Source organism: Sphaeramia orbicularis, chromosome 6 (assembly GCF_902148855.1).
Source record: "Sphaeramia orbicularis chromosome 6, fSphaOr1.1, whole genome shotgun sequence".
Lineage (NCBI taxonomy): Eukaryota > Metazoa > Chordata > Actinopteri > Kurtiformes > Apogonidae > Sphaeramia > Sphaeramia orbicularis.
The window spans coordinates 23,352,363-23,424,451 of NC_043962.1; the positions used below are offsets into that span (position 1 = coordinate 23,352,363).

Sequence of the window (72,089 nt, forward strand, 5' to 3'; positions counted from 1 at the left end):
TCCATCGCAGACTTGATTTCATAAAATTTTTCACATTAACCCTCTGGTATCCGGGTGCGCCTTTTAGGCACACTTTGCACTTCGTGTTAAAAAACGTCATATTATTTTTCACAATTTAAATAAGGTTAGAATTCAAAAGTTGTTCATTTTTGCATGATCTTTAAAATTCTGGCCACCAACTAAAATTTGCACATTGTAAATTCATGAAGACTCTGAAGTGTTTGAAGCATGACGTGAAGCCTTATTGACATTCATGAAATAAAGACTTTATTAAACAAAGTATAGATCACAAAAAAGACAGAAAATCAGAACCAACCTGTTCAGAAATGTACAACTAAAGGAACATCACTCATAAAAACATTTTACAATACTCTGTGTATGTGTAACATTTTCCGCTCACATGTGCTGGGGTTCAACCCAAGGTTTTCATCTCCATAACTCAACTCTTTCATCACTTCAGCCAGTGTCCCATTGAGCAGAGCAGTAATACACAGCGTACAACATGCCACTGCTATTTTGAAGGTGTATTTTGGAATCCACAGAAGTGCTTCAACAGTTTGGTCCAGTACATAAAAGGAGCATCTTACGACATACATTAACCCTCAGACGCCCAAACATCCACCACTGACTAAAAGCATTTACTGATCTAAAATATTTAATAACTGTTGATCCACTAAGCCTATCAATACATGTAAAAAAAAAAAAAAAAAAAAGAGATAAAATGCAGTTTGTTGTCTTTTTATGGTCATCAGATATGACCCATTTGGACTTTCAGAGGCTCCGTAGTTACCGTGGAAACAACATCATCTTCTACAGCATTGACTCACCAGTAAAACCCATGGAGTTTGACAAATAACATTAGTTGGAGACACTTGTTTTATGTTCAGTTAATGATATTTTTACTGAAAAAGTCACATTTTTCTTCATTTTTCTCTGTTTTCATATAATGATGTTTGAATTTACACTGAGTTTTCATGAAAATCTGCATGATCATTCATTCTTTTATTTCATCTTCAGAACAGCTTTATCCTCAAGAGGCTTGCGGGGGTGCTGGAGCCTATCCCAGCTACCTATGGGTGAAGGCGGGGTACATCCTGGACATGTCACCAGTCAGTTAATTAAATATTGGAAAATGTATGATTTGCACTGAAAAATGCAAAATACAGAGGATAATATTCTAATAAATGGTGATAAATCACTTAAGAAAGGTTAAATAGAGTGGAAAATGAATTCGGGAGCAGCCACAAAAGTAGCGCTGGGTCTTTATGGCTTAAATGATGTTCCATGAACTGACGTGGGCCTAGTTATGCTGGGACTTTGGTTTCTGGTGAGGTAAAGGCCAGCCCAAGTCACCTTAAACATAGAAAGTGAGAGAAAAAAACTGAAGCTTGACCTCTTCAAAGAGAATAAAGAACATTCTGAACTAATCTGGTAGCCAAGAATCACCATACTCTCTTTCACGCTTTTTTAGGAATAAGCTGCTGTTCTTTAAAATAAATGCATCATATATTATGTCTGGGGTGCTGCTAGCAAATGTGAGCCCCAGGAAAGGTTAATGTTGTGGGCCCTTCATAAAAGTAAATGTTAATTTGTGTGTGGGTGGGGGAGGTTGTATGTGGGGGGGTGTTCCATGAGTGCCTTAACTGGCATGAAACTGAAACTTAGAGGAAAATTTAATGGGGAAAAAAAAGGGGAAAAAAATTAGTGAGGGGAAAAAAAACAAGGAAAAACATTTAGCAGGAAAAAAAACTAACAAGAACAAAATTTAAAGGGGAAAAAATACCAGGAAAAAAATGTGTGTGTGTGTGGGGGGGGGGCAGGAAAAACATTTAGTGGGAAAAAAATATACCAGGAAAAAATATAGTGGTGAAAAAATACCAGAAAAAAAATTAGTGGGGAAAAAAACCCAGGACAAAAATTTAGTGTGGAAAAAATATATACCAGGAAAAAACATTTGTGGGGGGGGGGGGAACAGAAAAAAAAATTTGTGGAAAAAAAAAACTCCAGGAAAAAAATTTTAGTGAGGGGAAGAAAAAAAGGAAAAACATTGAGTGGGAAAAAAAACTAACAAGAACAAAATTTAGAGGGGAAAAAATACAAAGAAAAAAATGTGTGTGTGTGGGGGGGGGGGGGCAGGAAAAACATTTAGTGGGAAAAAAAATACCAGGAAAAAATATAGTGGGGAAAAAAACCCAGCTAAAATTTTAATGGGGACTAAAAACCCAGGACAAACAGGTAGTAGGGAAAAAAATACCAGGAAAATATTTTGTGGGGAAAAAATACAAGAAAAAAAATTAGTGGGGAAAAAAACCCAGGACAAAAATTTAGTGTGGAAAAAATATATACCAGGAAAAAACATTTGTGGGGGGAAAAAAAAAACAGAAAAAAAAATTTGTGGAAAAAAAAAAAAAAAAAAACTCCAGGAAAAAAATTTTAGTGAGGGGAAGAAAAAAAGGAAAAACATAGAGTGGGAAAAAAACTAACAAGAACAAAATTTAGAGGGGAAAAAATACAAAGAAAATGTGTGTGTGTGTGTGTGTGTGTGGGGGGGGGGGGGGGCAGGAAAAACATTTATTGGAAAAAAAAAAAAAAAAGATAACAGGAAAAAATATTGTGGGAAAAAAAAATAATTGGGAAAAAAAAATGTGTGTGGGGGGGGGGGACAGGAAAAAAAAATTGTGGACAAACTCAGGTTTATGTTTGTTTGTTTGTTTTTGTTGTTTGTTTTTGTTTTTTGTTTTTTTTTTTTTGGGGGGGGGGGGATACCAGGAAAAAAAATTAGTGGGGAAAAACATACCAGAAAAAAAAATTATGGGAAAAAAAAAGCCCAGGAAAAAATTTAGCGGGTAAAAAAAAATACCAGGAAAAAAATTATGTGGGAAAACAACCCAGAAAAACAAAAAGTGTGTGTGTGTGTGGTGGGGGGGGGATTCCAGAAAAAAAAAATAGTGGTTAAAAAAATATCAGGAAAAAAATTTGGTGGGTAAAAAAATACCAGGAAGAAAATTTTGTGGGAAAACAACCCAGGAAAAAAACATGGGGGGGAGGGGGGGCAGGAAGAAAATTAATGGGGAAAAAAAACTGGAAAAAAATTTTGTGGGGAAAAACCAGGAAAATCAATCACTTCCAGGATTGGTGCAGATGAAAACACAGATGGAGGAATGCCACAGTCAGTCTGAAAGATCCAGAAACTAAAGAATGAAAAGTCAGAAGTGTAGTTGCAGCAGGTATATTGTGCGTGGCTCCTTCCAGTTTGAGGTTCTGGGTCACCTTTGATTTCCTCCGGCAAACGAATCATAATGTGGTGTGTAAATCTATAAGTTTGCATAATGCGTTCTTCTGCTATTCCAAATCAATCCACATTCATAGAGCAGATTCTCTCTCTTCTTCTGTGTGATCTCTGTTCTCTGCCACGTCTCCTCCAGGAATCAGCTATCAGCCAGATGTCAGACGCAAAATCATTCAAGGCAGTTTTTTCTTTTTTTTTTTTTCTCCGTCAGGTACTAGAGCAATTAGCTGTGAACTGATAGCTGTAAACCTTCATAAATCATGTTGCCTGGATCATTTCAAAAACTCTGAAAGTATTCCTGCAAATACATCAAATGTAGGTCAAGTGCAATAATAATTGTACTCACACCTTTCCAGGTCTAGCTTTGCACTGCACCTCTTTAGTTAATTAGGACAGAAGCTCATTCATTTATTTTCTGAACCTCCTAATCCTTGAGAGTGCAGGGGTTTTGGAGCCTATCCCAGCTGCCAGGGGGCGAAGGTGGGGTACACCCAGGATGTGGTGCCAAACCATGGCAGGGTTTGGACGGTAGCTCTTCAATGGAAAAGACAGAGTCTGAATGTGTACAAAGGAGTATATCTGGACTTTAATATTATAAAATGTGAGATGGGGGTGGGATTTAATAAGTGTTCTTCTTCCCACTCCTTTTTGAGCAGTACATATTGAATTTATTTGTTATTATTAATGTACATGGCAATTGCTATTTTGTTTTGATCATCTTTATTTATTAATGTATTTGTTCATATATTAGTTCCTTGTACACACACAAAAAAAAAAGTTAAATTTAATCTTCTGCTCAAAACAAATAAATGAATGAAATAAAAAATGGTGTAAGAAACCTATGAAAGTTATTTTATACAACCATAATTGTACTGACTGACTCAAAACTTGACATTTTTAACCCTGTAAAGCCTGAACCATTAAATCATTGACAGAAAATTCCAGTTCTTTGAAAATGCAGTCTTTATTGGTCCTTCTGAACAACCAAAACATTTTTTTCAAATATCAATTTCCATGTATGAGTTTCAATTTTGTATCATATTTGATACATTGGGTCTCAATGCTCAAATAGTATTATTTTTGAACAAATAAAAATATAAAATAACACAAACAAAAAAAAAAATTGTCAAAATTCTGCCTCCTTCCTTATTAATTTAATCTTGTAGTGTCACTGGAAAGGCCTCTGGTGAACAAATTCCTCCCCCCTGCTGGATTATCTGTGTATTGCATGTATCTAATTGTATACATCAGGTTTTTTAAGAAAAAAAATCACACTGATCATGTAGAGGGCTTCAAAACTCATGTATCAAATATGATACGATTGGTGTTATAGGGTTAATCACTGATTTGATGGTTTCTGAATTACAGATTCCCTGACTCCCAGAACTTCCATCCCTGTGGAAAATTATTTCTGATCTGATTTTGTTTGTAGGAGTGTTCGTAGCTAAAATGTAATGCTACCTGCTATACTGCTACAAAGATAATTAATACCTTGCTTTTTTTGTCACAGTTTGTCACTGCAGCATCTTTATTGTCCTTCAGTGCGCAGATGAGAGTTGAGTTTGCATTCTTTTTATTTTTATTTAACCTTTATTTAACTAGGAAAAACTGATCCCATTGAGATTAAAAAGCTTTTTTTAAGGGAGTCCTGGCAAAGGGGCAGCAGGAAATACAACACACAGTTGCAGGGTTTCCCTCAGAAATCTTGCTGAGCTTGCTGATAGGGCCGCTAGGGAAGCCCACTGGCGTCCCACCATGTTTTTGTAAGAAAAAATTATTTATAAAATTTACAGGAAATATGAAATTATGACTATTATTTGTTATTGTAAGACATTTATTAACAATACTTACAGACCAACTATAGAGTCTAAGAAAAAGGCACTCTCTGAAATACCCGGCAAAACATACCTAAGAACGACACCAAAAAAAGCCCCAGCTAAAAAACAAAGCACAAAGCATATCTAATGAATTTAATAGCACCTTTTGCTAAACCAACATGAAATTAGCATGCATAGTATTGTTAATATTTTCATATAGTACAAAACATGCTTACCATACTTGGTCTTGTAGAGCCATCTGCTAAGTTTAGGGTCAGCTAACCATTTTCCCTACTAATTTTTGTTCCTGGTATTTTTTTCCCCACTAGATTTTTTTCAATTTTGTTTCCCACAGTTTTTTTCCTGCCCCCCCACCAACAAATGTACAGATATATATATATATATATATATATATATATATATTTATTTATTTATTTATTTATTTATTTATTTATTTATTTATTTATTTATTTTTAGGAAGGACCCAGAATGTTAACCTTTCAATTGCTAGTAATCATAGCTTTATTCTAGATACAACTACACTATATATTTTGTGATACAGGGCAAAAAAAAAACAAAAAAAAATTACAAAAGAGGTTATAAAAGTTCCAAATGAAAATGTAAGCATCAGTTAGTGACATTTGAGGTATTTATGATTGTTTAAAACCGACAAAGCCTTTTTTTCCCAGATTTTTAATTTTTCCCACTAACTGTTTTTCCTTTTTTTTCCCACTAATTTTTTTTCCTGGTATTTTTTCCCCACAACTTTTTTTTCCTGGTATTTTTTTCCCCACTAAATTTTTCTCCTGGTATTTTTCCCCCATAAATTGTTTTCCTGGTATTTCTTTTCCCCACTAAAATTTTTTCCCGGTATTTCTTTTCCCCACTAACTTTTTTCCTGGTATTTTTTTCCCTACTATTTTTTTTTTTCCTGATATTTATTTTCCCCACTAAATTGTTTTCCTGGTTTTTCTTTTCCCCACTAAAATTTTTTCCCGGTATTTCTTTTCCCTACTAATTTTTTTTTTTCCTGGTATCTTTTTTATCCAGTAATTTTTTTTCCTGGTATTTCTTTTCCCCACCAATTGTTTTCCTGGTATTTCTTTTCCCCACTAAATTTTTTTCCCGGTATTTCTTTTCCCTACTAAATTTTTTTTTTCCTGGTATCTTTTTTACCCACTAATTTTTTTTCCTGGTATTTCTTTTCCCCACTAAATTTTTTTCCCGGTATTTCTTTTCCCTACTAAATTTTTTTTCCTGGTACTTTTTTTCCCCACTCATTTTTTTGTTCATTTTTTCCCCACTAATCCCCCCCCCCACCCCCCCCCCCCCCCCCCCCCCCCCCCCCCCCCCCCCCCCCCAATAACTATACTTTTATTTTATGCAGGACCCACAACGTTAACCTTTCATGGGGCCCACAAACATTGCTCTATTCTAGATACAACTATACCATATATTTTGTGATACAGGCCATAAGCCAAAAAAAAAGGGTTACAAAAGAGAAAAGTTCCAACAGAAAATGTAATTCAAGTAAAAGAGAAGAAAAGATAACATACATTTTCTATGTAATGAGGCATCAAATAAATGTCATTATCATCCAAATGGTTGCTCTTTCCAATAAAGTGTCGTAACCTGAAGTGGAGAAGACTTTATTAGACGTCAGCTCCTGGCGGTGGCAGCGTGAACCCACACAGTGCAGTGCAGAGTCAGCAGGATAATAATGCCACTGAGCTGCTTATCCGTATCACTGATTGATTTTCTCCGTTCCACAGTTGTGTCTGGAATAAGGTTATTTTGTGTATTGAAAATAACTTCACAAGCCTTCCATCAACCAAAACTTCAGTCATTTTCTCTGACTGAATAACTGCATATTTTAACCCATGAAGATCCAAACTTTTATGTCAGTTCCCAAATTAATTTTTCTCTCTATTTAACCTTTAGCAATTTATCACTATTTATTATAATATATTCCTCTGGATTTTTTTTTTTTTTTTTTTAAGTGGAAATTGTGTATTTTCCTGTATTTAATTCATTGATCATTTCAATGTTCCTAAAACTTCAGATTAAAGTTGAGACTTTACATTACCAGAAGTTCGAAAACTCGTAAATGTTTTTGTGTGTCTGTATGTGGAGTTATTATTGACATGTATTGATAGGATTAGTGGATCAACAGGTATTAAACAGTTTAGATCAGTAGATGGTTTTGGATGTTTGGGTCGTTATGGGTTAAACTTGGAATGCAGGGCAATCAAGGCAAGGCAAATTTATTTGTATAGCACAATTTATACACAGGGCAATTCACAGTGTTTTACAAAAATGGAAGAGAGACAAATTAAAAACACACAATTACAATTAAAACATAATCAATAAAACATAAATAAAAAAAATCAGTGAAAATAAAGTAAAAGAGAAGAGTGCAGATAGAACCGAAGTTTTAGAATAGAATAGAATAGAATAGAATAGAATGCCTTTATTGTCATCATACATATGTACAAGAAAATTAAAAGAGACTTTAATTTAAATTTAATTAAAGAGTCTTAATAGATGTAAATAAGAAATCACACTTTTTCTGCTTTTGTGATAATTTCCCACTGAGTTGCGATGCGATCCTTTAAACATCCCCCCTGGACACCCACTTCTTCCCACTTCGATTCAGCCAACTGACTGCATGATAGGTGATCACAGTGAGCTGCTACTTCACTGCAGGGATCTGGGTTTCAGGGATTAATTGGTATTAATATTACATTGTGCGAACTGTTTGACTGTTGTCCTTTTTATCTTTGAAAAAAAAGAAAAAAAATGAAGTTTTCAAGCGTGGTGAATTTAGGGTATTTATTCTACCTCTTAGATTGTATTGTAGTTCGCCTGCAGCATTGACTGTAATGTGCAGTGGTGCCCTGCAACTACATTCATTTCAGCATTTAGATACACTTTGTGCTGCACCACTTCAAACACAGTTGAATCCAGTTTGCATTGTATTTTTATAACTTTTTTTTTTTTTTTTTTTTTTCCCTTAGACCAAGAGGCCATTTGTATATTTCTATCTCTCGGGCAGCTGCTGCTTTCTCCCACTGACTTTGTCCATGTGGGGGCGGAGGCAAGAAAAAGAAGTGACTCATAGCAAAAAAAAAAAAAAATCGATATTTTTAAAAACCACATTCCAAAAGAGTCAGACAGGGATTGTCTCTGAAAGTCCGACTCCTGGTGGTGGCCGAAGAAAAGCTTTCAGTGTTGTTCTCACACCCTGATCAATTAATTGTCCCGTGTGGAGTCTGATTGAGAATATGTCAAAGGTTAAATCACTGTTAGGGTTGTTCTGAGGGAAGATGCTTTGTTGTTTTTCTTTCACTAAGCCACTATATGTGACCCTGGGCTCCTGCGTCAGTCCACCTACCTCTCTCAGGCCCCTTGTTTGTGTGCAGGAGGGTGAAAACTCTGCTCAAACACTGACCAAAAAAAAAAAAAAAAGGCTTGTTTCTCTCCTATGCCCTGGTGCTGTAGTCATCTCTGTTCTCCAAATGTGGCTGGAATTTTAATGTAGCCCTCTTTGCACATATCAGGTCAGCACTATATTCTGTAGTGTGTTGAGTTAGAAGCTACTGCTATCATATGAAACAACTGATGAAATAAAATTATATGGTACATACAGTATCCGGGTGCACCTTTTACGCACATTTTGCACTTCCTGTTAAAAAACATCATATTATTTTTGGCAATTTAAATAAGGTTAGAATTCAAAAGTTGTTCATTTTTACATGATCTTTAAAATTCTGGCCACCAACTAAAATGTGCACATTGTAAACAAAAGAAAATTACCAGACTAGCAGCTGTGTCCCAAATGTGCCTAAAACGCACTATTTCTTCCATTTGATATGTATGATTAGGGCTGAGCTTGATTTACAAAAATAAAATCAAATTAGAGCAGAAAATATTTAATAGTTTTATTTACAGGTGTGCATTTTACGCACACTTGGTATTGGTGATGCTAGTATTTTTGAACATTTGACCTAGTGCCAAAAATTATAATCCAAATTAACTGATGTTGGAGTTAATCATTGACATATGCCAGGATGCAAAAATCAAATAATATGTGATCCACTTTTTATGTAGTATATTGGAAAAAAATATATTTTTTTGTGTTTTTTGCATCCAAAAAAATGGTTTGTTTACATTACAAACACAGCATTTAAAGGGTTAAAACATGTGACAATTATTGAGTATTTGGTATTTTTATTTATGGCTCAAGTTGATGAAATAGAAAAAAGTGTATAAGAATTAAAAACAAACTGTATGAAATGTATATATGACATTATTCCACAAGTGTGCCAAAAAGGCACACTTGGTGCTTAGTAAGGGCCTTGCTGGACGGGATACTGGAGGGTTAAAGGAGTGATATTTTGCTTTTTTAAATGGAATTATGCATTTTAAATCATTTCCCTGTAATCTAAATAAACTGTAAATGCTATTCTTGGGTCTGAATTCTTCATTAATTCAACTCCACAGGTCCATCTTCAACCCTATTTCTGAATAATGACACATCATTTTGAGTTCTGGCCCTTTAAATGCAAATGAGCCACTTCACACCACACCCCCTCCAGGTTGTTGACCGTGCTGTTCTGTCCCATTCAGCCACTTCTGTTTGTTAATAATAAAAAAATAAAATAAAGTTTAAAAAAGCTGCTTCTGAGTGATAGTAATTTTTCACCTGGGATACATTTCTAAGCTTGGTATGTTGTGGAATTCTATTTATTGAAAATGTACTTTTGCAGCTTGCATATATTTTTTTTAATATTTGTAATTCCAGTGGTAAATAACCTTTGAAAGATGGAATTTTAATGTAGCCCTCTTTGCACATATCAGGTCAGCACTATATTCTGTAGTGTGTTGAGTTAGAAGCTACTGCTATCATGTGAAACAACTGATGAAATAAAATTATGTGGTACATACAATGGTGTATTAAAGAAGTGATATTTAGCTTTTCAACCCTTTCATGTATTAATTGTGAGAACTTTAGTCAAGATTTTTTTCTTCAGTGTTTTAATTCCTCCTTAGGCATGAAAAAAACAATGCGATTCAGTTTTTTTTTTTTTTTTTTTCCATGGAGTTGCAAAAATATCCATGCATTTAATTTTTGAAGTAAAGAAACATGTTTAAAACCCAATATCAGAGAGGGATATGAAAACAATGAAATAAAAAACATGTTTAATGCTGCTAATCTGATGTCATCTCACATTTTAACATATTCTAATGCTATTAATTCCTCACTTCATCGAGATAATGTGCAAAAAAAAAGCTCTTCTTGTCTAACAAATAACAATTGATTTACACTCAAACATGTTAGTGCAGATCAGGTTTATCAAGAACAGCAAAGTTACAGTAATGGTATGAATGTCAGGATATGAGATGATGCGTAAGTGTCCACTATGTTGGCTGATATGGAACTAAAACAACTAAACCCATGTATATACAAGAGAACAGCTGGAGAAGAACTGTCCACTGGAGTGACTTATGCATGAAAGGGTTAAAATGGAATTATGCATTTTAAAACATTCCCCTGTGGTCTACATAAACTGTAAATGCTATACTTGGGTCTGAATTCTTCATTAATTCAACTCCACAACCCTATTTCTGAGGAATGACACCAGAAAGGTCGTTTTGAGCGCCGGCCCTTTAAATGCAAATGACCCACGTCACACCACACCCCCTCCAGGTTGTTGACCATGCTTTCTGTCCTGTTCCGCCACTTGTGTTTGTTAATTTAAAAAAAAAAAAAAATTCAAAAAGCTGCTTCTGAGTGATTGCAATTTTTCACAAGGGACACATTTCTAAGCACCTGATCTTGACAAATTCAGGTATGGTGTTTGAAAATATGAAATCAGAGGAGCATTTTAGGATTGTACACCAACGATTTTGACTGCATATTCACAGTCTCTACAGGGCGGGGAAGCAAAATTTACAATGAACATTTAGTTGTTTTTTTCTCAGCAGGCACTACGTCAATTGTTTTGAAACCAAACATATATTGATGTCATAATCATACCTAACACTATTATCCATACCTTTTCAGAAACTTTTGCCCATATGAGTAATCAGAAAAGCAAACGTCAAAGAGTGTGTGATTTGCTGAATGCACTCGTCACACCAAAGGAGATTTCAAAAATAGTTGGAGTGTCCATAAAGACTGTTTATAATGGAAAGAAGAGAATGACTATGAGCAAAACTATTACGAGAAAGTCTGGAAGATACTATTAAAGAAGAATGGGAGAAGTTGTCACCCCAATATTTGAGGAACACTTGCGCAAGTTTCAGGAAGCGTGTGAAGGCAGTTATTGAGAAAGAAGGAGGACACATAGAATAAAAACATTTTCTATTATGTACATTTTCTTGTGGCAAATAAATTCTCATGACTTTCAATAAACTAATTGGTCATACACTGTCTTTCAATCCCTGCCTCAAAATATTGTACATTTTGCTTCCCCACCCTGTACATTTATTGGTCATTGTATTTATAGTAAATATTTAAAATGCATATAAACATTATAGTTTATATTAAAAATGGCTGACTATGCAAATCCGATTGTGTGTGTGGTGACTAAAAAAGTGTATGTGAATAGTTTGTATGGATGTTTTGTGTTATTGTGAAAATATACAGAAAAAAAGTGTGTTAACAAAGAAAAGGAAGCAGAATTAATTATTTGTTTTTAAAAAGGAGTGGAAGTCTATAAGTTATACTTCTTCCCACTTCTTTTTGAGCGCAGAAAAATCTTGTTTGATGATGTTGTATGGTTCTTTGTTATCTGATGATTCTGTGTGCTCGAAATAAAACTAACTAACTATCTAACTCAGGGGTCTCAAACTTATTTTCTTTCAGGGGCCACATTCAGCCCGATTTGATCTCAAGTGGGCCAGACTAGTAAAATAATAACATAATAAGCTAGAAACAATGACTTTGGTTTAGAGCAAAAAAAAAAAAAAATCCATTGGTAAATTATGAAAATACTTGCTCTTATTAAAAAAAAACTGAAATTTCTTAAGAAAAATAAGTGCAATTTTAACAATATTATGCCTCAACTTACGATTTATACATGTGTATCATGGATCGGATCTGCAAAGACACTAAACACTGAGGAACGGGCAGAAAATTGCTAAAATTGTGCTTAATTTGTTTTTAGACATTTCAGGTTGTTCATATTGGTTCAGGTTATTCACACTTTGTTGTTACAGGATAGTTTGTAAATGTAAATATTTTCATAATTTAATGTTATTTTTTGCACTAAAACAAAGACAAAAATTCGAAGTTGTCATCATTGTTGACATAATGTAATTTTTTCTCACATCAACACGAGAAGAAAATATGGAGTCATTAACTTTGTAGGTTATTATGCTGTTATTTTACTTCAGATCCTATTGGTTTGTATGTGGAACCTGAAGTAAAATGAGTTCGACAGCCTTGACTGAATGTTTGAACTTTGCAAATTCATCCCATGGGCCGCATGTTTGAGACCCCTGATCTAACTAATATACGCTAATGGTGTCAATGCTACTCATAGATAAGAACATCACGCCTAATGAAGAATAAACCTAACCAGCAGAACCCATGAGTTTGGTTCAAACAGACACTTTTTTGCTCTTGTTCTTGTGGGTTGTGACAGTTTTGCGCTGTAAAAGCCGACAGTAATCGCCCGTTCTGTTTAGGCTGAAGAGCCCTTAGTACCTGCTTTTGATTTCAGAAATATTTTTGATGAAATCCTTCACCATACTCAACAGTTACATCAAACTGGGTGGAAAAAATCAAAGTGGAAATGAAATTTGGAGGAACATTTTATAACCCATCTTTTCACGTACTTTTAGAATGTCCTCAGTTGATTATGAGTGTGTCTATGTTCCTGCAGTGTTTGTGGGTGCGAAACATGAAACTTAAATGGAAATGGAAAATCTGAACAGCTAAAAACTTTCCTCCACAGTTTCCAAGGATGAATAGCAGCTATCTGAGGAAACACCGTGGACCAATCAGCATCAAGGGGGTATTCAGATAGAAAATATTTGGGCAATATTATGGTATAAATTTGGCATTTTTGGCTTTCTTTTGGCATTCTGAAAACCTTTAGGCTTAACTGTGGTATGATTAAGGTTAACCATAATAGATATGGAGGCACCAGCAATATATGGCTGAGTTCTGGCATATGTGTGGTTAACCAAAAGACTGGGATCAAGTATAGGGATGGTATGGCATGTTTATGGCAAACCAGAAGATTGACTAAAGAGCAGCAACATCTTATTCCATATATGGATGTGTTTTGATTGTGTTTTGGCGTATTTCTGTAAAGCCAAAACACTGTGCAAAGAGTGGGAATTTCTACCTCGAAGAAAACCCCACTTCATTTTAAAAGCATGATCAACACAAATTTGGGGTGAATTTTGGCCCCTCTTTGGGTCAGTTTTGGCTACTTTTTGGCTGGATTATAGGGATTTGGGGCTTTTCTGAGACAATTCTGGCTATATTTTGGAAGTCCGCAATTAGTTTTGGGTGAATTTTGCTTCCTTCTGGTTTGATTTTGGTTTGTCTATTTTGGGCCCATACATCTGCCCAAAACTTTGCCAAAATGGCATGCCAGTTTTGGGCCAGATTTAAGCCATAATGATTTTGCTATCTGGGTATATGGCCTCCAATCATGATCAATTTTTTCTTTTTTTTTTTTTTTTTTAACTTGTATTTATTTCGTGCTAGACAAATATTGTGACAGGGGTAACAAAAACAAACAAACAAACAGACCACAAAAAAAAAAAAAAAAAGTTCATAAGACATGGACATTTGGCAAAAAAGAAAGTAAAGGCTGTCACTATTGTTGTATTTGGGATTATTACCTCGATTATTATCTATTATTATTATTATTGTTATCTATTATTATTACCTATTTCTGAGTAATGACATCAGAAAGGTAGTTTTGAGCGCTGGCCCTTTAAATGCAAATGAGCCACTTTAGGCCCCGCCCCCTCCAGGTTGTTGGCTGTGCTGCTCTGTCCCGTTCAAACAACAACTGAACATTTTAGGTAATCGGCTCAAAGTCTGGACATATTTTCAGTTTTTACTACAACCGCTACTACTGATAAACAATTATGTCGTACTTGAGAAATGTTCATCGAAAGTCTTGACCTTATATGAGCAAATGTTGTGACGTAACTAGTTATAAAACGTAACAAATTAAGAAGGAATTAAAACATGTTGTAGAAATCCACTAGATTTTTGCCGGAATGAATATAAAGATAGCTTTGCAGCACCTGGAGGGTTCAAATTCAAACTTTATGAACTATTAGGGTTCAAATATACTAATAAAAATGGATTTAGCAAAATATAACCCCTTTAAACCTTCATCAGGCAAGTGACTGTTTTTGGTAATTTCCTCAAGCATTAAATATGGGGTCAATCCTGTGCCTCAGTGACGTCCTGAACCATGTGTGTTTTTTATTATAACATTATGCAGTGATTCAGAGAGATTTTATAGACATTTTGAAGCTGTAAATAGTGAATATGAGTGATTTTTGTCAGTTTATGACCTTATAACAGTTGTTTTATTGCATGTGTTTAATTTTTAGCAAGTGCTGCTCAGATGTCTTATGGCAAGAGGAGGGAGATGACAATGTCCAATAACACTAAGGTGGAAATTTTGAATTTCGGAGTTTTTCAATGAGTGGTTTATAAAGGGTTAAGGCAGGGGTGTTAAACTCATTTTAGTTCAGGGGCCACAAGAAGCCAAATTTGATCTGCAGTCCACATTTTGTCTGTTTTAGTGCAAAAAAAAAAAACCTATTAAATTATGAAAATACTTACTTTTATAAAGTATCCAAACAAAAAAAATGTGAATAACCTGAAAAAAAAAACGGAAATTTCTTAAGAAAAATAAGTGCAATTTTAACAATATTCAGCCTCCACTTCTCATTAGTCCATGTGCATTATGGATCAGATCTACAAAGACACTCAACACTGAGGAACAGGAAGAAAAGTGTTCAAACTGGGCTGAATTTAATACAGACATTTCAGGTTGTTCATATTTATTCAGGTTATTCACATTTTATTGTTACAGGATAGTTTGGAAATGTAAATATTTTCATAATTTAATGTTATTTTTTGCACTAAAACAAAGACAAAATTGGAAGTTGTTAATTCAAGATTTTTTGCTAAATTTAATTTTTTTTTTTTTTTTTTTTTTTTTTTTGCTTAATTCAAGATTTTTGTACTTCATTGAAGTTTTTTTTTTTTTTTTTTTTTTTTTTTTTGCTTAATTCAAGATTTTTTCCTTAATTAAAGCTTTTTTTTTTTTTTTTGGCTTAATTCAAGATTTTTTTGCTAAATTTGAGATTTTTTTTGTTTAATTCAAGATTTCTTTTTTTTTTTTTTAACTTAAGTGAAGATTTAGTTTTTTGCTTAATTCAACATTTTTTTCCTTAATTCAAGCAATTTTTTTTTGCTTAATTCAAGATTTTTTTACTTTATTGAAGATTTATTTATTCATTTATTTTTGCTTAATTCAAGATTTTTTCCTTAATTCAAGCTTTTTTTTTTTTTTTTGCTTAATTCAAGATTTTTTTGCTAAATTTGAGATTTTTTTTTTGTTTAATTCAAGATTTTTATTTTTTTTTTTGGCTTAATTCAAGATGTTTTTTTTCTTAAGTGAAGATTTAGTTTTTTGCTTAATTCAAAATTTTTCCTTAATTCAAGCAATTTTTTTTTTGCTTAATTGAAGATTTTTTGCTAAATTTAAGATTTTTTTTAATTAATTAATTAATTAATTAATTTTTTGCTTAATTCCACATTTTTTTCCCCTTATTTCAAGCTTTTTTTTGTTTGTTTATTTGTTTGTTTGTTTTTTGCTTACTTCAGTTCAAAAGTGTGGAATTTTTGCACTTTGTAAATTCATCCCAAGGGGCCAGATTGGAACCTTTGGCATTTGGCCCCTGGGCCGCATGTTTGACACCCCTGAGTTAAGGTAAATAGCAGAAGTTAAGCTGAAGAGAGTGTTTATCATCTATTACTGATTGACTATTTTTAATCACATACCATCACAAATGCGCAGCCAAATATAGATATTGCAGTTGTTATGAAAACTTTTCCGAGGCGTTACTAACCAGATGATATAAAAACAGCCTTGGCTCCCTTCAGTCCAAATGAATTATGTTTTTGCTTTGCTTAATGTTTCACAGTCATTATCAGTCATCATCTGTTCAAAGATAATTTTGATGTATGACAGTGATTATCACAAATTACTTGTTCATATTGATTTGTGTATTCATTTTTAATGTGACAGCAGTTCTGGCAACATGTGATAAATATGGAATGTGCATATTATATACACTCCTGGAAAAGATGCAGATCTCCATCAAAGCACACACAAGCAAGATAAATGAGGATATCCAAACACCACATTCATCACTGTTGCGTCCTTTATGCCCTGTCAACATATCAGCATGAGAATTTTAATCAGTACTTTGCTCATGCCATAAACCCCAGATACGTCAACAGGGGAAAAAAAGACACAGTAGAGGTTAATTTTACCTGTGACTCAGTGAGTTTGTGAGATAAGAAGAGGTTCCAATCCATCAACATGTGTTTTCTGTTCTGTTTTGTTTCCTTAGTTCAGTTCAACCATGAGATCTCACACAATATTATTTTTGTCTTGATCATTTACACCCAATCCCAACTCCCCATTAGCCCCTCCCCCTTACCCCTACCCCTACCCCTTGGCCCTTGTACTTGGCACTACCCCTTGAAACAGAGCTGCAAGGGGTAAGGTTTGAAACATTCCCCTATGAAATGGGACAACCCTTTGCGACCTGTTACATCATCATCAGTCAGTAGTCATTTTTCCATTGGACATCTGCGCAAAACTTTACCGATATTTACTAAATGTCGAAAAAACAGAAGTGCGTAATGTCAGTTTTTCCATTAACCTCCTAAGACCCAGCTATGGGTTTTCTGTCCACATTTGTGGACATGAGTTTCACAACTTTATACAAAAAAAAAGAAAAGAAAAGAAAACTGTCGACCACAAAGGACATTCCATAAAAATTCAAAAACTGCATCTGAAAAAACTTTTGCATCATGATGTTTCTAATGTAGGCACTTATTTAATAAAAAATGAAAAAAAGCTTGTACTTTGGTGTTAGGAGGTTAAATCACAAATGCGATGATTTGTTTATTTATTATCGTGAGATGACACCAGAAGTCATTCCATAAACATGGCGATGAACGTAAATATGATGTTGATTTACAGATATATTCATTATTATTATATATTACCCCTCTATCTCATACTAAATTAAAAAATGATCGGGTTTTCTGGTGTGTCCACAAATACCGCGACATGTTTCTTCTTCTTTTTCGCTTGTTGTAACGTACGTCAACATCCGTTTTTTTAATTCACCCGACTCTAGTTGCAAAAAAAAAGGTCTTCCCATTGCCATTTTGAGTGATAAATCATTTGCGCTACGCCCGGAAAACCACCTCTTGCCAGCGCAAAAACTTTTAATCAAAAAATGAGACTTTTGCGAAGTTGTCGTTTTTACATTAGGTCAGTTTTTATGTGCAAGTTATATTTGTGCAATTTGAGGGTCAATGGAAAAGCGACTAGTGATGCCGCTATAAACCGATGCAAAAATTTTGTTTTTGAAAGTATTCACCATGCCGTCAATAGCTGTAACTATCTCTGTTGCATGGGCTTTGGTCATCTTTTTGCAGCAATCAACTATAAACCGCAGAAATGCGATCTATAACACAATAAAACGGCATTAAACGGTCAATCAAATGCTTAAGTTGTTTATGGGTCGAAACACAGTATTTGAAATCTCTCTGATGGGACGTGTTAGAGACAATTTGACAGATTAGTGTTGCTAAATGACCCATATTTTTACTTTTAAATTAATTTTTGCTTTAGTTGAACCATAAGGGACTATCCAAAACAAGGAGCTACTTTATATTGAAATAAATGTTGGAATGGCGATCAATTAGGTTTGCTCTCTGATGGGACATTACTCTGTTTGGACCCTTATGAAGAAAATACGTACATTTGTGTGTTTCTTTCATCACACTCCTGCACTTTTTGGCTGTGTTTACCTCCATCTTGCCAATAATTTGAACAGAATTATAGGAAATTTCTCCTACCGCTCTGTTCGTAGTGTGTTCCTGGAAAATCTCAGTTTCCAGCGCTATATAGCCCTCCACCTTGACCCTTCTGTTAACGCAGTGTTTCTCAAAAAGTGGGGCGGGCCCCCCTGAGGGGGTGCGAAGGCTTGCCGGGGGGGGGGCATGGGATCATTCCTAGGTGTTTATTTTTTCTTCAGGTTCAAACATGTAGCAGGTGAAACTAATGTTTTAGCGTTGGAGCACCCTGGACTCATTTTAGGGACATACAACAAATAAATCTACTGCCATGATGATCTGTCACTGGAGTAGACAGAGTTTAGGTTTGGAGAGTGGACAAGGACTGGACTGGAAAAGAAAAATGTGCAATGTTTCTGCTTTTGCACAGTTTGTACAGTTTGCACTTTGATGATCTGAGATGTGGAATGTAAACGGGCTCATTGCAGCCACTGATATTGTTAAAATGTTCATCTTTGTTACCAAAACGTGTCTCTTGTTCTAAAAAAAAAGTACCTTACTGTCATAGTTGTAAGATAATTACACATTTCCTATTTTTATTTTGAAAAATAATGTCTCAGGGAGCAGTCTTGTTGAGATCATTTGTATTGTTCAATCAAAAATCTACGTTATTTTTAATTTGCACAACAAATTATTCAAGGAAAAGCAAAAAGTATTCTTACGATATTGATGTTTCTTTCAATAACAGTAATAATTGCACCACAGGTACAATGTTGTTGGGGTTGAGGGGGGGTTTGGAGATTTTTCATGCTCCAAAGGGGGGCCCGACAGAAAAAGATTGAGAACCACTGTGTTAACGTGTTCTTTTGTTGGAAGCTCCAAGAATAAATCCGGATTCTTTTAGGTCTCATTTTTATAAATTTATTGTTGACTTGATCTGATCACAAGCAAAATATAACACAGCTGAGGATCCACACCCCAAGCAAGGAAATGGACCAAAACATCCCAATGCACATGACTTTCATAATCCTAGTAACCTGATCTTCAAACTATGGGCTGACCCCCTTGTGCTAGGTGGGTTGGGTCACAGAACGTGGACTGGTGTCATCTGACTTTAAAGTCAAGCAGATGTGATACCTCAACTCTTTGTAAAAACTCCTATTTAGTGTTTACTTCTTAATCTCTACACTGTAAACCCGGATAAGTAGAGTTTACTCAAAAAATCTGAGGCAAGTGATTGCACTTAAATGATTTGAGTAATGATTGACTAATTAATTGGTTTAAGTAGGTTCAACTTTAACGCTATTAAGTAGAAAACACTAAAAGACAAGTTATTTGTACTTTAAATCTGTTGTAAAATCAACCCCACTATCCAACCATTCAACTCAGCATTTTAGGTTACACTGACTAATTTTCTCAATTGCAGCCAGATTAATTTATCATTGATTAAACACCTTTTTTTTAAGATAATCAAACTCAAAATCCTATTCCTGACCAAAATAGTTATGAAATTATTCAATTTAATATATTGTGGCATGAGTGGAAGTCAGCTCTATGTCTTTTGCCAGTACAGGAAATGCTTTGAATTTGACAAGACTTTAAGATTTTCATTGTTCAGTAACATTCTTAGATGAACAGGAAATCCATAGTTCTTCCTCTGGCTCTGACTCGTGGTGCAGCTGTACAAAAATACAAAAACAAACACAAAAAGGCCAATAAACACTGCCATACACACATTAAATCCAAATTAACACTAACACCACAACCCCGCTGAACCCCTGCACAGAAAAATAACACATTTTCAACAACATGCCCAATACCCACAATGCAATGCGAAGATAAAAAGGTGTGGTCATGACTAAAACTTAGTGATTTAATTCCATTCAACTTAAACTTTTTCGTACTTTCAACTATGTCTACAAATTAGTAGAATATACTTAACATTTTATAGTAACATCATAAAACTTAAATCATTTAAGTGCAATGTAATTAAAGCATTTTAGTAAATACAAATTCCAGGCTTACAGTGTAGTTGTTTACGATCGTCTGTGGGCATGTGTATTTAAAAGTCCTGTTTTCATAAATCTGACAGTTTAGTATCTGACTTATCCTAAGAAATTTACGACTGACCAGTGAAACAAAGAAAATCTAGTGACACAAAGGAATTCTAACTAATACTGACTAATACAGGGTGGGGAAGCAAAATTTACATTGAACATTTAGTTGTTTTTTCTCAGCAGACACTACGTCAATTGTTTTGAAACCAAACATATATTGATGTCATAATCATACCTAACACTATTATCCATACCTTTTCAGAAACTTTTGCCCATATGAGTAATCAGAAAAGCAAACGTCAAAGAGTGTGTGATTTGCTGAATGCACTCGTCACACCAAAGAAGATTTCAAAAATAGTTGGAGTGTCCATAAAGACTGTTTATAATGGAAAGAAGAGAATGACTATGAGCAAAACTATTACGAGAAAGTCTGGAAGATACTATTAAAGAAGAATGGGAGAAGTTGTCACCCCAATATTTGAGGAACACTTGCGCAAGTTTCAGGAAGCGTGTGAAGGCAGTTATTGAGAAAGAAGGAGGACACATAGAATAAAAACATTTTCTATTATGTACATTTTCTTGTGGCAAATAAATTCTCATGACTTTCAATAAACTAATTGGTCATACACTGTCTTTCAATCCCTGCCTCAAAATATTGCAAATTTTGCTTCCCCACCCTGTATGTGATTAAACTTAACCCTTTCATGCATAGTGGTCACTACAGTGGACAGCTATTCTACAGTTGTTCTCTTGTATATTCATGGATTTTGTTGTTCTTTTGGTTGTTTTTTTTTTTTTTTTTTTTTTTTACACATATCTTTATTAAAGTTTTAAGATGCTACATATCTTTTCTGACATGAATTGGTAACACTGTGTAGATCTCTCCTGAGGATAAACCCCCAGAATCACAAGCCTTCCCCACAGTTTTCACACAATTATCAGTAAATACATGTTTCTGTGTGTCAAAAATTAAACGTGTGCTGTCCAGCTGAGTGGATATTTTTGCAACTTCATGAAAAATAGATTCATAAGAATTTTTTTTGTCATTATTACTTTTTTTATGTATTAAAAATAATATATTATTTTAATTTAATTTTTTTATTTTTAAATTTTCTAAATTTTTCAGAAGAAAATTTTCTATCACATTGTTTTTTTCATGCCTAAAGAGGAATAAAAACACTCAGGAAAAAATTTTTGATTAAGGTTCTCATAATTCGTGCATGAAAGGGTTAAGAATTCAACTATCTAAATTAAAATAATATTTCACTGCCCCACTAATTGAGAATCGGGACAACACTACCCCTTCATGCGTACACACAAAATGGAGGGCTAAGGGTAAGGTGGAGGGGCCAAGGGGTGAATTGGGATTCAGCCTTAGGCTTCTTTCTGTGGCTTTTTATTTCATCCCAGTACCCTCACAGGAAGGTAATTTCCTTTCAGTCTGAAATACTGACACACAAACAGCGATATTCACTTAAAACCTGTAGTAGAACCATACTATGAAGTGAAAGCATCCTGCTCCATCACCCCATTGACACCTTGGGGGAAGGTTGTTGAGATAAAGAAGCAGCAGACCCTTGTGCCTCATGAGGACAACACCCATGACCCACAACTGTCTGTGACATTTAGGTCTGCCGTTCCCTTAGGTAGATCATTTCCTGCTAGCCTCAGGTCAGCCTTTGGGCACATTTGTCTGGCTCTACTGGCCTGTTGGTTTTATAAGCACTTGGATTTTGAGCAAAGCAACACATTTCAGTTCCCGTTAGAGCATCTATGTTTGGAATTTTTCCACATTTCCTACTCAGGGATCCATAACTCAAGAATACAACTTGTTCCAAAAAGAAATTTCATATATTTCAGACACATGGAGACTTCCTTAACCCTATAACACCAAACGTATCATATTTGATACATGAGTTTTGAAGCCCTCTACATGATCAGTGTGATATTTTTTTCTTGAAGAAAAAGACTAGGATCAATATTGGTAGATGAGATAAGGTCATGATTTACCTGAATTAAATTAAATATGTATTATCTTCTGTTGTATATTTAGCAATGATTACATTGAAAATTTTTGTGTGTTTGTTTGTTTGTTTTCATGTGGAAACACTGTGTTGATTGTAAATAGGGTTAGGCAAAATAAGTCTTAACTTCAGCCTAAACCTTTTCGGTCACATTGTATATGGAATAAGTGTTCAGAGAATGTAAACCTCCGCCAAGCACCCCAAACGGTGTGCATGTGTGGATCGACTATTTGTTTTTAAATTAAACAGTTTCCAGGTTGTTCCATACAGCAGAAAAAGTTGAAGCTCACTGTGTGATATAAAAATGTACAAGTATGTGGTATGTGTATGTATATGTATGTATAAGTGTGTATGTGTGTGTGTGTGTGTGTGTGTGTGTGTATATATGTAGGTGTATATGTGTGTATAAATCTGTGTATGAATATGTATTGCCATATATGTGTTATTGTATTATATGTTTATGTAAATCATATTATATTTGTTCATAATAACATAAAGCCAGAAACCTAATTATTTACCAGTAAGTATCAGTCAAATTATGGCATAGTGTATAGATATGATTAGACGAGGAAGGTTATTATTGTTATTAATTATATAAGGAGAAGGGGTGGGAGTTTATAAGTTGTACTCCTTCTAACTCCTTTTCGATTATGTATTATATGTCTTATGTTTAAGTGTTTTGTATATTTATTTTCTTCTGTTTGACATTCATGTTCGAAATAAATACATCAAACAATCAATCAATCACTCAAAAAGCTTGGTACCAGTCATGTGTGTGTCAAATTATATTCAATTCCAATCAATATTTGTTGAGTTATAATGAAAAATGTGTGGTAAATGGGATTTTCAATGTTAATTGTAAATGTCCACAGAGTCCACATTCCACAGTGGATGTGGACAGTTTTGTGCCAGATACAAGATATTGTTCTAAGCTACGGGTGGATCAAATTGGAGGCTAATCAGAGTCGTTTTGAATTTTTATGAATTTTCGAAAAATGGCCCAATGATGACAGATAGGAAAATTGTAGATTTTGTGACCTTGCTGTGACCTTGAACTTTGGCCTACTTGGCCCAAAATTTAATGGGTTGGTCCCAGGGCCTAGGCCTATCTGTGGGGACAATTTGGTAAAGATGGTTGGAATAGTTTTCCCCTGAAGTTGCTAACAAACAAACAAACAAACAAACACACAAAGTGATCACAATACCTCCTGGCAGAGGTAATAATGGATATTTTTTTTGTTCGTTGTTTAAAGTAATTAATGACTGAATAAACTGCTACTACTACTACTACTACTACTACGACTGATGTATACAATTAGATACATGCAATACACTAATAATCCACCAGAGGGGAGGAATTCATTCACCAGAGGTCTTTCTAGTGACACTACTGCCCCGTTTCCACTACGTGGTATCGGCTTGACTCGACTCAACTCGACTCGGCCTTTTTTGCATCTCCATTACGAAAAAGGACCTGGAATCTGGTACTCGGTACTACTTTTTTGGTATCACCTCCGCTGAGGTTCCAGGACTGGGGACCAGATACTAAACCGTGACGTGTACACACTGCAGACCACTGATTGGTCAGACAGTTTTCTCTGTGACCCGCCATTTTACAAAAAACAGATGCAGAAGTGGACAGTAAATATAGCGGTACATTAATCCACATGATAACAGCCCAAAACTAAACCATGGTCGGTCGAGGAGATTCAGTCTTTGGTGGCTGATGTAAAAATTCAGACGAGAGAACACGCAACGAGTGAGTTTATCAGCAACTCTCTGAACAGACAACACGGAAGTAACGCGCCGCATCCAGGTACTGTAAAGTCAGTAGTACAGACCTGATTAAAATCTTAAGACCAGTTGAAAAATAGCTAGAATTTACCTTTTGCACATTTGGATCTTAATTAGGTTTTAAGTAGAGCTACAATATACAAAAGCAAGAAGGGGGAGTGAGACAAAAAGCACTTTGAAAAAGTAAAGTAATTTGGAAACACTCGCATCAAGCATGCCCAAACGAATTTTTGAAGTGATTAATAAGAACGGTGGGGCTACTCATTACTGAGTCCTACTGAGAAAATTTTTTGTTCTGGTTTGGAGAGTTTTTTGTAATTTTTTGAGCGATGGTCTTAAACTTTTGATCAGCTGATAAACAGCCTATTTCAGTTTACTTGTTGTTTTCAATAAATGACTTTTTCAAAGTGCTTTTTGTCTCACTCCCCCTTCTTGCTTTTGTATATTGTAGCTCTACTTAAAACCTCATTAAGATCCAAATGTGCAAAAGGTAAATTCTAGCTACTTTTCAACTGGTCTTAAGATTTTGATCAGGTCTGTATCTTCTAATGGAAACGCTCTCCAGGAATACCGAGCCGAGTCGAGCTGGTTCCATGTAGTGGAAACACGGCATACAAGACTGTCATTAAAAGAGGAAGGAGGCAGAACTTTGACAATTTTGAAAAGGAATTACCAATTTGTTAGACGTGTTTGTGTTATATTATGTTTTTGTTTGTTCAAAAAATAAAAATATTTGAGCATTGGGACCCGATTAAAAATGATACAAAATTGAAACTCATACATGGAAACTGATATTTGAAAAAAAAAATGGGGTTGTTCAGAAGGACCAATAAAGGCTTCAGTTTCAAAGAACTGGAATTTTCTGTCAATAATTTAACGGTTCAGGCTTTACAGGTTTAAAAGCCTGGTGGTATTAGTTTTTCTCACCATAAGAGACCAGTAAAGTGACTCTCTACTCTATGTTTTTGTTTGTTCAAATAAAACAATATTTGAGCATTGAGACCCAATGTATCAAATATGATACAAAACTGAAACTCATACATGGAAATTGATAATTTAAAAAAAAAAAAAAAAAAAAAGGGGGTTATTCAGTAGGGCTAATAAAGGCTCCAGTTTCAAAGAACTGGAATTTTCTGTCAGTGATTTAATAGTTCAGGCTTTACAGGGTTAAACTGTACAAGAGCACATTCCTCCACCAAGGCCCCAGTGTCCTGTGTTTTTTCAGGACAAACAGTCTAACAAATGCTTCAGATTTCTTGTTGGTTATCAACCTGGGGCATCATCCACCAGTTGGATGGATTTTAGCAGCTAGTTTCCAGGGATCTGCAAGACTCTCCAGTAAATCATTTTTGATTATTTGTTGATGGACAGACAGATAGATGGAGGGAGAAGTAGATAGTAGAGGTGACACGGTACAGAAAAATATGGTTCAGTGCATTTCTCAGATCTGCTTCACAGTGCAATACGATAAAGTTAAAAAAAAAAAAAAAAAAAAAAGCAATAAAAAAAACTCAGATGCAAACACCTTAGATTCTTTTCATTCATTTGTAGCACAATTTGCCTTTTTCCATTATAGTACAGCCTATAGACGTCATGGCTGCCTCGCTGTGTACATACACCAGTGACAGAAAAACAGCAGAAACAAATTAAAGCTAATTGGCGAGATGTATGAAAGAGGTAATAAAAATGTCTTGTTATGCTGCTGGATGTCAGGATAAGAAAGCAAATATGGATGATAGTCAGTTTAATGGAATACCATCTTTGAAGACACGGTTTTATGTTAAACACGGTTGTTAAATCTCTAACCAGATATAGGCTGGACACACACTGGACCGCTAAAGGAGACAACACACCCAACCACTGTTTATAGCAACTACAGCTGATTGTTGTCTTTGAAATATATGGATATGAGCACACAGGAGTCACTGCACGACACAATGAAGCATCTGTATCCAACCCCTGGCATCTCCAACACAGTTACTAATCAGTAAACGCACAATCAGAGTATTGCTGACTGGAACTACTATTCATTAAAACCAACCCCTCCTTTACAAACGCATTCAGCTAATGAGATATATATAAATATGGATAGATAGATAGATAGATAGATAGATAGATAGATAGATAGATAGATAGATAGATAGATAGATAGATAGATAGATAGATAGATAGATAGATAGATAGATAGATAGATAGATTTCCTTTTTTTTCATATTTTCAGATTCCTTTTTTTTTTGCTCTATTTATTATTATGTGACTTCCAATTTTTTAATTTTTTATTTATTTGTGTGATCTTACTCAGGTTTTTTTTATCCCGGATTGTTTGTACTGTTTTTTTTATCTTTTCTGGTTTTTATTGTGTTTTATTGCATCTTGTTTTTATTTATTTGATCTCACCTATTTTATTTACTTATCCATGCTGCTATAGCGATGAATGGTGGAACACTGAGCACTTTTTGTTTTGTCCTGTCTTTTTGTCCTGTCTGTAAGCGTGATCAAGTGCCTGTCTTGCATGTTCAATGTAAGTGTTGTTGTAATGCCAAGGCAATCACCTAGACTGCAAAACAAATCTACCTACGGGTATAAATAAAGTAACCTTGACCTTGACTTTGATAGATAGATAGATAGATAGATAGATAGATAGATAGATAGATAGATAGATAGATAGATAGATAGATAGATAGATAGATAGATAGATAGATAGATAGATAGATAGATAGATAGATAGATAGATAGATAGATAGATAGTTCAAGTGGGCGGGACCAGTCAAATACTATCATATTAACATATAAATAATGACAACTCCAAATTTTTCTCTTTGTAAATGTAAATATTTTCATGTATTTACACTAAAACAAAGTATAATGTTGCAAAAAATGTGAATAACCTGAAATGTCTCAAGAAAAGCAAGTGTAATTTTAAAAATATTCTGTCTGTTATTAAATGTTTTGTGTGTTTGTAGATCCACTGTGATCTGTAAGTTCTAATGTACATGTGGAAGTGATAAATTGAGGCAGAATATTGTCAAAATGAGACTTATTTTTCAGTTTGTTCATGTTATTCACATCTTTTAAAAGGATAGTTTGTAGATGGAAACCTTTACATAATATAAATTTACTTTTTTCGCTCTAAAACAGAGAAAAGTTTGGAGTTGACATTATTTATATATTATTATGTTATTATTTTAGTGGTTCAGCCCACTGCAGATCAAATTTAGCTGAATGTGGAACTGAACTAAAATGAGTTTGACAGCCCTGACCTAAAGAGGAACTTTTCAGTGAGATATAAGAACTTATTTTTAGACAATAGATCTTGAAAATCATATTTCAAGAAATCTTACCAAGATTATTTTCACTTGTTTCACTGGCAGATTTTTTTGCTTGAATTAAGCAAAAAAAGAAAAAAAAAAAAAAGTCAATGGAACAAGTGAAAATTATCTTGGTAAGATTTCTTGAAATAAGATTTTCAAGATCTATTGTCTAAAAATACTCAGTGAAAAGTTACTCTTTAGGTGATTAGGTCTTATTACCTCCGCCAAGGAGGTTATGTTTTTGCCAGGGTTTGTTTGTTTGTCTGTCTGTCTGTCTGTCTGTTTGTTTGTTTGTCTGTCCGTTAGTGTGCAACATAACTCAAAAAGTTATGGACAGATTTGGATGAAATTTTCAGGGTTTGTTGGAAATGGGATAAGGAAGAAATGATTACATTTTGGTGGTGATCGGGGGGGGGGGGGGCCACGGGGGCGGGGGGGGGGGGGGGGGCACTGATCAGCCTTGGCGGATCCGAGTGCTTCTAGTTTTAAGTGTGATGAGATGTTTTGACTAGAAATGAGAAAAATACACTTGGTAAGATTTTGATTTTTTCCAGTGTGACCGACAGACAGACAAACCAACAGACTGACTGACTGACAGACTGACTGACCGACAGACGGACTGACAGACGGACTGACAGGCCGACAGACCGACCAACAGACTGACCAACAGACAGACTGACCGACCAACAGACTGACTGAATGACTGACTGACCGACAGACCGACCGACCGACCAAAAGACTGACCGACTGACAGACAGACTGACCAACCGACCGACAGACGGACTGACAGACAGATGGACTGACAGGCAGACCAACCGACCAACAGACTGACCGACTGACAGACAGACTGACCGACAGACGGACTAGCAGATGACCGACTAACAGACTGACTGACCGACAGACGGACCGACAGACAGACCGACCGGCCAACAGACTGACTGACTGACCAACAGACTGACCGAGAGACAGACAGACAGACTGACCGACCAACAGACTGACCAACAGACAGACAGACAGACCTTCAGTCCCATCTCAGTCAGAAAACCTCTACACCTCAGAGTGTTTTTTAATCAGCTACCTTTAGAAGTGCTCCGCTCATAACATGATGAGGTAACACTTTCTGCGTCTCCTGCTGAGAAACAAATAGCAATTGTCATCATTTCTGCCCTGTCAGCATGTTTGATAAATAGGACAGAACTGCCTGGGGGGTCAAGCCTCCTGGGTAGTTGAGTTTCTTTGTCATTATTAATATCAGCAACTGCTCAGTGGGACAATATGAACTGAAGACAGGGATAAAAGTTTTGCTGCACATTAAAACCTGCTTTAAACTGAGACAACAAAAAGAGATCCGCAGGGCTGGCTGATACGTGGACCATATCATAATATACTGGCTGAGAGAATCTCAGTGCCTCCAACACCAAAATTATAAATCCATGTTTTAATAGGAAACATTTTTTGGCTGAGTTTATAATTTTTAATAGTCAAGTGTCAACTTTTAGTGATACAATAAAATGAGCTAGAGGCTAGTTCCACACTGGCTCTTATAGATATTATAATTCCAGTTGTATTATAAGAATTTGCATAAAATACAACCTTAGACACCAAGATAAAACACACTGCTGTTGTATTCTGACCCTGGAAAATCCAGTAACGATGTTCATTCAGTGCATTTCTTTCAGGGTGTTATGTTGTAAGAAGCCCTCGCAGATGAAACAACAAAATGAGTAAAAACAACAAAAGCGACTTATATCAAATGCTACATATTTTTTACGTTATAATGAGGGCATAAACTATCTTGTTACGTTATGATCCCAGAGCTACAGGGTCTTTATTCGCCTAATAATATCTTGGGCTTGTCTGGCCTCTGCTCCAGTGCCTCCCCCCTCAGGGGAATTTCACACTGGCTTGAGCCCTGGCTGTAATGAGGTGGTAGCAGTGTCTAAAAAAGAGAATACCATTAACCTGTGGAGTGTGGTCTGATAAAACACCTGAAAGATCATAACCAGGGTAAACAGGAGCAGACTGTTAACTGGTTGAGCAACCCCAACATATATCTGTCATGTTTGTCGGATGCTTACACACTCAGCGAGAGGTGAAAAACAGTCATGTAGGGGTGTCAAACTCATTTTAGTTCAGGGGCTGTATTCAGCTAAATTTGATCTGAAATGGGCCGGACCAGAAAAATAATAGCATAATTACATATAAATAATGACAGCTCCAAATTGTTGTCTGTTTTAGTGTGAAAAAATCTACCATTAAATTATGAAAATACTGACTTTTATAAACTATCCAAAAAGAAAAAAAAAAAAAAAAAGGAAAAAACTGAAATTTAATTTAAAAAAACGTAAGAAAATTTAGTGCAATTTTAACAATATTATTCCTCAATTTATCATTTGTCCATGTGCATTATGGATCAGATCTACAAAGACACTAAACACTGAGGAACAGGCAGAAAAGAGTTCAAATTGGGCTGAATTTTCCTTAGACATTTCAGGTTGTTCATATTTGTTCAGGTTACTCACATTTTATTGTTACAGGATAGTTTGTAAATGTAAATATTTTCCTAATTCAATGTTATTTTTTTGCACTAAAACAAAGAAAAAAAATTAAGTTGTTAATTCTTGATTTTTTTTTTTTTTTTTTTGGCTTAATTCAAGATTTTTTCCTTAATTCAAGCTAATTTTTTTTGCTTAATACAATTTAAGACTGTGGAAGTTTTTGCACCACACCTTAGCAGATCTCTCATCTCTTAATCATCTCCAGTTCCATTATTAGCCAACTTTGCTTCATTTCAGTTCAGCTAGCTGTAGCTAGTAACATCAGACATTTTTGAACATTCTAACAGGTTCCATACCTCTGTAATTGGATTAGTTTTCATCCTCCTCTTTTCTCCTCTTCTAAACTGTGCAGTTCAGGCCTTGGAAGGCCTTTTCATGATGATAAACTCCAGTTTTTACCTGGATGCTAGTTCAACACTGACTCTGTCCTTTAGCTCTGCTCTGTCTCTGTCACTCACACACAGTGAGCAAAAAAAACAAAAAAAAAAAACAAAAACAAAACCCGACCACACTCATCAGTAAAGTAAATCCCAGACAGGACTGTGCTGCTGTGTCCCAGCTTTAGTCTGTATGTTCCAGGTAGAGTGTGGACCAGAAGACGACTGGAAACCACAGTGACCGGACCTGACAGACTGTGAAGTGTCGTATGGTGCTGCAGCTAAAACTGCTGGAGCCAAAGAAATCTATTTGACATCAATCCGACATTGACAAAGACGAAAACAAAGGGAATTTTATCCATAATTGTTATATGTTTTAATTAGTTTTGTAAGCTCACAATACAATTTTACCTTTTTTTTTTTCTTTTAATTAGAGTTTTTATTTATTTCAGTTACCGAAAATGTTTTTTCAATTTTAGTTTTCGGCATTTCGTTCGTTTTCGTTAACAATTATAACCTTGGTTCACAAGCGTGTTGCAGTCGGGCTGTACTGGCATTTCAATGATGTAAAGGTCAGATAAATGCGACCTGGTCGTTCAGACTGATGTTGCATTGCAAAATATCGGATATGTATCAGATTTAGTACCACATACAAAAGTGGCCGTGGTCGGATTTGAAAAACTGGGATTAGTGCCATTCAGACCGTCTTTAACAGGTCAGATACAGGTCAAATAACGGCAAAAAATGGGATGTGAGCCACATTTGGCTGCAGTCTGAACGTAGCCTTATATAGCAGTGTTTTTCAAACTGGGGGTCGGGACCCCAGGTGGGGTCACCTGGAATTCAAATGGGGTCACCTGAAATTTCTAGTAATTGTTCAAAAAAAAAAACAAAAAAACTTAGTAATAAAGAATACATGGTGAGTTGAGAGAGACAATCCCAATATATAAAAGACAAACTGAAGCTGAAACTGAAGCACTGTGGTTCTGTTTATCTGTCAAATGTTCATTGTGGTCGGTTTCAGATGCTGCAGCTCTTTCATAATTCATAGTTTGAGTTCTTGTTTGTTCAGTATTAATTGTCAGCCTTGTAAATCACAGCTGGACTGACTGTACATATCCTGACCAAGGCAAATCAAATTCTCACTTTGTGCAGTAATCTACATCTGGCTTTACTGCCTCCAGTATGGAAGTAAATCTGTCCCATCAATTTTGAATTATAAAAGCCACTGAATTTCTAGCAGAATTTTTTTTGCACTGAAATTAAGTAGGGCGACACGGTGGTGCAGTGGTTAGCACTCGTGCCTCACAGCAAGAAGGTCCTGGGTTCGATTCCAGCACCAGTCGACGGGGGGTGGGACCTTTCTGTGTGGAGTTTGCATGTTCTCCCCGTGTCTGTGTGGGTTCTCTCCGGGTACTCCGGCTTCCTCCCACCATCCAAAAACATGCACTAATAGGTTAATTGGTTAATCTAAATTGCCCATAGGTGTGAATGTGAGAGTGATTGTTTGTCTCTATATGTTCAGCCCTGCGATGAACTGGCGAAATGTCCAGGGTGTACCCCGCCTTCGCCCCGATGTAGCTGGGATAGGCTCCAAGCGACCCCCATGACCCTAGTGAGGATAAAGCGGGTTCAGAAAATGAATGAATGAATGAAATTAAGTATCTGAATTTTTTCAGCGTCACATGACCAATCTAACCTAACTTCTTTGGCTGGCTGTCAGTTGAACTGGAGATAGAATCATTGCTTATCCTTGGTGTCCCGGATGTGTGATCTGAATTTTTTGCTTCAGATTTTTTTTATTCTAAATTTATGAACATAGTAAAATTGAGAGACAAAAAATTCAGATACTTTGTTTCAGTGCAAAAAAATTCAGATACTTAATTTCAGTGCAAAAAAATGAAATAAAAATTCAGATACTTAATTTCAATGCAAAAAAAAAAAAATTCAGATACCTAATTTCAGTGCAAAAAACATAAAAATTCAGATACTTAATTTCAATGCAAAAAAAATTCAGATACTTAATTTCAATGCAAAAAAAAAAAAAGAAATTCAGATACTTAATTTCAGTGCAAAAAACATAAAAATTCAGATACTTAATTTCAGTACAAACCCCCCCCCCAGATACTCAGTTTCAGTGCAAAAAAATTCAGATACTTAATTTCAGTGCAAAAAACATAACAATTCAGATACTTAATTTCAGTGCAAAAAAATTCAGATACTTAATTTAAGTGCAAAAAAAACCCCCAGATACTCAATTTCAGTTCAAAAAAATTCCGATACTTAATTTCAGTGCAAAAAAACCCAATTCTGATCATTTTAGTGCAAAAAAAAAAAAGAAATATTTAATTTCAGTGCAAAAAAATTTCAGATACTTAATTTCAGTGCAAAAAAAATTCAGTGCTAGAAATTCAATGGCTTTTATAATTCAAAATCTGATGAGACAGATTTACTTCCATACTCCATCCATAATAATATACATCATATAGCCTAAATGTCATCTCAAATTAACTTTTATTTACAACATAGTATAGCAAACTATTACATGATCAAAAATAAATTAATTTTAGCAAAAAGAAAAAAAAAAAAAAAGGCTCCGTTTTCAATGTCTGGGGTCACCAGAATTTTATGATGTTAAAATGGGGTCACGAGTCAAAAAAGGTTGGGAACCACTGGTATAATTCTATAACTTGCCTTAACGTGCTATTCATGAAGCAAATCCAACAGTAGAGGCCTTGGATTGATGTTTGACTCTCATTAGGTTTAAATAAGAAACCTCAGTTTTGCTCCTGTTATTATTTCACACTGAGCTGTAATCCAATTCTCTAAACATCTCCGTTGGACATCCTCTTCTCACCACTCTGATTCAACCAATTGACTGCATGATGGGTGATCACAATAAGCTGCTACTTCACTGCAGGGAACTGGGTTTCGGGGCTTAATTGGTATTAATATCACATAGTGGTAACTGTTTGACTGTTGTCCTTTCATCTGTGGAAGACAAAAGGTTTTAGGAAAACTGAACTAAGGGTATTTGTTTTTACTTCTTAATGGATTATTTTTGTTTTTCTCACATCTTCTTTTGGCTTTATTTATCTGTCAGTGGGATTAAAATGCTGGCAGTTTTGATAAAATAAAATAAAATAAAAACCCTCTGGTATGGTAAGGCGTGGGCCAAAGAGTAAAGAGGAACTTGTCAAACTTTGGAATAAGTCCAGAAAACAACAAGGAATTTTCTAAAAAAAATATTATATACAGTGAACTTACCACTACTTTAATGAGAGAACAATGTTTTGTTTTGTTTTTTTTGCCTTTGGGTTTTTCAAGTTCAACAAAAAAAAATATATATACAGTATACAGGGTGGGGAAGCAAAATTTACGCTGAACATTTAGTTGTTTTTTCTCAGCAGGCACTTCGTCAGTTGTTTTGAAACCAAACATATATTGATGTCATAATCATACCTAACACTATTATCCATACCTTTTCAGAAACTTTTGCCCATATGAGTAATCAGGAAAGCAAATGTCAAAGAGTGTGTGATTTGCTGAATGCACTCGTCACACCAAAGGAGATTTTGCAATAAATCTGTCGTTTCTGCGGTTCAGAACATCGACAGTGAAGATCTTTTCATCTGAAAAGATCGTTACAATGGAGGACTTTTTCATGAACCATGTAATAATTTTCTTGCACCTTTCCAGTCTCTTTTCCTTCATAGCTGTTGTCAACAAGTGTTTTGGTGTTCTTGTGTAAGATTTTAACTTCAAATCATATTTTACTGCATTTCTAACGCTCTTGTTGTCTACCTCAAGTTCAATTGCCATTATTCTCATGGATTTGGTTGGATCCTTTAGGATTTTGGATTTGAGAGCTTTAATAAAAGCTTTCGGTACGTTTTTTGTTGCTTCCTCCACTTCCAGACTTTCTCGTAATAGTTTTGCTCATAGTCATTCTCTTCTTTCCATTATAAACAGTCTTTATGGACACTCCAACTATTTTTGAAATCTCCTTTGGTGTGACGAGTGCATTCAGCAAATCACACACTCTTTGACGTTTGCTTTCCTGATTACTCATATGGGCAAAAGTTTCTGAAAAGGTATGGATAATAGTGTTAGGTATGATTATGACATCAATATATGTTTGGTTTCAAAACAATTGATGTAGTGCCTGCTGAGAAAAAACAACTAAATGTTCATTGTAAATTTTGCTTCCCCACCCTGTATATATGTAAGTACTCCCATAATGGATAAACAAAGATGTGGATGTACATCACATGACTTAAGTCAATATAAAGTAATTTTTCAGACGTCAGACTTACTTGGCTAACACTGAAAGGCTTGACTCGACTTCTCCTTTGTATTCACCTGACTCTGCTTTGACTGGTGTGTTTCATTGTAAAACAACCTCCAAATGAAAGCAGGAGTAAAGCATGCAGCTGACTACAAGTGATCCACTCCCTATTATTGTCCATTTATGAAGCTCGCAATCAATAGCTCAACTTTCCATGTAGAACAGATCATAAGAAGTTCACGTCTTGACTTTTAGTAGGACTCAAATTGACTTTGACCATGAATGACCCATGACTATGGGTTTGAGATTTAAAGTTTAAAGGGGTCATATTTTGCTTTTCAAATCAAATCCTATGTGATGCACTTTTTATATAGTATATTGGAAAAAAATATTTTTTATGTTTTTTGCATCCAAAAAAATGGTTTGTTTACATTACAAACACAGCATTTATGGGGGTTAAAAATGTGACAATTATTGAGTTTTTGGTACTTTTATTTACGGCTCAAGTTGATGAAATAGAAAAAAGTGTAAAAGAATTAAAAACTGTATGAAATGTATATATGACATTATTCCACAAGTGTGCCAAAAAGGCACACTTAGTGCTTAGTAAGGGCCTTGCTGGATGGGATACCGGAAGGTTAAAGGAGTGATATTTTGCTTTTTTAAATGGAATTATGCATTTTCAAACATTTCCCTGTGGTCTACATAAACTGTAAATTCTATACTTGGGTCTGAATTCTTCATTAATTCAACTCCACAGGTCCATCTTCAACCCTATTTCTGAGTAATGACACCAGAAAGGTCATTTTGAGCACTGGCCCTTCAAATGCAAATGAACCACTTCAGGCCCCGCCCCCTCAAGGTTGTTGACTGTCTTGCTCTGTACCGTTCAACCAACAACTGAACATTTTAGGTAATTAGCTCAAAGTTTGGACATATTTTCAGTTTTTACTACAACCGCTGCTGCTGATAAACAATTATATAAATAAATAAAAATAAATAAATAAGATCAAATACATAAAAACAAGATGCAATAAAACACAATAAATACCTCAAGAAGATAAAAACAGTCTCTGGGATAAAAACCAGGATAAGAACATAAATTTTTAAAATTAGAAGTCACAATAATAACAAATAGAGCAAAGAAATAGAATAAATAACTAAATAAGTAAGTAAATAAATAAATAAAGTAAACCTGTATTTTAGTATTTAAGAAAAACAGAAAAGGAAATTAAACATTAATTGTGTTTTGTAAATAAAAAGAGGGAGAGTGAAAAGCTAATGTACCTTGGCAACCCCTCAACCTAACCACTTGACCACAGACAAGCTACTCAGTAAGAGCCCTACTTTCCCATGGAGTGAATAGCCCAGGGGGGTTTGGCTTCATACGCTGTTAAATTTAAGTCCTTGTGTAAAACGCAGAGGTGAAGAATGCTAAACTTAAGTATAGAGGAACTAAAAAGGGAAAAAAATACATTTTCACCTGTGACATTTGGAGCTGGTTAATCATCTATTGTGTTTATTCTGGAGTTCTGAACGTACTTGTATTGTACTCAAAGCCACTTGACGACCCAGAGAAAGTCATCCAATCAAAACGATGGTGATGGGCTAAAGGGCACAGAAAGTCGCTCCTGGAGGTGAATTTTAAATCAGCAAATGAAAATGCAGCCTAGTGTTACCTGCTCAGCAAAAATTTTCAAAACCAAATGTGCATTTTTTTTTTTTTTTTTGTCCAACACCATGCGACTAGAGTAAACAAGATCAGAAATGAATAAAATCTAATTAAAAAGGACTTCAATGAATGTTGAATCCAACTATGCTATCCTTTTTTTTTTAGGTCAACACATTCTTATTTAACCCATAAAGACCCAAACATCTACTGGCGACCAAAATCATTTACTAATATAAAAAGTGAAATAAATGATCCATTAATTCTATCAATACATGTAAATAACTGGTGTAAAATACAGTTTGTTGTCTTTTCATAGTCATCAGATATTACCCATTTGGATGTTCAGAGGCTTCATAGTTACCGTGGAAACATCGTCATCTTCTACAACATTGATTCACCAGTAAAACCCATGGAGTTGGATCAATGACAGTGGATGGACACACTGGGTTTATGTTCAGTTAATGAGAGATTTTACTGAAAAAGTCACTTTTTCTTCAATTTTCCCTGTTTTTGATAGAATAACATTGAACTCTTATTGGTGCTTTTATGGACATCAATCATGATCTGTAAAGTAAATACAAGAAAATACCGGATTTTCACTTAAGAATGCAAAATACTGAGCATAATATTAGAATAAATGGTGATAAATTACTTAAGAAAAGTTAACAGTAGAGAAAAAATCATTTAGGAACTGCCACAAAAGTAGCACTGGGTCTTTACGGGTTATTATTATTATTATTATTATTACTATTATTCTCCCCCTTGAACTGCCACCTTATCGTGGTGGGGGAGTTTGAGGGCCCGAATGATCCCAGGAGCTATGTTGTCAGGGACTTCATGCCCCTGGTAGGGTCTCCCAAGGCAAACAGGTCCTGGGTGACGGGCCAGACCAAGAGCAGTTCAGAAGCCCTTAAACAGCAGAAGAACGTGACGTCGCCCGGTATGGCGGAGCCAGGCCCGGGGGTTGGGGCTCGAATGCGAGCACCTGGTGGTCGGGTCTATGTCCACGGGGTCCGGCCGGGCCCAGCCCGAAGGAGCGACATGGGCCCGCCCTCCAGGTGGACTCACCACCCACCAAGGGAATCGTAGGGGCTTGGTGCTATGTGGATTGGGTGACAGTCAACGGCAGGGGGCCCGACGACCCGATCCCCAGATGCAGAGTCTAGCTCTTGGGACATGGAATGTCACCTCGCTGGGAGGGAAGGAGCCGGAGCTTGTGAGGGAGGTTGAGAGATACCGTCTAGATATAGCCGGGCTCACGTCCACACACAGCTTGGGCTCTGGAACCCAACCCCTCGAAAGGGGCTGGACTCTCCACTTCTCTGTTCTCTGGCATTGCCCGCGGTGAGAGGCGGCGGGCTGGTGTGGGCTTGCTCATAGCCCCTCAACTCAGCCGCCATGTGTTGGAGTTCACCCCGGTGAACGAGAGGGTCACGTCCCTACGCCTTTGGGTCGGGGACAGGTGCCTCACTGTTGTTTCAGCCTACGGGCCGAACAGCAGTGCAGAGTACCCGGCCTTCTTGGAGTCCCTGGGAGGGGTGCTGGATGGTGCTCCGACTGGGGACTCCATTGTTCTCCTGGGTGACTTCAATGCCCACGTGGGCAATGACAGAGAGACCTGGAGTGGGGTGATGGGGAGGAACAGCCTCCCCGATCTGAACACAAGTGGTGTTCTGTTATTGGACTTCTGTGCTAGTCACAGTTTGTCCAGAACAAACACCATGTCCAAACATAGGGATATCCCTAAGTGCACTTGGCACCAGGACACCCTAGGCCGGAGGTCGACGATTGACTTCGTTGTCATGTCATCAGACCTCCGACCGCGTGTTTTGGACACTCGGATGAAGAGAGGGGCAGAGCTGTCAACCGATCACCACCTGGTGGTGAGTTGGATCCGCTGGTGAAGGAGGAAACCGGACAGACTCGGCAGGCCCAAATGTGTTGTGAGGGTCTGTTGGGAACGTCTGGCAGAGCCCGATGTCAGCGCAGTCTTCAACTGCAGCCAAGTGTGAAGTGAGCGGGATGAGGATCAGCACCTCCAAATCCGAGGCCATGGTTCTCAACCGGAAAAAGATGGTTTGCCCTCTCCGGGTTGGTGGAGAGTCTTTGTCCCAAGTGGAGGAGTTCAAGTATCTTGGGGTCTTTTTCACGAGTGAGGGAAGGATGGAGCGTGAGATTGACAGATGGATCGGTGCAGCGTCCGCAGTGATGCAGTCGCTGTACCGGTCGGTTGTGGTGAAGAAGGAGCTGAGCTGAGAGGCGAACCTCTCGATTTACCGGTCAGTCTACGTTCCTACCCTCACCTATGGTCATGAGCTTTGGGTCATGACAGAAATGATAAGATCCCAGATACAAGTGGTCAAAATGAGTTTCCTCCACAGAGTGGCTGGGCGCACCCTTAGGGATAGAGTGAGGTGCTCAGTCACCAGGGAGGAGCTCGGAGTAGAGCCGCTGCTCCTCCACATTGAGAGGGGCCAGCTGAGGTGGCTCGGGAATCTGTTTCGGATGCCTCCTGGACACCTCCCCGGGGAGGTGTTCCGGGCATGTCCCACCGGGAAGAGACCTCGGGGAAGACCCAGGACACGTTGGAGAGACTATGTCTCTTGGCTGGCCTGGGAACGCCTCGGGGTCCCCCTGGAAGAGCTGGAGGAGGAGTCTGGGGAGAGGGAAGTCTGGGTGTCCCTGCTTAGACTGTTACCCCCGTGACCCGGCCCCGGAAGAAGCGGAGGATAATGGATGGATGGATGGATGGATGGATATTATTATTATTATTATCATTATCATTATTATTATTATTATTATTATCAGACACATTTTTTGCTAAATTCTTATTTAAACAGCTCTTCTTCTCTGTGTAATTTTAAGTAGGGCAGCCCCCCTATGGCCACTCCTGGACTAACCCCCCCACCTCTCTGTGGGGTAAATGCCCACATGTCACATGATCAATCCCAGGTGTGGTAATTTCATGCTGATTAAAGTCACAATAAAGTCCTCACAGTGTGTGGTGCCTTACTTTGATTTTCATGAACTTATCTCTGTACTCAGTCACCTGATTACTGGTCATTTTGACATTTTCTATGATGAGATTGGACATTTGATGGAAGCCCACCAGTGGTAGGCCTTGATTAACGTACATGTCCTGGTGTGTTTCCATAAATGCATTTAATCAGAATTTGGAAAATGTTTACGAAAAAATTTGAAAAAAAAACAAACAAACTTGAATTTCAGAAAAAAATAAGCAAATACACATGGAGTAAATGGAAACAAATTTCATATAAATTCTGATGTAATGACCATTTTACTGACCTGATTGATCCATCATTTGTTTTTTCATCCTCCTAGATATTCTGATAAAGTAAAATAAATAAATATAAACATGGCTGGTAGTATTTCAGGTTGCATGAGCTGATGAGGAGTTTGATGAGGCTTGTTCTTCTGTCTCATCAGTGAAAAGATATCACAACCATTTCAGATGGAAAAGAACAGAAGGGTCAGTATATTAAGAGGGACTTTTGAAGTCCATGGAATATATCTTACATACATCTGAAAAGTTAAAAAAGAAAAAAAAAAGGTTTTTTATGTTCATTATGGTCATGTGTTAAAAAATTCCATAATTATTTAATAACAGGAATGATCACTTATTAATAAGTAATTAATAAATGACTAGATATACTATAATGTCAACTAAATAACTGTCAGAATTTAATAACAACCTCCTTCTAATTAGCTAAACAATATTAAAGTGAGCTTATTCAAAAATTGTTTTGATTGTGTTCGTTTTATTAAGTTGCAATAATCATGACAGATATTTATTTTTTGGCATCATATCAAATTTTATATAGAAAATAAAAAATTGTAATTGTGTCCCAGAAATTACTTTAATTACCCATTACAAAAACACCTCTGAAGGAAGTGTGTTGATTCCTTTTTTTTTTTTCTTCCAACTTTATTGAAAACCTTTCAGTATACAGTACAAAAATATGAACAAACAACAAGATGTAAAAAAGGAAAAAGCAACTGAACATATACGTTTAAGAAAATAATCCATAGATTTAAAGATACAAAGCATAATATACAAATAATAGTATTAAAAAAGTAAATAAATAAATAACAAATCTAACAAATATAAATAAATAAATACAACAGAGTTCAGTCAATATTAAAGAATTGTTTATAAATAGCCAGGGTGTTAGAGCTTTTTTTTATTATGTATAAATTCTAAAGATTTAATGTAATTTTCAAATTCCAATTGGAAGATTTTAAAATTTGGGTGTGTTTTAATGTATTTATTTTTATGTATATGAAATTTTCCAAATAAGATGAACAAATTTACAACAAATTCTAAATTATGAATATTATGTTTAAAATATGTTATTACATTTTGGGATGTTATGGTTACCTTATTATTACTTTTAGATATGATATATTTTCAAAATTTGGACCAGAAATTATAAGAATGTTCATAAAAAAAGAATAAATGTAGAGTATTTTCAGACTAAGAATGACAAAAGTTACATATTTCTTCCACATCAGAGAATTGAGACAAAATAGCGTTGGAGGGATAGGTATATGTTATGTAAAATTTTGAGATGTAAAATTCTGATTTTGTTTGTAATACAGTATTTATATGGTAATGTCTGGAAGTGTGTTAATTCCAAGTCACATGACCTGCTCCACATGATGTCATTTCCTCCTGAAGAAAATACCGGCAAGACTCCAAGGATATGTTCTGTCTCCTTTTTCTTAGTTATTTAATATAAAGTATGTGTGAGTCAAGTGTGTATTTATCACACTTTTGTCAACAGTGTTACTACAATATCTTTATAAATAACTTTCAATTTCAATTTTACCAATTGTATATATGATATTTAGAAGAATATTTCTGTAAAAATGCCATGTGCTGTTATGTTGTGTTGATTTTCAGCCTGAAAACAGCAAAAATGTCAACTCTACCTGTCAACTATGTTACCCTGGAAAGGGAACTCAAAAAGTCCCTCAGTTTTATATAGAGGGTATGCACGTGACGTCAGCGCTAGCAGAAGTCACTGCAGTTCCGCCCACTGAGTGGCAGAAAGAGGGAGATGAGTGACAGCGTTGGCTTCAATAGTGTCTAAACTGAAGAACGATATTTAGTAAAAAAATGGGAAAGAGCTGTTGTGCGATTGAGTGTATGAACAGATTTGAAAAGTAGTGGGAGCTATCGTTTTACAGACACCGAAAGACAAAGAACAGAGAAGGAGATGGATCCACAAATCCTGGAAACCAAACCTAGATCTGTGGATCCTGTTTGGTGTCGGGTAACATTAATTTATGTTGTATTTTTGAGTAAAATCCGACCTTAAATTTTGTATTGTTTTGGCTAATGTTACTTCTTAGTGCAGCTCTTGGTTTCATGATCAGATCTTTCATGGTTTTTGTCTTCATTTTGTGATTCTGAACCTTGTGCTCCTACATGATTAAACTAACTTAAACTGAGGCTAACCCGGTTTTTCAAATATGGGGGAACTGGAGAATAAAGCTATGATGTAGTATCAGGACCACATAAGAAAATAAAAACACTTGTCACTACGAGAATAAAGTCATAAAATATTGATATAAAACCTGTAATTTTATGAGAATATAGTCGAATACAAAAAGAATCACAATGTTATGAGAATAAAGTCGTAGTTATAAAAAAAAACTCATATTCATTCATTCATTTTCTGAACCCGCTTTATCCTCACTAGGGTCACGGGGGTTGCATGGAGCCTATCCCAGCTACATAGGGGCGAAGGCGGGGTACACCCTGGACAAGTCGCCAGTTCATCGCAGGGCTGAACATATAAAAAAACTCATAATTTAACAAAATGTCATTTGTTCATGAGATTAAAGTCGTCATATTTCGACAATAAAGCCATAATATTACAAGAATAATGTCATAATTTAAAAACAGGTGGGAAAAATAACATAATTTCCCAGAATCCAGTGGTGCCCTGCTGGTCCACAGCAGTAGTATCTGTGTTGGATAAAGTACTGGATCTGAACTAGACTCAGTAAATCTCCTCAGTCCCAGTAGATCCTGCATATATTCACTGGGGTCAGTACACGCTCTACTGGAAATGCACTTTGGATCAGCTGGTTCTGGGCCCTAGTTTTGGACCCTTTGGATCAGCTGGTTCTGGGCCCTAGTTTTGGACCCTGGTTGTCAGTGATGATGAAACCATGTATATTTGTTTCAGGTCCAAATAGCGCTGATCCCCTCCACCCTGGATCAGGTTAGGATCCTCCATTTGTGTCCACATGTCAGTGTTCATGGACCACTTGTTCTATGGTAGCTCGTACAGATCCATGTCCAGTCCAACTGTCCTTCATTTAATTTCATATTTCACATTTTCCTGGTCTGGCTGTGTTTACTGCTGTACTCCGTCATGTTGAGCAGGTTGGTTTAAGACACTCAGTCTGACTTAAAGGGGCGTGGCCTGGGGGGGTGACATATGTGCATACCCTCTATATATGATATTTAGAAGACTCTTTCTGTAAAAATGCCCTGTGCTGTTATGGTTATGTTGAATTTAAGCCTGAAAACAGCAAAAATGTCAACTCTACCTGTCAACTATGTTACCCTGGAAAGGGAACTCACAATGTCCCTCAGTTATACATGTATTGACCCAGAACAGTCTGCTTCTTCTACTGTATGTTTACAGTCATGTGTAACATAGAGCACAGCTCCACCTGCTACCAACAGTCAACAGAGCAAACACAGGTAATATACAATTACTATGTAGTATTTACTATATTTACGATATGATGCAGTACATTGCAACACTGTTTATTCCAACAGGGATATACACTTGTGTCATTTGTGCTGCACAGTTCCAAACAGTGATGGATCCATGCATTTGCATTTTTGTAAATATTTTCCCACTTGTTGTGTAGACAGTGGTGACCGCTTGTATATTTCTACCTCTCGCACATCTGCTGCTTTCTCCCACTGACTACTTCATGTGGGGGTGGTGGCAAGAAAAAGAAGTGACTCACAGCAAAAAAAAATAAAAAAAAATAATCTGTATTTTGAAAAAAACATACACCACAAGAGTCAGACAGGGATTCTCTCTGAAGGCACGAATCTGTACGGTGACAAGGGATGGGAATCTAGAACCGGTTCTTTTTGAGAACCGGATCCCAGTAGCTCGATTCCTTGGAATCGTTTGCCTGCCTGTTTAACGATTCTGCTTATCGATTCCACCTTTGTTGCGCATACGCAATGACATCACGTGTACGCTGCATTGTTTTGGTCAGAACGTAGCCAACATGGTGCTGAGGCAGAAACGGTCTAAACAGACGACACCAGGTCCAAACAGACGACACCAGGTCCAAACAGACGACACCAGGTCCAAACAGATGACACCAGGTCCACTGGAACACTGTCAAAGCTTCCATGTCTTCAAAAGGGTGGAATCCCTCCAATATGTTCAAACATTTGTCCACAGCATGTGATTCATTTACAGGAAAGTCACGTATTTGATATGATACTTAGCGACACTTGTGAATCTAGTGGCAGAGTGAACACCAGACCGTCATCCGGGCCCAGTTCTGGTTCCAGCAACAAATGTTGTAACTCCTCAAATACAAGTTTCTGAAGATAGGGGGAAAAAATGAGGTGCACAACAACGGGAGACGAGCAGAGTCAAACTGTTTCCATGTAGTGGAAATGCGGTAATAGAGGAATTAGTAAAGCGTCTTTAGTTTCACTTTCACTGCACAGCCTGGCATCATCTGTTCTTATTATTTGTACATACTGTATATGTTATATTTTCTGTGCAGAAATGGAAATATAAAAGACAGTTAATGCAAACACACCTGTTTGTACTCTTTTATTCCCTCACCCAATGAGAATCAATAAGAAAATTGATAAGGAATCAGATCGATAAGCAAAATCGATTATGGAATCGGTGACCAAAGCAAAGGTCTGCGTTCTTCTCACACCTCGATCAATTAACCCTATAACGACAATCGTATCAAATTTGATGCATGAGTTTTTAAGTCCTGTACATGATCAGTGTGATATCTATTTTCTTGAAAAACCTGATGTATACAATTAGATACAATGCAATACATGGATAATCCACCAGGGGGGAGGAATCCATTCACCAGAGGCCTTTCCAGTGACACTACAAGACTGACATTAACGAGGAAGGAGGAAGAACTTTGTCAGTTTTGAAAAGGAATTAACAATTTGTTAGACATGTTTGTGTTATATTATGTTTTTATTTAGAGATGTCCTTTTCTCATTTGTCAGACAGATGGAACAAGAGTTAATTCTTTTACTTTGACATGTTTGGGCTACAACCTGTAGCCTTCCTCAGAAGGGTCATTTGTTGTTTCTGTGACGTGTCATCGTCAGCTGTAGTGGGTTATAGCCCAAACATGTCAAGGTAAAAGAACTAACTCATTTTCTGTGGAAGTAAATCTGTCTCATCAGATTTTGAATTCTAAAAGTTATTGAATTTCTAGCACTGAATTTTTTTGCACTGAAATTAAGTATCTGAATTTTTGCGGCGTCACATGACCAACCTAACCTAACTTGATTGGCTGGCTGTCAGTTCAACTTGAGATAGAATCATTGCTTATCCTTGGTGTCCCGGATGTATGCTCTGAATTTTTTGCCTCTGAATTTTTTTATTCTAAATTTATGAACATAGTAAAATTCAGAGACAAAAAATTCAGATACTTAATTTCAGTGCAAATGAAATTCAGATACTTAATTTCTGTACAAAAAAATAAATAAATAAAATCAGATACTTAATTTCAGTGCAAAAAAAAAAAATCAGTGCTAGAAATTCTATGGCATTTATAATTCAAAATCTGATGAGACAGATTTACTTCCATAATTTTCCATCTGTCTGACAAATAAGAAAAGGAACTCTGTATAAGTTCTAGTAGGCAGTATGAACTTATTTGGACTATGTTTTTGTTTGTTCAAAAATAATAATATTTGAGCATTGAGACCCGATGTATCAAATATGATACAAAATTGAAACTCATACATGGAAACTGATAATTGAAAAACCTTTTTTTGGTTGTTCAGAAGGACCAATAAAGGCTCCAGTTTCAAAGAACTGGAATATTCTTTCAATGATTTAATGGTTCAGACTTTACATGGTTAATGTCTAATGTCAGGGTCAAAGGTTAAGTCAGTATTATTTTACAGTATATGTTGCAATAGGAAATATTCACAGAAAAATGAATGAATGATTATTTTTATTTCGGTTATGTACAAAACACATACATATAGAGAACAGACAATTAACACAACTGATAACTGGAAAAGGAAGAAGCTGAAGCCAGAGCCTTATTTCTGCTTCTCCTACTCCCATCTTTTATCTTTTCCATTACCTGAAGTTGCCGCAAATAAAACATTAACACAAATTAGTCTACATTCACCTTCTTAAACCACTTAGAGATTATTTTACTTTCACAGCCCTTGAGAATTTGACAAATTAAAGCTTTTTTAAAACACAATTTCACTTCATCCTTCAGTTGGTTCCATAATTTGACACCAATAACAGAAACACAGCAATATTTAACATTTGTTCTTGCTCTACATGTTTCAAACACAAACATCCTTCTTAAATTATAATTCCATTCTCTTAATTAACATAACTTTTTTTTTTTTTTTAATACAAACAGGAAGACTTTTGCTCATAGCACAAAACATAATTTCCATTGTTATGAATCCTTTCATGCACAGTGGTCACTACAGTGGACAGTTATTCCACAGCTGTTCTCTTGTATATTCATGGGTTTTGTTGTTTTAGTTCCGTATCAGCCAACACAGTGGACACTTATGCATCATCCCAAACACTGACATTCAGACCATTACTGCCACTTTGTTGTTCTTCTATCTAAATCAATTGCTAATTGTTATTAGCCTGTAATTAACAGAGGGGTTTTTTTTTTGTTTTTTTTTCATATTATCTGAGTGACTAATAACTACTATTATAGGATGTTCAAATGTGAGAAAACACCAGATTAGCAGCATTAACCTCCTGAGACCCAGAAAGTGAAATTTTTAGCTTTTTTTCATTAAACAATTGTCTTGATTGGAAACTGAATAATGAAACATTTTTTTGTTTTTTCTCGAGAATTTTTTAAAATTATTTATTTATTTATTTATTTATTTATTTATTTAAATGGAATGTCCTTTACAATGGACAGCATTTTTTTTTTTTTTTTTAAGTAAAACTGTTAAACTTTTGTCCCCTACAGAGGACAAATACGCATTGCTGGGTCTCAGGAGGTTAAAAATGCTTTTATTTCATAGTTTTCACACAGTATGACAGTAAATACATGTTTCTTTGCTTCAAAAATTAAATGCATGGTGTTCAGCTGAGTGGACATTTTTGTAAATCTATGAAAAATAGGTTCATAAAAAAAAAAAAAGAAAAAAAAAGAAAAAATCACATTGTTTTTTTCATGCCTAAAGAGGAATAAAAACACTCAGGAAAAAAAATCTTGATTAACCCTTTCATGCATGAATTATGAGAACCTTAGTCAAGATTTTTTTTCTTGAGTGTTTTTATTCCTCCTTAGGCATGAAAAAAACAATGCAATCAAGTTTTTTTTTTTTTTTTTATGGAGTTACAAAAATGTCCACGCATTTCATTTTTGAAGTAAAGAAACATGTTTAGAACCCAATATTAGAAAGTGATATTAAAACAATGAAATAAAAACATTTTTAATGCTGCTAATCTGATGTTTTCTCACATTTTAACATATTCTAATGCTAGTTATTACTCACTTCATGGAGATAATATGCAAAAAAAAACAAAAAACAAACTGATTTTGTCTAACAAATGACAATTGATTTACACTCAAACATGTTTCTGCAGATCAGGTTGATCAAAAACAGCAAAGTTTCAGTAATGGTCTGAATGTCAGTGCATAAGTGTCCACTGTGTTGGCTGATATGGAACTAAAACAACAAAACCCATGAATATACAAGAGAACAGCTGTAAAATAACTGTCCACTGTAGTGACCACCATGCATGAAAGGGTTAAGGTCCTAATAACTCATGCATGAAAGGGTTGAATATACAATATCAGGAAATTTTAATATACCAGGTCCTACAAAAAATGGATTACTTGATCAAGAAATCAAGAAAATAGGCAAAAACAGAGTGATTTCTTCCAAAAGCCAAATCTCAAGTCTACTTTTTTTTCATAATTGAAGTCTATCTGAGCTAATATAGATGTGTCTTCTTTTCTAATATCTCAAAAAAAGCCTGTTGCATTTAAAATCCCTGCTTATCTAGAACAGTAAATTTTAATATAAATGTAATGTGATTCATAGTAGCTTGTCGGACATGAATGAAACATGCAAAATCCTGCATTTCAAATTAATTTTCAACAACTTGTAAGCATGCTTTCAGACATTTGCTCATTAAAAAAACATGAAAACGATGAAATTTAAATAAATATTCAAGCCCACGATTCAACACTTTGTTCAAGACGCAAAAACTGGGAGTTTGAAATCGTCACTGAACCGACAAAGAACAAATAAATAAAAGCCACTTTGCTTGTGTGTATGTTTTTTTTTTTTAGTTTTTAACTCAAAATGCCAGATCCAGTTGGACATGACTGAACAGGGAACACTTTAATCAGCAACTGGGAACAGTCTGGAATAAACACATCTACCCGGGGCAGGAGGAATATTAAGTCAGACATAAGATGTGCTCGCTCTTCACGTGACACGGTTCAGTGTTTGTCTTCTGAGACAGTAAAACAGTTTGTATCCGTGTTTTTTTTTTTTTTTGCCTTTTTATGAGCTCTTTTATAAAGCTTTTTACGTGCTTTTTTATGATCTCAGTGAAGGCTGTTACATGCACTTTTAATGACTTACATCCTTCTGGTCAATCTATCATAAGAGTTTTGCCTGCAGTCGCTACTCGCACATTTTATTATTTTATTATTTATTTATTTATTTTTTGTTCTTTTTTTTTTTTTTTTTTTTTTTTTTTTAGGGAGAGATGGAGTTGCCCAGTAACAGACTGCAGAGCGTATCATATTAACTCAGTGTTATTTAAACTAGTTTTTATTGTTAGTTTTGTGCTCTGCTACACGGCTGATCGCTCCATTTATGTTTAATAAACTGTATGTGTTCAGTAGAAATGCATTTGTGCGTAACACAACTGGGTTCACAAATGTAAGAAATGTACCAAGAATTCTTATTAACCCATAAAGACCCAGTGTTCCTTTTGTGTCAGTTCCCAAATGGATTTTTTCTCTATATTTAACATTTCTTTAGTGATGCTAAATTCAGACTTGCACGTACTTGAAGATAGATTCTGTTCATTTATAAGTTATTTTGTTTTTGTCTTATTTTGCTTTGTTTTGTTTTATTTTATTTCTTTGCATGTCCTTAATTAATAAATAAGTAAATAAACAAATAAATAAATAAATACATACATACATACATACATAAATGCATCATCATTTTTTATAATATTATGCTCAGTATTTTGTATTCTTAAATAAAAATCAGGTATATCTGCTGTGGCCCAGAGGTGCAACAGCCTGAAAACGTATCCACCATAAGAAAAAAAAAGAAAACCACCCAAAAAATTAGCCACTACAAGAAAAAAAGGGAACAGCCCAAAAAAAATTTTCATATAAGAAAAAAAAAAAACAGAACAGGCTAAAAAATTATCCACCATAAGAAAAAAAGAGAACAGCCCAAAAAATGATCCACTATAAGAAAAAAGAAGAGAACAGGCTAAAAAAGTATCCACTACAAGAAAAAAAAGAGAACAGGCTAAAAAAGTATCCACTATAAGAAAAAAAAGAGAATAGCCCCAAAAATTATCCACCATAAGAAAAAAAAAAAAGAGAACAGTCCAAAAAATTATCCACTATTAGAAAAAAAGAGAACAGCCCAAAAAATTATCCACTATAAGAAAAAAAAGAGAACAGCCCAAAATATTATCCTCTGTAAGAAAAAAAGGGAACAGGCCAAAAAATTTTTCATATAAGAAAAATAAGAGAACAGGCTAAAAAAAAAATGATCCACCGTAAGAAAAAAACAGAGAACAGCCAAAAAAAATTATCCACTTTTTGCATTAGCATTAGGTGGGCAATGAACCTTCACACAGTACACACAAGAGCCATTTACCACTGAAAACTAACCCCACCCCCACCCTAAACCTAACCTTAACCATTTACCACCCAGGCCTAACCTTAAGCAGACACAGGAACCTTAATTAATTGTTTAGCTACTTTGCAAATTATATTAATGTAAACATTTTTAAAATAACTTTATTTTTAGTGCACCGACCTCCACTTCTGTGGGTTACTTCCTTAGCATTAGCCACACTAGCTGAAGACCTTAAAAATTTTCAGCCTATGCTTTTATTTTTTGTGGTGGCCTTAATTTTAAAGCAAAAGACCTTTCAGGTAAACAGCGCCCCCTTAACTGAAAAGGTGGATGATGTTTTTTTTTTTTTTTTCTTATAGTGGAACATTTTTTGGGCTGTTCTCTTTTTTTCTTATAGTGGATAATTTTTTGGGCTGTTCTCTTTTTTTCTTATAATGGATAATTTTTTGGGCTGTTCTCTTTTTTTTCTTAGAGTGGATAATTTTTTGGGCTGTTCTCTTTTTTTCTTATAGTGGATAATTTTTTGGGCTGTTCTCTTTTTTTCTTATATGGATAATTTTTTGGGCAGTTCTGTTTTTTTCTTATAGTGGATAATTTTTTAGCCTGTTCTCTTTTTTTTTTTTCTTATAGTGGATAATTTTGGGGCTGTTCTTTTTTTTCTTATAGTGGATCATTTTTTAGCCTGTTCTCTTTATTTTTTCTTATAGTGGATAATTTTTTGGGCTGTTCTCTTTTTTTCTTATATGGATGATTTTTTGGGCTGTTCTCTTTTTTTCTTATTGTGGATCATTTTTTAGCCTGTTCTCTTTTTTTCTTATAGTGGATAATTTTTTTAGCCTATTCTCTTTTTTTTTCCTATAGTGGATAATTTTTGGGGCTTTTTTTTTTTCTTCCTGTGTATTGTTTATTTCTGGGGAAGTATTCACATAAGCCTTTTTGGCTTCTCTCCTCTCCTGCACAATGATGTTACTTGTTTGAATGTTGTTGGTGTTTTTTTTTTTTTTTTGTCTTTTTTAATTGTTCTCTTGCGGTTTATGATGTGCAAATAAATGAAATACATTTTTTTTTAAAAATCACTTCATGAGCCTATAAAATCTGTTTTTCCAGTGAAAATCAGGTTTTTTCCTATATTTAATTTTGTAATCATATAGATGTTCATTGAAGCTCAGATTAAAGTTGATGATTATTATATTGAAAACAGAGAAAACTGAAGAAAAAGTGACTCTTTCAGCAAAATGTATCATTAACTGAGCATAAACCCAGTCAAATCTGATGACCATGAAAAGATGACAAACTGTATTTTACACCAATTATTGACATGGATTGATAGAATTAAAGCAGGGGTGTCAAACTCATTTTGGTTCGGTTCCATATTTAGCCCAGTTTGATCTCAAGCGGGCCAGACCAGTAAAATAATGACTTAATAACCTATAAACAACGACAAATCCAAGTTTTTCTTTTTGTTTTAGTACAAAAAAAACAAACAAACAAACAATTAAATTATGAAAATATTAACATTTTACAAAAAAGATGTGAATAACTTGAAAAAACAGAAATTTCATTTGAAAAATTAGTGCAATTTTAACAACATTATGCCTCGACTTATTATTTATACATGTACATTACACACAATGTTACATAAACATTTGGTAACAGGCAGAATACTGTTAAAATTTTGGAGTTTGGAACTAAAATTTGAACAATTTCTACAATATTCCATCTAGGGATGTAACAATGTGAAAATTTCATATCACAGTTATTGTGACCAAAATTATCACGGTTATCATTATTATCGTGGTATTGTTGAAATGTGCTCAAAATGTTCAAAAAGTTCTTGTCTTATACACATATAATGATTTAACCAAGTTGTATTTTGAAAAAAAAAAAAAAAAGAAACCAAAAAAACTCAAATAAAATATTCACGCACAATGTAGCTACTTTCTGTTGGCAGAAACATTCAAATATTAACATGTAAACATCAAACCTACAAATGTGCATTAAAGATGGAACCTTATGGACATTGTTTGACCATTTTCCAGATCAAGTTTGTGTTGAAAGTGCTGTAATCAAACACAGTTATCATGATAATTAGAATTTAAATGGCAATACTAACCGTCTGGAATTTTACCGCGGTTTATCGTTATACCGGTAATCGTTACATCCCTACTTACATCTGTTATTATTAACACAACTCCAGATCACAGTGGATCCATACATGCACCAAACATTTAGTAACAGGCAGAATATTGTTCAAATTGCACATTTCAGGTTGTTCATCTTTGTTTATATTTATGTATTTATTTGCATTTTATTGTGAAAGAACAGTTTTGTAAATGTAAATATTTTCACAGTGTAATCTTATTTTTTTCACTTACATTTTTTCCACATAATTTTTCCACAAAGAAAATTTGTCGTTATTATTTATGGGTTATTGTGTTGTTATTTTTACTGTAGATCACATCAGTCTGTATGTGGAACCTGAACCACAAGGATTTGGACAACCTGGACTGTTCAGGTTCATTTTTGCACTTTCATCCTGCAGGGCCGGAATGGAACCTTTGGCGGGCCAGATTTGGCCCCCAGGCCCCCACATGTTTGACGCCTGTGGATTAAAGGATTGCATGTATTGATAGGATTAATGCAGGGGTGTCAAACTCATTTTAGTTCAGGGGCCACATTCAGCTCAATTCAATCTCAAATGGGCCAAACCGTTAAAATAATAGCATAAAAACCTATAAATAATGACAACTCCAAAGTTTTTCTCTTCATTTTTTGTGCAATAAAAAACATTAAATTATGAAAATATTTATATTTACAAACTATCCTTTCACAAAAAAGATGTGAATAATCAGAAAAAAAATTACATTTCTTAAGAAAAATAAGCTAAATTTTAACAATATTATGCCTCAACTAATCACTTGTACATATGCATTTACACACAATGTTACACAAACATAATATTGTTGAAATTTTGAAGATTGGAATGTGTAACTAAAATAAGAATGTCGACAATATTATGTATCAATTTATTAACACAACTTACAAATCGGATCTACAAATCCACAAAACACTTAGTAACAGATAGAATATTGTTAAAATCGTACTTAGTTTTCGGGTTGGTCACGTTTTATTGTAAGGGTTATTAGACTGTTATTTTACTTTAGATCACACTGGGCTAAAATCAGTTCAACACCCTTGACTGTTAATATCTTTAGTGTGATTTTTGCACTCTGTGAAATCATGCCGCGGGCCGGATTGGACCCTTTGGCGGGATGGTTTTGGCCCCCGGGCCGCATGTTTGACACCTGTGGATTAATGGATCAACACGTATTAAACAGTTACAGTAGATGGTTGTGATTAAAGGTGGATGTTTGGGTCTTTATGGGTTAAAGTTACTAATTTTATATATATTTTCATGGGTGTATTTTCAGTCAGTCAGTATAACACAAATGTTAAAGTCGAACAAATATGGCTCTGTCGTTTTTGGTTATGTTTTATGGAGTAGATTGCTGCAGGAGTAAAGTGCAATATGTAGGACACTAGCGCACAAAAACATCTGTTCTTTTTTTTTTTTAATGGTTCAACATATATATGAAGTGCATCAACCTCCTGTTGTCCTTTTAGCCTGACTTCCTCTACCACTAATAAGGCCTTCCTGTTTGTACTCCATCTTCTAAATAAATCAATACTGAAAATGCCTCCAGCAGAGCTACCTATTGGCACGTCTGACACAGGATGTAAAGTTCTGAATCTGGCTTCCATTATAGAGCAACCATACATTTTTAAACACACAACATATGGTTACCTAACTCTTACCACTACAGATAAAGGTCACAGATGCATCAAATGGAGGTTTACGGTGGACAAACAAATCTTGCAGATGGCTAAAAATAACAGATGTGGAAATCGTGCATGCGTACAACAATAAACGTTCACAAACTGTTGTCCATCTTTTTCAATCTATCCATTTAGGCCATGGGGGGATGCTGTAAAGTCACAAACTGTTAGCAAATAGAAATGCAAACAGCGCTAATGGCCATTTTGGAGGGTAGTAACACTGGAAATACAGTGCTTTATTTGACTGCAGATGTTCCATTAAACTCAAAAGACCAATCAGTATGATGTAACAGAAGCCTACATTGTAAAACACATAAAATGTTGCGCTGCGTTTAGCATCAGTAGAAAAAAAAAAAAAAACAACACATAAAAGTGAAACTTTATAGAAAGAGCATATAACAGTTATGGGTGTTCACATTGGTAAATACGAATTTGTGAGCGTGAGAAAGAGGGAATGCAGGTTCATCAGTGGTGTAGTGGTCCATGGAGAAGTGGGTGTACTCTCAATTTTTGCCTTTTCTTTTAAGTCAGGGGTGTCAAACATGCGGCCCGGGGGCCAAATCTGGCCCACCAAAGGTTCCATTCCGACCCTGTAGGATGAAAGTGCATAAATGAACCTGAACAGTCCAGGTTGAACAAATCCTTTTGGTTCAGGTTCCACATACAGACCGATGTGATCTCCAGTAAAAATAACACAATAACCCATAAATAATGACAACAACAAATTTTCTTCATGTGGAAAAAATTTAAGTGAAAAAATAACATTATGCTGTGAAAATATTTACATTTACAAAACTATTCTTTCACAATAAAATGCAAATAAATACATAAATAAAAACAAAGATGAACAACCTGAAATGTGCAATTTGAACAATATTCTGCCTGTTACTAAATGTTTGGTGCATTTATGGATCCACTGTGATCTGGAGTTGTGTTGTGAAGAGATGGACTATTGTAGAAACTGTTAAAATTTTAGTTCCAAACTCCAAAATTTTAACAATATTCTGCCTGTTACCAAATGTTTATGGAACATTGTGTGTAATGTACATATATAAATAATAAGTTGAGGCAAAATATTGTTAAAATTGTACTAATTCTCCAAATGAAATTTCAGTTTTTTCAGGTTATTCACAGCTTTTTTGTAAAATGTAAATATTTTCATAATTTAATTGGGATTTTTTTTTTGTACTAAAACAAAATGAAAAACTTGGATTTGTCATTATTATTATTTGTCATTATTATTATTTTACTGGTCTGGCCCGCTTGAGATCAAATTGGGCAAAATATGAAACTGAACCAAAATGAGTTTGACACCCCTGCTTTAGATGATCACAGAAAATTTTTGTTTAGGTTCCACATACAGAGCGGGAAAAATATTATCATAATAACCTATAAATTCTTAAAACTCCAATTTTTTTCATTTTGTAAATGTAAATATTTTCATGTTTTATTTACACTAAAACAAACTATAATTTCACAGAAAACAAATATCCTGAACAAATATGAAAATCCTGAAATGTCTTAAGAAATGTGAGCGTAATTTTAATAATATTCTTCCTGTTACTGAATATTTAGTGTATTTGTAGATCCCCTGTGATCTGTAAGTTATAATGAACATGACGTCAATGATAAACTGAGGCAGAATATTGTTAAAATTGCACATATTTACTTAACAAATTTAAGGTTGTTCATGTTATTCACATTGTTTTAAAGGATAGTTTGTAGATGTAAACTTTTTCATCATGTAAGGAAAGTTTGGAGTTCACATTATTTATATATAATTATGTTATTATTTTACTGGTCAGACCTACTTCAGACCAAATTTGGCCTCTGAACTAAAATGAGTTTGACACCCATGTTTTAAGTAGTCCAGAAAAATGCCCTGTTTTAGAAACTGACATGTAATACTACTCATTTAGTTTACCCAAAAATCTGTCAGCAGTATTTGGTCACTATTATAAAATTATCATGTCTTGATCAGGAGCAGTTTGTAGGTATTACTGGTCACACAAGCAGCTGCATGAATGTAAATGTGTTCAACATGAGGCAAACAAAGGATAACGTTAGCCTTTCATAACGTTAGCCTACTCACACAGTTTAACTATTAGCGACAATATTTTCCCCTCTACATGTGCAGTCATATGACCTGTAGTTTTACTCTTTGGGGTCTGAGCCTATTTAAGCCGTTTTTGAGTACTTTTTCCTTTATATACTACATAAAGAAATGTTTACCATACCCATGTTTGGTATCTTTTTTTTTTCAGCAGAACTTCATCTATCTCATCTGCCTATTATTTTTACCTCTGTCTTGGCAGAGGTCTGCGCTCTCCGAGTGCTTTTCTTGTTTCACTTTAACCTACTATATCAACACAAAACGCAAAAAAAAACCACACAAAAAATATCCAATCTGATTTGAAAAATATATGTAATTTATTGCATAAAGAACACAAAGATACTTAATGAACCTTTTCAAAGACTTTAAAAGTGAATATTGGTTCCAAATATTAGGTATATAAAATCAAAATTGTAAAAAATTAAAACTATACTCAAATATTGGACATAAAAGCAGATCTTTACACAGATGTTTTCTACAGTTTTCTCAGCCAGTTCAGGTGGGGGTCATCCTCACCCTTACCTGTAATGCTAATACAGTCTGTGGATTAGAATCTGCAGATTCGGACAATTTTTTCCATTTTGAAAAAGGACAAAAAATGACAAAGATATGGTAAGAAATATAATGCACCCCCCCGCCTCATTTTCATACTTTTATTCACGTGTGTTTGCTCCAGTTTCAAACCGTCATATCTCTGGTTGTATTTGCTCTATCAACATCAAATAAAAAGTGAGAGAGGGTTTCAAGTCCCTTTCAAATGCAAATGTCCTCAGTGGTCTACGTGAACAACTTCTGATGCTATGATGTGTTGAAAATGTCATGTGATTCAGTCACAGGGCCGTGACTGTGGACCCCTAAGGGTCAAAACAGTGAATTAAACACAGAATTATGTTTTCCATGAAAGTAGGTTCTCTCGACATATGTGTCACTCACTTGACAGACGTTTATTCTGCCTTTCTCATTCACATTTCCAATAATCGCTTATCTTTCAATGAGACATGCAGTGACCTGTCAATCAACTGCTAGTTACCTCTGTCAGGAGGTATTGTGATCACTTTACTTTGTGTGTTTGCGTGCATGTTTGTTTGTTTGTGTGTTTGGTTGTTTGTTAGCGAGATAGCTCAAAAAGGTATGGACGGATTTTCATGAAATTTTCAGGAAATGTTGATACTGGCACAAGGAACAAATGATTACATTGTGGTGGTCAGATTTGTCTTAGGAGAGGTCTGCGCTCTCTGAGTGCTTTTCTTGTTAGGAAAATTTTCCCAGGAATGACCTGCCCTACTTTGCCTCTGATTGGCTCCTCAGTCCTCATACCTTAAGTTAACCAATTTAATCACTGAAGGTGCCGAGTACTAGCCAATTATGCCCAGTTTCCACTGTGTGGTATCGGCTTGACTCGACTCGGCTCAGCCTTTTTGCGTTTTGATTACAAAAAAGGATCTGGACTCTGGTACCTGGTACTACTTTTTTGGTACCACCTCCGCCGAGGTTCCAGGACTGGGGACCAGATACTAAAACGTGACATGTAAACACTGCAGACTGAGTTTTCAGCAACTCTCTGAGCAGACGACACGGAGGTAACACGCTGCATCGAAGACGTCCAGGTACTATAAAGTCGGTAGTATTTTGTAATGGAAACGGTCTCCAGGAATACCGAGTCGAGCCGAGCCGAGTCGAGTCGAGCTGGTTCCACGTAGTGGAAACGCGGCATTAGAGGCAGAGTAGGGCGGGTCATGGCTTCACCAGCCTAGGGGAAAAATTGGGCAATTTGGCTCAGATACTACTGAACGGTGCGCATCAGAAGGATTTAGAAGTAGGTATAGGCAATACTGACCAAAAAATAAGTAGGTGTACTGGAGTATACCCTGGACTACACCACTGAGGTTCATGACTTTCTTTATTGGCAGAAAAACTCCTCCCAGATCCAGACTGCAGGTCAGAGTCCACTTCTTCTGTGCACCACAATTGCTTGTAGCTAAAGGCAGACTTTAAGTGTCTACTCAGCCTTCTCTCTCCCAGTGTTCACAAGTGATTTATAAACCAAGTGAGAAGCCCAGTCAAGTGACTTATTGAAAGATGGGAGTTTGAATCCAATTTGTCTCCCATGTGCTTAGAGTGCACCCTTGTAATATGTGCTGTCTTCAGGCTGGGTTGAACTGGAATTAACCTTCCCTCTCCTCCCTCTGTCTCAGTACTTAATAATAATGTTGTAGTCTTTCTCACTTTCTATTCGCTCCACGCCGTCCAGGACTTCAAGTCATCCTGTAAACGGATCTTCTGTTATTTCCTTTACCTTGAGTCTGAAATCCCAGTTGGCGGGCCGATGCCCTTCATTGGTCACGCCAAAAATAAAAGCCATTACTCTGAACATTCTGTGCATGACATTACATAAGTCTGCACGTTAAAATAGTTCTGTAACATTAGAGGTTTTAGACCAAGCAACTGAATAATACTTATGTTGTTGAATAATCACTTGTTTGTTTGTTTTTCAGAGATTAAATATGCTAAATCTTACGTACTTTAACCCATAAAGACTCAAACAGCCACTGGCGACCAAAATCATCTACTGATCTAAAATATTTAAAATCTGTTGATCCACTAATCGAGGCGCCTATTATTATTATTATTATTATTATTATTATTATTATTATTATTATTATTATTATTATTATTATTATTATTATTATTAATAATAATAATAATAATAAAATAACAATTTCTAATATCTATATAGAGATCATAAGGAATATAGGCTGGGGGTAGGAGTATATATGTTTTTACTTTTTCCTACTCCTTTTCAAGCATGTTTAATTTTATTCATTTTTATTTCATTTATTCATTTATTTATTTATTTTTTGTCTTTTCTTTACTTTTAAACCTTTTATGCATCATTACTGATATTTTGTTGGCTGGTTTTGTTTTGATTTCACTGTCTACATGTTCAAAATAAAGATTTAAATAAATAAATAAATAAATAAAAATTTGCGTCCTACAGTGAATTTTTAGACCAAGAAATTGAATAATACATAACACATAAACACTAATATCACTTGTTTGTTTTTCAGACATTAAATATGCTAAATCTTACATACTTTAACCCATAAAGACCCAAACAGCCACTGGCGATCAAAATCATCTACTGATCTAAAATATTAAATATCTGTTGATCCACTAATCGAGGCACCTATTATTATTATTATTATTATTATTATTATTATTATTATTATTATTATTATTATTATTATTATTATTATTATTATTATAAAATAACAATTGCTAATATTTATATAGAGGTCATAAGTAATATAGATTGGGGGTAGGAGTATATATGTTTTTACTTCTTCCTACTCCTTTTCAAGCATGTTTAATTTTTTTTCTTTTTATTTCTTTTTTTTTCTCTCTCTCTCTCTTTTGTTTACTTATCAGCCTTTTATGCATCATTACTGATATTTTGTTGGCTGGTTTTGTTTTGATTTCACTGTCTACATGTTCCAAATAAAGATTTAAATTAAAAATAGATATATAAATAAATAAAAAAATTGCCTCCTACTATGCAGGACCTGTGATGTAACTATTGCACATACATACACTGTGATGCACTATACTGTGCAGCTCTAATGTATACCTTATATTTATAAAGCTTCTACTAGAAAGAACCTGTAACGTGGATGTATTGTAATGTGCAGACACTGTTTTGAAGTAGCTCTGGTAGCTCTGATGCCAACATTTCTTTTAAGTAAAACCTATTCTTTAATGAATACTCAGAATTTCCCTTTTTTTTTTCATCAGTGTATTTTTATTCATATTCAGTCTTTCAAACATACAAAAAATAATATAAACACTGAGACATGTAACAGAGGTATAAGATGCCACAAAAAATGAATGAATGAATGAATGAATGAATGAATGAATGAATAAATAAATAAATACATACATACATACATACATACATACATTTTAATGAAAAAAAATTAAAATAAAAATTAAAGGGTTCCACTATATAATTACCCAATCACTTTGTACACAGCACACATTATCCAGAGTCGAGGTGCATTGTCAGCTGTTCTACATAAGAAATAAAAGGATGCCATGCCACATTAAACTTCCCCATTGATCCATTCAATGTGTATCTAATCTTTTTCAATTTTAAGAAAAAACATGACATCACATATCCATCTGCCAAAGAAGGGGGTTTTGTCATTCTTCCAATTTAAAAGAATGATTTATCAAGCTAAAAGGAAGGAGTAGGCTGTACTATTTAATTGTGGCCTTTGTAGAGGGAGATCTTCTAACAGTACGCCAAAAAGTCCGATAAAAGGGCAGACCTGAAATGGCTGAATACACTTCAAATATTGAAGAGCAGAATGCAGTTAGACTTGAACATGACCAGAAAGTGTGACAGACAGTAGCAGGTGTTTGTCACGTCTGTCACAAATAGGATTAACTCCTGGGTAAATTCTGGATAACTTAGAATTTCTGTATCTTAGAAATTACACCAAATCAGCATTTTGACTTAATTTTTCTTTATTAGTGACTCAAACTTGGTAAAGTTCCGCGACTTTTATTATGGATTCATTTGACTTGTAGATCAGTGTATTATTATTATTTTTTTTTTTTTTTTTTTTTTTCTTCAGTGTATTATTTTAAGAAAACAAAGGATTGGAAGTGCAGTACATTTCAGGTGTAGATGGCGCAGTTTCCATTCTAAGCATCGAGTGTTCAGGTCAAGGTTATGCGCACTTAACCGATACAAGACCTGTAAATATGAAAATAAAAGACACAACACAGAACTAACTTGAAGCACTCGGAGAGCACAGACGTCCGCCAAGGCTGATCAGTGGCCCCCCCCGTGGGCCCCCCCATGCCAAGAAGGTTATGTTTTTGCCAGGGTTTGTTTGTTTGTTTGTCTGTTTGTTTGTCTGTCCGTTAGTGTGCAACATAACTCAAAAAGTTATGGACAGATTTTGATTAAATTTTCAGGGTTTGTTGGAAATGGGCCCCCCCCGTGGGCCCCCCCACCCCCGATCACCACCAAAATGTAAACATTTCTTCCTTATCCCATTTCCAACAAACCCTGAAAATTTCATCCAAATCTGTCCATAACTTTTTGAGTTATGTTGCACACTAACGGACAGACAAACAAACAGACAAACAAACAAACAAACCCTGGCAAAAACATAACCTCCTTGGCGGAGGTAATTAAAACCACATATACTGTAACTGTCTCTGAACGGTCCTTTTCACACTGAGCCTCTCAAAGCACTTCAAAAGCCGGGGAAAAAGAAGAATCTTCATAATCGCAGAGACGTTAACAGAATCCGATGTTCCTGGCTACACTGAGAAAAAAAATAGTCCATCTGTGATCTAAGCTGACTTAACGTGAAAAAACAAATTTTAGCTGGTGTTTTCCATGCTAGTGCTAAAACTTTGATGACATGCTGTCACAACAGGCAACATTTGAAGAAGCACTTGGCTATTTATCACTGGGAAAAGCAGTTTTGAGATGTGTTTTTAAAGAAAGTTCTTACAGAAATCCAAATATTGAGAAGTCAGTGACAAAAGTGAACTGAAATGACAAAAAAGGGGCCATGTGGCAGACCTAGGCAGATATTTTTATGTGTTTTTGTTCCAAAGGAAGATCAGTTCCATTTGACCAGGTTTTGTGTCAGTGTCAATACACTTCTACTGCAAAAAGGTGGAAAATATGGACACATGGCTGGTCTTCCACCTATTACATGCCCATAGCTTTAAAGTTTTGATCAATACCTCGCAATTTTGACATAAAAATGCACTTTATTGTCACTTGGTAGATGTTTGTGTCTTGTACTTTCACATCCTTGGGTAGAATTACTTGTACTCACTTTTTATCTCCAGACTGAATGGTGTATTGTCAGAGGAAACTACAATCCCTTAAAGGCTGGTGTCGATAGTGCAGCAGAGGGACCAGATACAAGGCTTTTTGGCAGTCTGCTCTGAACTTCCCTTTTATTTTAGTAGGGAAAATAATGGGCAGAAGGATGCCAGGAGTTTTACACCGTCAGATGCCAGTGCTGACTTTCTATCCTCTAAAACACTTGTATGTTGTTATGTAAGTACATAACAACAAAATGGACAAAGTTTAATTTAGATATGTATATCACTGCTAAGAAATACAATGTTTATTTTGAATGTTTATTTTTGTTTATGACATGTGTATCATTGTCATGAAATGGAGAGAGTTTATTTTTGTTTTGATTGTCTTTTTTTTTTAGATTGTTTTGAAATGGACAGAGTTTATTTGTGTTTTTTTTATTTGGGTATTATTGTTAGGCAATGGACAGAGTTTATTTTTATATGGATATTTGTGTTATGAAATGGACAGAGTTTATTGTTTGTTTTTTATGAGTATTATTAACACGAAATGGACAGAGTTTATATTTGTTTTTTTATATGGGTAAGGTTAGGAATTGGACATAGTTATTTTTGATAAGTATATTACTGCTAAGAAATGACAGTTTATTTTTGTGCATTATTGTAATGAAACGGATAGTGTACTTTTGTTTCTGATATGTGTATTATTGTCACAAGAAGGACAGAGTTTATTTTTGTTTTTTTAATATGTGTATTTTTGTTATGAAAAGGATAGAGTTTATTTTTGTTTTGTAATATGGGTATTTTTGTTTTGAAATGGCCAGAGTTTATTTTTGTGTTTTTAACATGTGTATTTTTATAATGAAAGGGACAGAGTTTATTTTTTGTGTTTTTAATATGTGTATTATTGTCATGAAAAGGACAGAATTTATTTTTGTTTTTTAATAGGTGTATTTTTGTTACGAAAAGGACAGAGTTCATTTTTTAAAAATATGTGTATTTTTGTTATGAAAGGGATAGAGTTTATTTTTGTTTTGATATGTGTATTTTTGTTATGAAAGGGACAAAGTTTATTTTAGTTTTTTAATATGTGTATTTTTGTTATGAAAAGGACAGAGTTTATTTTAGTTTTTTAATGTGTGTATTTTTGTTATGAAAAGGACAGAGTTTATTTTTGTTTCGATATGTGCACCATTGCTGTTATGGAAAGGAAAGAGTTTATTTTAATGTGAAATGCTGCTGCAAAACGGACAGTCTATCCTTTATATTTACAGCAATTTTGTGTTTTACGCACAGACAGAATTTAGTCTGAGATGTGAGGATTTCTGAGTTACATAGGGACTCTGACATAAGAATTTACGGCAGGTGAAGGATGGAGTAAGGAGATGGTAGGTTATAAGTTAAACTTTATCTCGCTCATTTTCGAATAGTTCACTTTCTTTTTTATATAAATCTTTTGTTGTTTGATTTTATTACAATATTCCAAATAAATAAACAAACATTTTTTTAAGATACTGCTTCCATACACAGGAGAGGTGTTTAACCAGGTAATAAGAATAAGTGACTACGAAAAGGACCTTAAAGCATCTGTAACAGAGAATAGGTTTTCTTCTGATTATTTAAAAATATATTCAGGATTCAAGTAGTTTATTGTCAGATACACAGCAGCACTGAGCACTGAAATTCTTACTTTGTGAGTTCCCTTCACACGACTGATGTAAACAGTTGAATTAAACTAAAATAAAACAAGTGGTTCCAGGCACAACAAACCCCGCCCCTCACACATATTGTGGTTTATTTTGCTATATGTGTGTATATGTGTGCAGCATGTGTGTTTGAGAGGCAGAAGTCAGGGAAAAGCATTAACAGTTCCACAAACCTGTGGGTCTGTCCAGTCATATTCTGTAACACACACACAATTACAAACCGCTCTTACAGTTGTACAACAGACATATTTATTTGTGTTTTAGAACATATTCACTGTGGAACAAACATTTTTTGATTCTGAGATTTATTCTATCACCATTATTTTTGCTTGTTCAGAAAGTTTTGGCTGTTTACAAAAACAAAGTGACAAATGCCACATACAGTACTTAAAATAAAATAAAACAAATGGTTCCAGGTACAACAAACCCCGCCCCTCACATGTATTGTAGTTTATTTTGGCATCGATCCAGCTGATGTCATCATGTTAGAGGTAAGATCGGGCCTAAAAAATCCAGCCCGACCCGACCCAGCCCCGCAAGTATTGAAGCCCGACCCAGCCCGAGACCGACCAATTAACTTGATTTGCAGGCCCGAGCCCGAAGCAAACCCGAAATTTCATATTTTATTTGTGAGGACTCGGGAGGAGGAGGTAAATTAAAGCCTGTCTTTTGTAACGAAATCTAAGTTAAACAAGACTGTATAAACATTTACATCTTTTATATTTCTGTGTCTGCAGAGGTTACATTAACCGACAATTTTCCATCATTGACGGATTTTTTAAAGAGTTGACGGGAAAAATTTAAGGCCGTCCGTCATTTTGACGAGTTGAAAATTGGGCCATAAACCACAGCAGCAGTACGTCCTTAAGAATCTAGCGCGGCACTTGAAGAGAGAGAGAGAGGCAGAGAGACAAAGAAGAACAATGAAAAAAAAAAAAGTCAGCGAGAGAGAAGCCCGGCCCGACCCGACCCGACCCGAACGTAATGATTGACATTTTAGGCCCGACCCGGCCCGAAATTCGGGTCGGGTCAGGCTCGGACTCGGGCTTGGGCTTAAGATCTTACCTCTACATCATGTCTATGCATGTGCTGATGTCAGCAGATCAACTGTGTCTATATATGTGCCAAGTTTGAAGTACATTGAAACAAAATTGATGTTTTTATTGACATTTGAAATGTTGCCCATTAATAAGTAAATGGGAGAGGACAAAAGATTTTAAAAATTCTGAAAAAATTTGAACTTTCACCAACTGTTCTCAAAATGTAATCAGATTTATTCTGGGTCACTGGTAATCTATAAACCTAATTTGGCATGAATTCAACCAACAGTTTTGCTGCTACAGACATTCAAAATTTCACCCATTATAAGTAAATGGGGGAAAAAAAGATTTCAAAAATGAATTAAAAATTTTGCACTTTGACCTACTTTTCCCAAAATGTAACCACATCTATTCTGGGTCACTGACAATCTTTAACCTAATTTGGTGTGAATTCAACCAATAATTTTGCTGCTACAGACATGTGAAATTTCACCCATTGTAAGTGAAATGGGGGGGATTTTAAAAATTCATTAAAAAAAATTAACTTTAACCTACTTTTCCCAAAATGTAATCAGATCTATTCTGGATCACTGGCAATCTATAAACCCAATTTGGTATGAATTGAAGCAATAGTTTTGCTGCTAGAGTGTTAACAACCAAACAAAGAATCAAACAAACTGAACCCAGAACCATACCCCTTACCTCTTCTTTGGGGGTGGGGATAATAAAGGAGGTGAAACTACAAAGGAAGTAAACTCTATATATTGTGTTCATGTTACTTCTTCCTGGCTGTGTCCATGCCTGCTGCAGCTCTGTATGAACTGTTGTGCTAGTGAACAGATGGCAGTCTGTAGGTAAGAACAAAAGGCTAATTGGTCCTATGGCTCATGCCAAGTAAAAAAAATGATGCTGGGATAAAAAGAGGTTTGGCCTTTGATTTTAGAAATCAAAAGGTGAATACATTTAGGCCCATTATACAACGAGTTGTTACATTTCCATTAGCTGAACAGTTATTGTTGTTCACAGCGAGGGTTTTGGTGCCCATGGTCCTGCAACAATGAAGGCCTGGATACCAGGTTTGGAAATCCTGTTGAAAACCACCTGAGGCCTTTAACCCTAAAAACTGGAACTGGTTTTTGTGATGACTTACAAACATGTTATTTCCTCTGCATTTTACTATTTAACCATCGTGATTCATCACCATTTATTATATTATATATTATATACTACATACTTATATCATATACTTCTTCCTACTCCTTTTCGAGTGTGCAGAATTCAGACCTGTATGGACTGGAAGCAGAGGGGATTCCTCAGACTGCAAGGGAAGCTCAGCTTCCCCTAAAATTATGAAAATTAAATTAATTGGTAATTGGTTAAATATGTTTGGTTGTGTTTTCATTTCATTGACTCCAAATGTGTTCGAACATGTTCATCTCACAGACGAGTTCGTTCAGAATCAGCTTTATCACAAACCAACAGACTCCATGTTGTTCACTTCTCCTCCATTCCCGTGTCTCTGTTTTCTCATTCGATCTCTGCTCAGTGCATTTGTCCGTAGACGCTCAGCGTCCATGCACTTCAATGGGACTGAGTGGAACAGTTTTTTTCCTTGACTCAAAACTGGACGGTAATTGGATAAACGCCACGATGTTGTCCCGCCCCCGGACGCTCGGCATCTCTGGGGGTGAATGGAGCTGTGGGCGGAGCTTGGCCGGGCTGGACGCCGGGCTTCCATGTGCTGATTGGAGGATCAGTCGAAAAGGCTGAATCCCGTTTGATTGACAGCTGTTTTCAGATCTCCTCCTTCACTGACACAGTTCAGTTTAATACTGTCACACATTCTGCTGTGAAATGGAGAGAGAAACCACTACCAAATTACTTGTTCATTTCTTGCACTGTAAAGAAAACCCACTCATTGTACTTCCTTGTTTCAATTTAACATAATTTCAGCGTTTTCTTGTTTCAGTTCCATAATTTAATCATTTCTTGTTCGAGTTTAATATCGTTTTGTAGATAGTTAAATCAATCATACTGTTGGCTAGGTCGGAGTGAACTAGCTATCTAGCAGGTGCACACGATGGCAGACAATGCTAATGGAACAGAGGGACGAATTTATGTTTAAATAACTTGACAAGTTTTTTTAATGTAAGCCGACAATGAGCTTCCCCTGTCTGAAAGACGAGCAGCCACTACTGACTGGAAGATAGATTCTGTTCATTTAAATGTTATTTTGTTTTTGTCTTAATTTGCTTCATTTTGTTTTATTTTGTTTCTTTGCATGTTTTAAATAAATAAATAAATAAATAAAATTGCATTATATTATGCAGCATTTTTGTATTTTTCAGTGAGCAGGTATTTTCCTATATTTATTTTTATTTATTATTCATTTCTTTTTTTAGTTACAGGACAGCGTGTATTAGCATCAGTTACAAAGAACAACATGCATGCACCAGGTTTAGCAGAGAAGCTCATTTCCATCTGTTGGCCTGGACAAACGACTAACATAAACATCACTTAGATTAGAGTCATAATGATAACATACTATTAATCTAACTATCATGGAGATGTTCTTAGGAAGGAAGGCATAGAATATTATCAGGGATGCAACCCAACCTGGTTTTTCACTTTTTGAACTTTTACCCTCTTCTGGCAGACGTTTCATTAAAGGCCAGTACAAACGGTCTGAAAAACAGTTTTTATCCCAGAGCCATAATTGTGCTGAACACTGATGGACACTAATATAAGTGTGAACACACTGAATGCTGTCTGGTGTATATGATAATGTTTAATATGTCTTTTATACTTCCAGTGACACTTTTCTATGCTGCTTTTTTTTTAGATATTTATGCCGTCCAGGGTTTTTCTTTTATATTTTCAGTTTTTATACTCTTTTATATATTTTTTCTACTTTGGTGGTACCTAAAGAGGATTGCACTTGACCATAAAGACAGTAAAGACATTCTGTTCAAGATTCTAATAGTTTTGGATTTTTCATTATAGTTTAGTTTTATTTAGTTTTGACTTTTTTCCCTCAAATTCAGTTCGTTTTAATTAGTTTTTAGAGCAGTTTTGCTAGTTTTTATTACTTTTAGTTTTTTCTAAATGCTTAGTTTTAGTATTCATTTTAGTTTTTTTATATCTTTTCTCTTCCTCGCCATCGTATTCACATAAATCCCAGACAGGACTCTGCTGCTTTCTCCCAACTTTAGTCTGCATGTTTCCAGGTAGAGTGGGGACCAGAAGACGACTGGAAACGACAAGTGACGAGAAGTGATGGACCGTGAAATGCTGTACGGTGCTGCCAGCTAAAATTGCTCGAGTGAAATAAACCGATTTCAATTCAACATTGAATTTAACATTGAGAAGTTTTTACATAATTTTTATATGTTTTACTTAGTTTTGTAAGCACATAATACAGTTTCAGTTAGTTATCATTTTTTTCTCTTAATTATAGTTTTTATTTATTTCAGTTAACGAAAATGTTTTTACAATTCTAGTTTTCATCATTTCGTTAGTTTTCGTTGACGATAATAACCTTGATTCTGTTCTATTCTACACGATCAAAGCAAATTAAAAGGGTATTATTTAAGGAAACTGAAGAAAAAGTGAGATTTTCAGCTTAATTCATGATTAATAAATAAATGAAATTGCTCAAGCGAAATAAATCAATTTCAACCCGACATTGAATTTAACATTGCAAATTTTATCCATAATTTTTATACATTTTAGTTAGTTTTGTAAGCACACAATACGGTTTCAGTTAGTCATCATTTTTTTCTTTTAATTATAGTTTTTATTTATTTCAGTTAAAGAAAATGTTTTTTCAATTCTAGTTTTCATCATTTCTTTAGTTTTCGTTGACGATAATATCCTTGATTCTCTTCTGTTCTATACGATCAAAGCAAATTAAAAGGGTATTATATAAGGAAAATGAAGAAAAAGTGAGATTTTCAGCTAAATAAATGATTAATAAATAAATGAAATTGCTCAAGCGAAATAAATTGATTTCAATCCGACATTGAATTTAACATTGGGAATTTTATCCAGGTTTTTTTTTTACATTTTAGTTAGTTTTGTAAGCACATAATACAGTTTTGGTTAGTGATCATTTTTTTCTTTTAATTATTGTTTTTATTTCAGTTAATGAAAATGTTTTTTCAATTCTAGTTTTCATCATTTTGTTAGTTTTCGTTAGCGATAATAACCTTGATTCTGTTCTATTCTAGATGATCAAAGCAAATTAAAAGGGTATTATATGAGGAAACTAAAGAAAAAGTGAGATTTTTAGCTAAATAAATGATTAATAAATAAATGAAATTGCTAGAGTGAAAGAAATCGATTTCAATCCGGCATTGAATTTAAAACGCATAAAAAATTATCGATAAAATTCCCAATGTTGGTTAGTTTTGCAAAAACACAATACAGTTTCACTTACTTATGATTTTTTTAAATTATAGTTTTTATTTATTTCAGTTACCAAAAATGGTTTTTCAATTCTAGTTTTCATCATTTTGTTAATTTTCGTTAACGATAATAACCTTGATTCTGTTCTATTCTAGACGATTAAAGCAAATTAAAAGGGTATTATATGAGGAAACTGAAGAAAAAGTGAGATTTTTAGCTAAATAAATGATTAATAAATAAATGAAATTGCTAGAGTGAAAGAAATCGATTTCAATCCGGCATTGAATTTAAAACGTATAAAAAATTATCGATAAAATTCCCAATGTTGGTTAGTTTTGCAAAAACACAATACAGTTTCACTTACTTATATATATATATATATTTTTTTTATTTATTTTTTTAATTCTAGTTTTTATTTATTTCAGTTAACAAAAATGTTTTTTCAATTCTAGTTTTCATCATTTTGTTAGTTTTCGTTAACAATAATAACCTTGATTCTTTTCTATTCTAGACGATCAAAGCAAATCAAATGGGTGTTATATTGAAAATTGTAGATGAAATTCACAAAATGGAGACAGTAACATTTATGCTGAGGCTGCAAGCTGAACGCTACATGAGAAGGTGGAGCAAATGGAATAGTTTCTTTAAAGACAATTAACGTGTGTTTTTTCTCATAGTCCTGGGAGTGTTGTGTGAACTGCTGCTCTAAAAATGTGATTGTGTAACTTGATTACTGTTTCATAACTGTAGCCGTTATTATTTTTTCTATTGGAATATAACTATTGTCTATTGCCGATTGCTGTTTGTTAGGCTTTGTACACTGTAAAAAAAATCTGTAATTTAACAGAATTTTTACTGTTTATTTTACAGATTTTTCCTGTCTTTTCAAGATACAGGAAAATATCAATGAAATTCTAAAAAAACAGACTGTGATTTTACATGTCAAATGTAAACAAACATGAAAAAACTGTAACTGTGAATAACCAAAAAATTTCCATTTTTTAATAGAATTTTTTTCTTTTTTCAAAGAAAAATACGGTTAAAATACATTTGCAAACATATCATAATTTCACAAATATTTCTTTTCTATTTATGAGATTAAACTGTTGATTTAAAGTTTAATACTGTAAAAAAAAAAAAAAAAAAATGAGATAAAATTACTGACAATTAACCGTTAAAGAAGTATTTATTCTGTAAGTTTAATAAGACTTGTTTGTTAATTGACAAATATCTTGTGTAATTACAGGAGGTTTCACAACAAAAATGTTGAATAAATGTATTTTTGTGAATGTATAACATGTATAAGCACTGATAAACTGTCCAAATACAGTTTTTATCAGTGGATTGTACAACTGAGTCTCATGGAAAATTATTTATATATATATATATATATATATATATATATATATATATATATATATATATATATATATATGTAATTTGATTGTTTTAATACATGAAAATATTCTTTATTAAACATTAAAAAAATCATAAAATATGCAAAATCTCATGTAAAGTTAAGGCAAAAAACTGTAATTAATTAATTATGGAAAATTACCGTATTTTTATGAGATGGTTATTTTACGTTATTTAACATTATTTTTTCAGCACCCCTGCTGCCAGAAAAATACTATTTTTTTAGGGGTTTTTTTTGTTTTGTTTTTCTTTTTTTTCTTTTTTTTTTTTTTTTTTTTTACAGTGTATAACAAAATAATAAATAACTAATAAAAAGTAAGTGTCCAAAAAATAAATAAAAGGGTATTATATAAGGAAACTGAAGAAAAAGTGGCATTTTCAGCTAACTAAATGATGAATCATATAAATTAAAAAAACAAAAATCTAGCATCCCTGTGGTTTGTCAGAGTACATGGGTTTTATTGGTGAATTGATGTTGACAGAAGATGATCCCGTTTCCACCTCTGAAACATCTGACACCACTGAAAAGCAGAAAATAGACGGACAGATGGACGGACGGACGGACTGTTTTGGTCGCTGGTGGCTGTTAATGTCTTTGAGCGTTAACTTACTTTTTCCGTGCAAACACTGTCGTATGTGTTTATCCTTGATGCATTTGCGTAGTTGTTTCATAAATCAACACAAATACACATTCAAACCATCTGTTTCCATATTTGTACCTTTTTTTTTTTTTAATATTCATGATTATTCTTTATTCCAACTATTCCTCCAGCACCTGTTAACACTTTTCTATCTTCAAACTTTGCTAATGTTTTTTTTTTTTTTTTACTCCCATCTGCTTTTCAATTGTTTAGCACATCCTTTTCATTTTTTAAAAGTACGCTTCACGAGTATGGATATTCCGGACTACTCGTGGCGATTGTGCCTTACGCTTTTCTTTCCTCATTTATAGTGGATTAAAATTGAAATCCTGTCTTCTGAAGTATATAAGCTGCTGCCTATTGTCAGTTTTCTGCTCATTCTGCTAATCCTTGGTTGACAGCCTCTGCCTCCAAAGACCTTATGCGTGGGTCTCTCCTTTTTCCCTTTCTCCCTGTCTCTCACTCTAACAAAAGAATCCTATGCTATATTTTTTTTTCCCCTTGCAAATTCCTGCTAATTTTTTTTTTTTTTTTATACTGTACTCACACCTATAAAGAATGTTAAAAATGAGACTAAAGGCTTATAAAGATATAAATATTGAAATCCGTGAATGAAAATGTACTCTTATTCTCGCATAAACCCCAATAAAGTTAATATTGAACATGACTATACCACCGTACAATTCACTCAATGATCCTATAACCGTAAAAGCATCCCATAATGACAGGTGTAATATTTTTTGCCCTTATTTTGCTGACTAATTATCACCAGGATAGCACTGCCCTCCTCCCTCTGCCCGTCAGTCTCATGAAAAATGGATGAAACCAAGGTCATGTTAGGGGAGTGGGCTCACACTCCACTCCACGTTGGCAGACTGTCGGAGAGTTTCACTGCAATTTAAACCACGCCTGATAGAAGACATTAACCTTGACCCCAGCTTCACATCATCTAATCATGCCTGACTAGTCTCCCAGGCCGACTCACACTTCAGTTTCTCGGTATGGTCATGTGTGACCACATAGACCAGGGGTGTCAAACATGCGGTCCGGGGGCCAAATGTGGCCCTGCCAAAGGGTCCAGTTCGGCCCCTGGGATGTTTTTGCCGAGTGCAAAAATTCCACAGTCTGGAATTGAATTAAGCCCATAAAAATCTTCAATTAGGTAAAAAAAAAATCTTGAATTAAGCCCAAAAAAAAATCTTCAATTAAGCAAAAAAAAAATCTTCAATTAAGCCAAAAAAAAATCTCAAATTTAACAAAAAATCTTGAATTAAACCCAAAAAAATCTTCAGTTAAGTTTAAAAAATCTTGAATTAAGCCCCCAAAAAATCTTCAGTTAAGTTAAAAAAAAATCTTGAATTAAGCCCATAAAAATCTTCAGTTAAGTAAAAAAAAATCTTGAATTAAGCCAAAAAAAAAAAAAAAATCTTCAATTAAGCAAAAAAAAATCTTCAATTAAGTAAAAAAAAAAAAAAAAATCTACAATTAAGCCAAAAAAAGATCTCAAATTTAACAAAAAATCTTGAATTAAGCCCAAAAAATCTTCAGTTAAGTTTAAAAAAAATCTTGAATTAAGCCCCCAAAAAATCTTCAGTTAAGTTAAAAAAAAAATCTTGAATTAAGCCCATAAAAATCTTCAATTAAGTAAAAAAAAAAAATCTTGA

At 34.8% G+C, this 72,089-nt stretch overlaps 1 long non-coding RNA gene across 1 annotated transcript; it reads left to right on the plus strand.

Annotated features, from left to right (window-relative positions):
- Positions 1-1,007: 1,007 nt before the first annotated feature.
- LOC115421340 (uncharacterized) lies at positions 1,008-20,612 on the plus strand. The gene is made up of 3 exons (XR_003935666.1): positions 1,008-1,076; positions 14,483-14,486; positions 20,602-20,612. It is a non-coding gene; the product is annotated as an uncharacterized LOC115421340 (long non-coding RNA).
- Positions 20,613-72,089: the final 51,477 nt, after the last annotated feature.